At 42.4% G+C, this 68,638-nt stretch overlaps 1 protein-coding gene across 1 annotated transcript; it reads right to left on the bottom strand.

The window, feature by feature from the left end:
* Window positions 1-8,755: 8,755 nt before the first annotated feature.
* On the bottom strand, window positions 8,756-48,023 carry rragca (Ras-related GTP binding Ca). The gene is made up of 6 exons (XM_070899182.1): window positions 47,501-48,023; window positions 27,266-27,465; window positions 24,728-24,842; window positions 23,229-23,371; window positions 15,143-15,291; window positions 8,756-11,760 (listed from the first exon to the last, which is right to left on the bottom strand). The coding sequence occupies exons 1-6, from the start codon at window positions 47,888-47,890 to the stop codon at window positions 11,609-11,611; spliced, it is 1,149 nt and encodes a 382-aa protein (XP_070755283.1). The 5' UTR covers window positions 47,891-48,023; the 3' UTR covers window positions 8,756-11,608.
* Between the last annotated feature and the right edge of the window lie 20,615 nt (window positions 48,024-68,638).

Below are 68,638 nucleotides of genomic sequence, written 5' to 3'. Positions count from 1 at the left end.
GAGGGGGGAAGAGAGAGAGTCGCGGAGATCCGGGGTGGGGGGGGGGGGGGGGGCGGCGAAGAGAGTCGCGGAAGTCGGGTTGCCGGGGGAGCGGGGGGCGGGAGTCGGGTCGGGAGGAAGCAGGAGCTGGGCGTGGAAGGCAGCCGTATGCACGCAGCCCCAGTGAGGCCATTCGGCCAGGGCTAGGGGCTGCGTGCTTCGGGCCCCTCCCACACAGTTTTGGGCGCCTGGAGCTACTGAACATGCGCGCCCACTGTAGCATGCATGTGCAGAGGTCCCAGCACTGTTTTCAGCGCAGGGACCTGCCTCTGCCCCCAACAGCTCGTGCTGCGCTGCGCCCGGCTGTAGAAGACCTGCAGGGAGCAGGAGAATAGGGAAGTTTTTTTTTAGGCGCACTTTCTGGCGCGAAAAACGGGCGTCCAGGTCCGGGCTGCGCCGTTTTAGGCGCGTCCCGAAACTTGGGCCCAATAAATTGATTTTGCCCCAAATTACAAGAACTTTTGTTGGAGCATTAGAATAGGTGCCGAGGTCGAGAAAAAAAAGGGTTAAATTAAACAATTTAACAATCGTTTCCCAATACCTGCCTTCCACAGTCATTGGTCGAGTCAGTCAGCCCAGTTGTGGCAATCTGCTGATCAAGCCTGCCACCTGCTGGCCCATTCCATAAAATACAATCAACCCACGTTGGTAGTTCTTCGGGATTCATCTTCTTGAGGTTTAACTGTCAACTACAAACCGGCAGGAATTCAGCACTGAGTAATTCTTAGGGCCAATAACCAAGCTCTGCCCTCGTTATAGTTGTCTCTGGTTACACCCTATTGTTGTTCCTCTAATGCGTCTTGTGATGTAGTTATATAGCACCTTTAACATAGTAAAACAAGTTGTTGTTGTAATGCTCATTCACCCCCAGATCATAAATTTTTGGATCCAAGATCCATCAACTATGAAAAGTGGTTTCAATTAAACCAGAATATACTTTTTCAAAAAAGGAATAAAATTCAAACTTTCCACAGAGAGTGGAGAAATCCACAGATATCCTTAGGAATGCGTGCACTGACATGAAGCATGGAAAGGGTCGTGTAGCATTTGGAAGGATTGTGTACAATTAGAAATTTTCTGCTTGCGAGATGGGTAATAGGTATTTTAATAGAGTTCCCCCACCTATACAGCAAGTGAATAATTTACTTGTTCATGACCCAGATTTCAGCTAGTGAACAAGTGAATTTGGTATCCTGGATTAGAAGAACAGAACATAAGAACACAAGAATTAGGAGCAGGTGTAGGCCATTCGGCCCCTCAAGCCTGCTCCACCATTCAATAAGTTCATGGCTGATCTTCTACCTCAACTCCACTTTCTTGCACTATCCCCATATCCCTTGATTCCCTTAATATCACTTAGGACTAGGAGATATCAATCCTCAATCTGCAAGGTGCTTGATGATAGACCTAGCATATAAAGGTCATACATACTTACCTGAAAAACACTGGCAAAAGTTGACCAACAGCTTAAAACTAAAATTGATATAGCCCCCCCCACACCCCGCCGAAAGCAATCAGCTGGTTGACAGGCGGAGGCATGGAATTAGATTGGAGTGCAGCAGTACTTGAGCTTGTCATAACTTAAGCTGAGTTTGCCTTTCTGACTTTAAAAATTTTTTTGCAATACATAAATATGCAGTTTACAACATAGAAACATAGAAATTAGGTGCAGGAGCAGGCCATTCGGCCCTTTGAGCTGCACCGCCATTCAATAAGATCATGGCTGATCATTCAACCTCAGTACCCCTTTCCTGCTTTCTCTCCATACCCCTTAATCCCTTTGGCCATAAGGGCCATATCTAACCCCCTTTTGAATATATCTAACGAACTGGCCTCAACAACTTTATGCGGTAGAGAATTCCACAGGTTAACCACTCTCGGAGAAGAAGTTTCTCCTCATCTCGGTCCTAAATGGCTTACCCCTTATTCTTAGACTGTGACCCCTGGTTCTGGAACTCCCCAGCAATGGGAACATTCTTCCTGCCTCTAACCTGTCCAGTCCCATCAGAATCTTATATGTTTCTATGAGATCTCCTCTCATTCTTCTAAACTCCAGTGGATACAAGCCCAGTTGATCCAATCTCTCCTCATATATCAGTCCTGCCATCCCGGGAATCAGTCTGGTGAACCTTCGCTGCACTTCCTCATTAGCAAGAACGTCCTTCCTCAGATTAGGAGACCAAAATTGCACACAATATTCAAGGTGTTGCCTCACCAACGCTCTGTACAACTGCAGTAAGACCTCCCTGCTCCTATACCCAAATCCTCAAGCTGTGAAGGCCAACATGCCATTTGCCCTTATGGCTAAAGGGATCAAGGGTATGGAAAGAAAGCAGGAAAGGGGTACCGAGGTGAAAGATCAGCCATGATCTTATTGAATGGTGGTGCAGGCTCAAAGGGCCGAATGGTCTACTCCTGCACCTATTTTCTATGTTTCTATGCCTTCTTCACTTCCTGCTGTATCTGCATGCCAACCTTCAATGACTGATGTACCATGATACCCAGGTCTCTTTGCACCTCCCCTTTTCCTAATCTGTCACCATTCAGATAATATTCTGTCTTCCTGTTTTTGCCACCAAAGTGGATAACCTCACATTTATCCACATTATACTGCATCTGCCATGCATTTGCCCACTCATCTAACCTGTCCAAGTCATCCTGCAACCTCTCAGCATCCTCCTCACAGCTCACACCGCCACCCAGCTTAGTGCCATCTGCAAACTTGGAGATATTACATTCAATTCCTTCATCTAAATCATTGATGTATATTGTAAAGAGCTGAGGATCCAGCACTGAGCCCTGCAGCACTCCACTGGTCACTACCTGCCATTCTGAAAAGGACCCGTTTATTCCGACTCTCTGCTTCCTGTCTGCCAATCAGTTTTCTATCCACGTCAATACATTACCCCCAATACTGTGAGATTTAATTTTGCACACTGGATTGCAGTGGATTTACAAATTATTAAGAGGATGCAATGCTGAAGGCATGAAATACATTTTAGAAGGGCATTCCCCCAATCCTTTACACAAGGCAACAGCCTGGCATACCCCAGAAAGTTTATTTCAAGAACATAAAAATAAAGATTAAAAGGCCTCATGGTAGCAGCTGTTTTTGGTATATGCAATTTCATGGCAGGGATGGGGGGGGGGGGGGGGGCGGGGAGAGCAGGATGATTAATACCTGAAGTCACACATCTAACTGTGACTCAGAAACCAACATTTTAATTTTTTTCTGCCTCCAATTCATGCACAAATTCCAGATTCAAATTCATAAACTGCTATGGTGGGATTATGAACTCACATCCTCTGGATTACAAGTCCAGTAATATAACCATTACACTACCAGTCCTGCCATCCAAATGATCAAAATGGTGGATACTGACAACTTTCCCAAATGAAGAGACACTTTGTGAAAGGCTGACAAGTGAATACAAGTTAAAATGTTGTCAGTTTAAACCACTGATGCTTGATATCACCCAGTAACACTTCTTTTTCCAAACAGATAGGAAGATTTGTTTTTAAATATAAAAGAAAACTATATTGGGAGTGGGAGCAAAGAGTAATTTGCATTGTGTGCCAACCCCATGTCATAGGGTATAGATGAACATACGGGTTTCAGTATATAATTCCATAAATGCGAGTGTAGATGTATAAAGGTTTAAAAAGGTCAACAGCATTTTGGGTTTTATAAATAGTGGCATAGAATACAAGAGTAAAGAAATAATGATAAATATATACAAAAAAAACTTTGGTTAGATACAGAGCACTATGTAAAGTTTGGGGCACCCTATTATAGAAAGGACAGCATAAATTCACCAAGAAGTCAACAGGTATGGGAAACTAAAGCATGAGGAAAGATAAGAGACAGGAACCCTTTCCACTGTAGCAGAAGGCTAAGAGATTTGAGAGGGATTTAAAAAAATTTTAAATATAATGAAAAGTTTTGATAGAGTGAATAGGGATAGACTATTTCTTCAGGTTGAGAATCAGTGATAAGTGGCCAACAATTTAAAATCATCACTGACAATAAGGAAAACAATTAGGAGAAATGTATTTATCCAGAGTTGTTGGAGTGCCCAATACTTTGCCACAATCAGTGGTTGAGTCAGAGACCATTTAATCTTTTTAATTCAATAAATATTTGAAGCAGAGGACAGTATATGGTTATTAGGAGGCCAGTGCAATCAGTTTTTAGATTATTCTACAAAGTGCTGGCACAGACAGGATGGGTCAAATGGCCTCTTTATGCTGCAAAGTTGTGGTTCTAACAACTATAAAGAAAATATCTCCTAATCACTTTATTGAAACAATAGACAGACAAGTATAGCAAGCATCAGTAAGGAGAGGTAAATTTGACCAAAAGGACTTGTGAAGTCAAGTTGACTGTGCACCAGCTACTTATTTGAATCTTAATTATAGCAAAGTTACATTTCTAACCACTGGAAAGAAAATGGGCTCACGATTATGAAGTGGAGTTTTCTACTGTGGAAGTTACCGAAAGCTCAAACATCACTGAGTAAGCTGAAGATTTATAAAGCACAACATTATAAATGATGATCTTGCTTCAGAACCCTGATAAATTGGGAGGGAATCACAATGGGCATTGTTCCAAGCTGGTTTCATCTGTGTTTATTCAGCAAACAAAAATCAATTAGCTGATCACTGGTCCCATGCCATCAGTTTTGTTGAGAGAGTCTCTGGGTAAATCTGCAGTCAAAAACTGCTTGGTACGAAGTTAATTATCTTGGTATTAAGCCCCAGAAAGATGTTACAAAGTAACACTTTATCCAATATGGAATGAAATTATATCCAGAAATATCTCATTGTAATGACAGATAGCATGCGTAATAAATATTGAGAGAGCAGTCTCTGCCTGCAGTGCTTTTATATCAGAAATACCCGAGAGCTGAACACAACAATGGAGGTGGAGAAGAAGAAACGACCAGTCAGGATTTAGCTCGGTGGGTTTCTGAAAAATTGGCAGCAACTCCCGAGAAGCTGCCTTCAGCAGACGGAAGATGAGCCTTTCTGGTTGATGCCAGTCATATCATGAAATACAAAGACTCTGTAGTCTGAAAATGAATCCTGGAGTCAACTATTTATCGTGGTTAGAAGCTTCTGCTGCTCGCTGTTCCAAACAAAAAGCAACTCTTTTGTACTTGTGTATATTCTGCCCTCTGCTGGTGCCTATGCACATCCCAGGAACAGAGATTACATTTAGTATATTTTACTGCAAACTAAAACGATCTATAGACGTTATTGGCCCTGAATTTGCGGGCAGCATACCACCTTTGAAATTGACTGCAAGTTCGGAATTTCCGCATGTGCTAAATCCCAAACTTACGTTCTCAAGTTCCGACTAGGCATAGGCTTCATTGCGTCTTTCAACTCTTTTGGAGTAAAACAGAATTAACATTAAATCAAGTGCCCCCTAATTTGGGGAACACTCCAGCCACTTTTCAACTGCCCTTTTTTTTTGTGTTTTTAAAAAAAAAATGTGTTTTTTTTTGATTTTTTGGGGGCAATATCATATATTTTACAAGTGCCCCCTATAAAAGGGGAGGGGGACACAAACCCGGCAATTAAAACAAATTAAATTTTAAAACAAATAAAATCAAATTAAAATTTGTTTGCCGGGGATGACAATGCACTCCAGTCCCTCCGGCGCCCACCTCTCGCGGAAGGCCGCGAGCGTACCGGTGGACACCGCGTGCTCCATCTCCAAGGACACCCTGGCTCGGATGTAACCGCGGAAGAGAAGCAGGCAGTCAGGCTGAACGACCCCCTCGACCGCCCGCTGCCTGGACCGGCTGATGGCCCCCTTGGCCGTGCCCAGGAGCAGTCCTATGAGGAGGCCCTCGGACCTACCCGCTCCCCTCCGCACAGGGTGCCCGAAGATCAGGAGTGTGGGACTGAAGTGCAACCAGAAATTGAGCAGCAGCCCCTTTAAATAGTGGAACAGGGGCTGCAACCTCGTACATTCGATAAAAACATGGAACACGGACTCTTCCAGACCGCAGAAATTGCAAGCGGCCTGGGAGTCTGTGAACCAGCGTAAAAATTTATTGCACGGGACTGCTCCGTGCACCACCCTCCAGGCCAAGTCCCTGATAAATAGTGGGAGGACTCCCGCGTAGAGTGCACTCCATCGGGGACCCCCGCCTCCTCCGGACGGCAAGATGTTGCGCCATGGCGTGTTCGGATGGCAGACGAGGATGGCAAGGTTGAGAATGTGACATTGCGTCTTTCATCCACTCATACAAATCAATGGCTGGTGAAAAATTGGGCTAATTGCCCACTTACTGAGTAATTATACTGAAAATGTTTAAGTCTTGTGCAAACAGTCGCAGGAAGCCTGTGGCACAGCATAAGGGGACCGACCGGATGAGAAAATTGTAGCAACAAAATTAACTGTTTAAGATGAAATGTTCGCAATTAACATTTGAATAAATAATTAAATGATTGGTTTGCAACATTTAAAAAAAATTAGGTTAACAATCTGAGTGTAAAGTGATGAGACTTGTATTGCCAGTATGTGGTAGATGAGGATTGTAACAACTGATGTTTATGAAATTTGAACGAATATACTTTGCTCTAATGAGAGCTTTACAACAGGTTGTTACCATGAGAAGATTGCAGTTACAGAATTTATGACAGCCTGTTTTTTTTTTTAAATATTGCATTTGTGACAATGAATTTTTACATAATAAACTTATTACAGACCATTTGTTAGGACAAGTAGTCTGCACTGATGTTAAGTTTGTAATAGCAAAAATTTGCACAAAGTTTTGCTAGACTGTTTTTAAAAGTTTGTACTAAACGTCTGTGGTTGAGAGAACAATATAAATTGTTTTTGAAGTCACGTATATCTGTATAAAGGAGGCAAAGAAAGGTTCCCGATAATCCCATCGAGTTTAGCTAGAATTTCACTTCGGGAGTATCAGATTGGCAATTGGCCAAGAGTCAGAAAGTGAATGAACCACCGCAACACGTGATCCTAGGTTCGCATATGCACAACGGCGGAACTCTGCAGTGTTTGAAAGGAAGTTCTCGCAGCGAGGATTACGCAAGGTAGGTGAGGAATTCCTTGCGATTGGGGGGGGGGGGGGGAAGAAGGGGGGTTACTCCTTAGCTACGCTGCCAACTGTAAATTCAGGACCATCACAACACTTTTTAAAAATTACATTCCAGCTCATTTGTAACATTCACCAACACCAATACAAAAGTTCTGTTTTAAGGCATTTAATAACTGTGATAAATTAATAAAATACAAGTGGGAAATATGTTGCAAACTTGTGCGAATCAAACATTTTGCTTTTTTACCATCCCTGAGGATTGGAAGGGGGTGGTAGTGCCAATGGACAAGGGCTGAGCATAGGCTGGCAGTGGCTTGTAGTAATGCTTTGGAGCTGGGAGAGGTACATTTTTCCCTACCATTTATTTAGTAGTCTGCAGCAGTCCTTTCAAGACTTCTGCTTAGACTACTGTTGAACTAGAAAAACGAGTCAGAGCTTGCAGAGTGCATGCTCTTATGCAGTTTATCACACCTTTTGTAAAAGAGTCCTAAAACAGGCACAGGACCCTTCTTTATATCTTTGAATTAATCCATCGCTGATTTCAGGCAGCTGTGCGTGACACCTAAAAGCAGCGACCAATGTGGCAGAGGCTATGCCACCAGCACAGGACCACGCACCCAGAAATTGGCACACATTGCACCTGTTTTATGTTCAAAACACAGACTAGTTTCTACCCAAGTGTGTCCAAATAACACTTGCTGAATAAGGCCAATATCAAGTGCTAGGATGTCAAATCAGGCCTACCATGTAAATTGAGTTTGACACTCCTGTTGTAGAAGCACTTCAGGTAAACATCAATGACAAAAAGTCCAAATCTTCACCCGTCTTCTGTCATTTGCAATGCCAGCTATACCTTGACATTTGAACACTGGATAAAGACTTTTGGCTTAACTAGATTCTAATTCAAAACAGTACACATCTAAAGAGTTTGGAATAACACTCAGAACTTCAAAACAACAAAGATGCAGTGTCCCTACTGTCCAGAAAAATCAGCTTGCATCAGTTTCCTGCAATTTTGAACAGAGCAGAAGTTCTTTTCCCCTCTGAGCCCAGTATTTTGGATTTTGAAAGGCCTTCTTTCAAACTGCATACAATAATGTTCCACAATACCAAACTATATAAACATTAGGGAAAATAGAGACATTATTCCACACACCAATTCTTTTCTAATGTCGAGGTCTAATGGTGTATGTAGACATGCAGCGATATCAGGCCAATACATGTGTAATGCTACCTCCAGCATACATAAAACTCTAAATCCAATATCTACATATATAAAAACATTAAAAGATAACAGGACGTTAAAATAATCCAATTGTAAATTGTGATTCTTTTAATAGAACAGTATCCCTAGTGTAAGATAGCTGCCAGTGAATGAGACAATCTGGAATTCAATTGATGAAAATATATAACCAATACTGCTATATATAGCATGATCTGAAGACCTTAACAGGATTAAAGTCTTGTAATTTCAATTCACTGGTACCTACAAGTCTGCTATTCCTAAATCACCAACTAGCTGGTATTTCAACCACATGCAGCACGGTTTAAAAACAAAAATCTGGTTTTAGTTCAGGGACAACAAACTACCTAGGTGGGGAGGGGGGGAAATGGGGAAGAAAACATTGCAACACTGGAGATGAAAAATTACAGATTTATTCCAGTAGACATTCTGACATCAGAATGTGCATTTCCTTTTCGTAGACAATACAAGGATTCAGTAGGCGTGTGTATATATAGTCTCATTACACAATAATGAACCTTGAAAAAACATTACAATAGCCATAACAGCAGCTTTGCAATAAACAATCAGCTTGGTGAAGGGATTAAAACAGGGCATTTGAAAGAAGCCGATAGTAGGCAAGCAGGCTCCATTTGGTATAGGAAGCCAATGCATAAGCAGTTTTTAAAGTCTTCCCATCTCCAGGTCCCCATGTATTACCCACCACTGTACAACAGAGAAGGTATGTATCAAACGCCAAGGCCTCTGCCAACATCAATCTGGAATCAAATATTAGGTGTTACAGCAGCTCATGTTCACCACACCCTCCAAATCATTTCTCCCTCCTCTGCAGGAAAATACCTCCCACTCATCACATCTAACCATCAATGCATCACCAGGGTGCAATGCAAATCAAACTGATTTAGATTAGCTCAAAGACCTTTGTTCAGGACTAAGTCTTAAGTCAATATTTCTAGGTGCTTTAGATAACCACATTTAAGTCTGTACATTAACTACTAGCTGCTGGTCACAAGGGCATGGAGATTCAGCCCCACTTGCTTTAGAACTTGGTAATTTTATCAAAATGAAACTTTCTTTGAGCATGGGAGCAGTTTCTCACAGCCTTGAGTTTGATTACCAAAAGCTTGATGATCTACAGCCTTTAAAAAAATCAATGGCTATTTAGCAACTAAATCTGCTCATGTTCCTGTGTTCTGTGTGTTGGTAATTGTAGAATATTTTAAACAAAAGCTGCCAGATAAGCAGACAGCCCCCCCCCCCCCCCCCAAAAAAAAAGGATTGGACCTTGATTGTGCGCAAGCTTCAATCATACACCTCCTAAAGTTCTGGGGATTTCCTTTTCAAGATTTATATTAATAGTAAGGTAGTTAGCAGATTTGATCATGTGAATATAATTTAGTTTCAGATTTAGTAAATCCAAACGCACCGCCCAAGGTTTATGAAAGTTTGTATACCACTCTGAACAGTGCTGTCTTTCTGTTGATCACTGGGAAATTTGAAACAAGTTTAGAATGTGCTGGCCCCAGGTAAAATGAAAGAAACTTGGTTATATAGATCCTTCGATCTTATTCATTTAAAATTATAGAATAGTGCTCAGCAGACTCAAAATTCCACGAAGAGTACAAAACATCTGAAGCCAGTTACAGATTTATTGATAACCCAAGTTTAAAACAGTTCTGTGAAAGAAAGAAGCTATAAATATAAAGGCATCAAGTTATCAGATCAGGAATATGGAGGGTTTAAGTGAATACTGAAGCAAGTCAACATCACAGTACACTCAATCACCTGCAGAGTGTGCCGGTATCAGATCTAATCACACTGTGAATGCATACAAGTAAAATATACAGTGGCATTTTAAGATGTACCGATGAGAGTGTGAAGCAGAACTAGTAGTGGTAACAATGGGGTGTTCTTGTGTATTAGGATATGAAATACAAGGCTCTGCCATATAGTATAATCATTTAAACACATGCTGGTTATCACAACCCAAATGAAATATCTCCATCTTTCGCCTGTATTACTTGATTGGCCAATTGACCATTTTTCTTCATGTGATTGTGCAGTTGCCTTTTGTTAAAGCAGAAACTCAATTCACTTAGTATTATTAATCAATGATGGAAGCCAAGTGGTTATTCATGGTCATTATTGGTAGCATTTTGAATGAAACATTATTCAACAAAGATCAATGGAACCAAGACAGGCTTCACACTCAATTCACCTCATTACTGGCATGTATTTGAATGTTCTGCACCACTTGTACACAGAACCAGATCAAAGTTAAATAAGCTTGTGACAACAGTTTCCAACAGGAATTCAGGACACCTGAAATGCAACTACAGGATGTTGACAATCACCACACCAAACCACACAGCAGGCTCAGGGCCTCCCATTCCCTTCACTCTAGCCTCCATTCATTTCAATGAAATCCAAGCTTTTCATTATTACAGTTGTGCATTTTTTTGGCATTAAGCTTTTGCAGTGAAGGTATAATTCAAATGTTCTGGCTCCCGCTGAATTTGACAGGGAGACAAAATCTGCAATCTGCAATGTACTGTAGGAATGATATCAGTACCAGCACTAGCACGCACATTCTGGACCATTCTAAGCAGCAAGTAATGCTACACGAACTGTCAGGACAAAGTTATTTATGCAGACAGTATCCCCTTTTGTGGCCCTGCATAAATCCCTCACAAAGCTAGAATTGGTCTTTTCACAAAAGATCAGGTGACTGTAGTTATGTTAACATTGGCAGTAGCAGCATGTACTACCACAATTATCTCAACTTTCACCTAGGGTCCACAAACCGAAGCCTTTAGATAGGAACGATTCAAAATAAGTTTGGGGGGGGGGGGGGGGGGGGTGGCGGGGACACTTGGACAAATAAATCAACAATTGTAGAAATATTTAGGCCATGAAAAGGATGTTATCTTCTATTTGTACAACAGTACAAATCAGATCAGAAGACTGAACCAATGGAAATATTATTCTGGCATGATTGCGGGTTTGGTACTTTGCAAAGCCACCACTGTACTGACACAGCAAGACCTCTCAGTGTACAGATACAGCTTACAGAATCGCTTAGCGTTAATCCACAAACGTTCAGTACACAATGTTCTTCTCATCAAGAGAAAGGGCACCACTCTAGTCTTTAATGCAAGTCCTGCTGTGCTCCGCTTGAGTTTTTTGTGTCTACTGCTGTGTCAGCAGACTTGGGTCACAGGAAGGTTGGCACAGTCATCCTCTGGTTGGGCTACACAGCAGCTCTGGGTGTGCCATTGAGAGTCATTGTCTTCATGTTCTGCATATTCACTTGGTGGCTGCTTGGTCTGTGAGCGCTCACTCCAACCTCAAATACCTCATGGATGGCTTTACGAAAACAATGGAAATTGTAGTCTATCAAACCTGTAACAGAAATCAGGTACACTGAGAAACACTTCTTCAGCTTTCCACTTATCCATCCATCTTGCATCACAGCCACACAACTTCCTGGTGGATGTAGAAGACCTTTGCCAAGATACATGGGCGGCATAAAAAGGGGAAGTAATCTTAATTGAAAGCACTGTAAATTAAGCTCAGCTTCACACATGCAAGAGTTATAAATGTAGGGGCCGTGTCTCTCAAAATAATGAATACACTAGGAAACTATAAATCATAACTATGGTGAGTACTTGCAGTATTTTTTACTACTGAAATATTAGGCCTACATACTTAAAATTCTATAAAACGTACAGTGGGGTTATTTAAATGGCTTGTGTGATCTGCATCCAGGAGGTCCTTACACCCAGATCATGGCACGTATCTAACAGTTCCCGGCTGGTTTTTCACTGCAATCCTTTCCCCAAACAACTCTTGTGGCATGTCCAGCATGGACAAAGGACAGACTGGTCCTCCAGTGCCACCTCCTGCACTGTCAGCAATGTCAGAACACAACACAACAGTTTGTGATTTGGTGTGGGTTTAATTGTATGTATTTTTTTTCCAGGCAGTCAGTTCTAGCATGTGAAGTTTACTATTGCAACACAAATTCAAGGCAAAATCCTGGTGGATTGGTATCTTGTCAATTGTCTCAAGGTAGAACAGCAGTTTTTGGTGTGCTAATCCAATTTGCTGAATAGCTAGATTGTCTTCTACATTTCACCTCCTGAATTTAAAAAGGAGTGGTTGGTCATATTATAAAAATGTCCAAAAAAGTTAGTAAAATCACCATGACAATATTGTTTAAATAACATTAAACAACATAGAAACATAGAAATTTACAGCGCAGAAGGAGGCCATTTCGGCCCATCGTGTCTGCACCAGCCGACAAAGAGCTGCACAGCCCTCGGTCAGCAAACATGAGGAATATTTTTTTTAAAATAAACACAGCGAGTGATTAGGATCCGTAATCTGTCTGAAAGGGTGGTGGAGGCAGAAGCAATCGTGGCTTTCAAAAAGGAATTGGATAAGTACCTGAAGGAAAATAATTTGCAGGGCTACAGGGGAAAGGGCGGGGAAGTGGGACTGGCTGAAGTGATCTTGAAGAGAGCCAGTATGAGCTCGATGGGTCAAAAGGCCTCCTTCAGTGCTGTAACCATTTGATGATTCTATGAAAAATATGCTAGTGCTCCTCAAACCAGTAGGCCTCGTAGTATGCCCAGTGAAGGAGATACAACAATGATCTTACTACATCCAAAGTCGTACAATGCTCAAGGATGAATAATGTAGGCTGCAAGTTAAATCCTGTGGCCCAAGATTCAAACATTTTTCTTGACTAGCTCCAGAGAATGGTAATGAATGCATCATTCACACAATGGCTACTAAATAAATATTGAGCACTGTAGAATTAGCAGGCAGATTTTGAACTGAATAAGGAACTGGTTGCATTCTTGTAGCTCGATGGTAGTTTTGAAAATGGTAATGGTTGGGATTGGTTACTCGTGGAATCCCATACTGAATGGTGTTTGGACCGTTGTTGTTCATCTTTATCAATGATCGCGATTAAGGCATTGGGGGGAAACTATCCATAAGTTTGCATAGGATACAAGATATGCGTAAGTACAAGACACTTATGAGAAAAACAGATTACAGGCAGATCCAGATATTATAGGGAATGGATCCATAGCTAGCAGATGTCTTTAAATATTGATGTTCAGTAATATGTACGTGGGTATGGGAAATACCAAGCAGTATGTTTACACCATGCAGTGTTACATCCTCCAGGATACTGAGTGGGAGAAGTTAGTGTATGAGTCATTGGAAATCCACAACCACTGCAATGAGGCTATTGCAAAACCAAAATTGTTGGAATGTATCAACAGATCAATTAAATACTATACTGTTGCTGTACAAGGCCATGGTTAGGCTTTATCTAGAACTCTGTCTAGTTTTGGCCCCATCACATGCTGGGTGATAATAGACACAGAAAAAGGTTCGGAGAGGGCCATTAAATTGATAGCTAGTTTAAATGTCCTCAGTTACCACGAAAGGCTTCGAGAGTTGGGGTTTTTTACTCTAGGAAAGTATAGGTTTTTTTTAAAAAAGGAGATTTGATTCAGGTTTTTAAAATAAAAACGTAGATTCAGTCTATGTGGATAGGTTAGAGAGGACCAGGGAACATGAGTACAAGTTACCCAAGTATAGAATTAAGTTAGATGTTATCAGGTACTTCTTTCCAGAGTGTTGTTGACCTTTGGAACCAGTTGCCAGTACATGCAGTGAGTGCAGATTCACCACACCATTCAAAATGGAGTTGGGCGAGTTTGAGTGCGGACAACATCATTGTGTAGGTGGTTATTGGGGATTGCTTCTCCCAATCACCATGATCTCCTGGATTTTACCAAATACCTCTTTGGGGATTGGAGAGGAATTTCTCAGAATTTCTTATGAAATTGACCTATGTTTTTTTCGCCTCTCCCAGGCGTGTGCGTAGCTGGTTAATGGAGAGCAGGAGTCAGTGTGCAGATGTTATAGTGACAGTATAAAACAGACTCAATGGACCAGCTGATCTTACCCAGTCCTTTATTTTCATATGTTCAGGGATATAGCGTAGATATGAAAGTTAGTGGTGTAACCCTATATCTCAAACACCTGGAAACTAAATGAAGTTAGTCTAACAACAGTTAGAAAGCTACAAAATTACTGCTGGTTAGACATTACCAGTACAACAGATCCAGGCGTTAGAGGCCACTAGATCAGCACAAGGAGGCAGACAGTTTTCTCTATGGAGAGATAGGAAGGGTATGTGAGAAAAGGAAAGCTATTTTAAAGGGCAACTACAATCAACCAAATATAAATTAAGATAGATCAAGTGGTTTAAAGTCAGTCACAGTTGGTAAATGTAATCCATCACTGCGTCAGAGAAGCCATTAGAGACACCACTCATCTTTAGCTGGTATTTCTAAATGACTCAGACAACAGACATAAAATGGAAGTCATGTCACAGTAGGGGAACAGTGACTACAGAATGATTATGTTCAACATGATATGGCATTCAGAAATACCAAAGGCCAGGAGCTAGGTGTATACATTTAAAACGATTAACTTCAAAATAAATGAGGGAACAACTTATGCAAATTGGGAAGGATTATTCAGCAACACTTTGGTAGAACACAAGTGGAGCACCTTTAAAAAAATGATTATGCAAGATAAATATATATCTAGAACCAGCAGCTCAGACTAAACAAGCATAACCCCAAATGGAATGATAAACAGAGCAAAAATAAAGAGGAACATGATCTCTACAATCCTGCAGGGAGAAAGTTCAGCAGATTTATTCAGCAGCATCTCAGACCCTAGTTTACATTACCTTTTCTCTCAAAGCTTTCTTCTCTCAGTATGCATACAAGAGCAAGAAACCTAGTCACTTCCTTTAGGTACAGGACTGTTGTGTTGTTGAGTTTGATAATTGCCATAGACTCTTTATCATATGCACTTCCAGTGCCATCTTCTTTAAGTCTACAACAGAGATAATTTATATGTATTACTTTTTTAGATTATTGGGTAATTCAATTCTTCCTGCTACTCTAGAATGCAATTTGATACCCATGGCGGTTCTAAAAAGAGGAAGGCTAGATCCACAGTAAACAACTTCAAGTCAAATTATTGGCATTTTACTGCAGTGTATAATTTCAGTCACTAGACGGCAGAATACACACAGCTTGCAAGCAAAGTTCAGTGTATGAAACATTACATCAGTCTTCCCAATATGGGGTGTGGTATACTCCACACGGTGGATTAGAAAAATGTCACATTCTATCATAACTTGCAAAAATGTTCAACAATTGCTTTACCAGTTTTTAAAATTGCTATTTTTTTTTTAAAGCAGGGGTAAGAACAAGATGAAGGGATTAAGAGACAGGATTGAAGGAATGACAAGATGAGAAAGCTATTGAGAAAAATCACAGGATTCTTGGCTTTATAATCAGAGGGCTTTATAATCAGAGACATGGAGTACAAAAGCAAGGATGTTATGTTCAACCTAATGAGGCCCCAGCTGGAATATTGTCCAATTCTGGGCACCGCACTTTAGGAAGGATGTCAAGGCTTTAAGAGGGTGCAGAGGAGATTTACTAGAATGGCACTGAGGATGCAGGACCTCAGTTACGTGGAGAGCTAGAGAAACCTAGACACTGTTCCAGCAGAGAGTCACACCACTTATGTTAAATAATTAAAAATTTGTCCGTGGTCAGGGACAGGAGGGCGTGACGACGAGTGAGGAAGGTATGGGAACCCAGGATGTAGTGATGGAGGAGCATCAGCCCTTGCTCTTGTCCAACAGGTACGAGGTTCTTACTCCCTGTGAGGACGAGAGCAGGGACTGCAGGGAGGATGAGCAAACTGACCACAGCACCGTGGTACAGGGGGCCATTCAAGTGGGGGGAAGCAAAAAGAAATGTGGTAGTGGTAGGGGACAGTACCATTAGGGGGATAGATACTGTTCTCAGCAGCTGAAAGCACAGGTCCCGAGGCTATATTGCCTGCCCGGTGCCAGGGTTAAGGACATCTCCTCTGGGCTAGAGAGGAACTTGGGGCCCAAATTTGGCCCACCCAGTTTTTCAGTGCACTCTCGTGAGTTGCGTCAACTTCCTAGGATAAAAACGCCGCAAAAAAGTTGTCCCCGGATTCTGGCCGCTCTGTGGCCTCTCCCATGGCTTGGCACGGCATGGCAATTCAATTAGGGGGCGGAGCTAGGGCCTAGCACTTAAGAATGCCGGCAGCTCAACGCATGCGCACTGGAGGTTTCACGCATGCGCAGTAGCTTCTTTGCAGCGTGGGACCCGATGTCCCGCCCCTATCCTAGGCAGAGTGGCCTCACGACACACGCCGGGCTGCTGCACGTCATAGGCCACACCTGGAATACTGCATGCAGTTTTGGTTTCCATATTTACAAAAGGATATACTTGCTTTGGAGGCAGTTCAGAGAAGGTTCACTAGGTTGATTCCGGAGATGAGGGTGTTGACTTACAAAGGAAAGGTTGAGTAGGTTGGGCCTCTACTCATTGGAATTCAGAAGAATGAGAGGTGATCTTATCTAAATATATAAGATTATGAGGGGGCTTGACAAGTTGGATGCAGAGAGGATGTTTCCGCTGATGGGAGCTGATAACTGTGTAGCCAGTAATTTTAATGAGCATACTCAAATCTTTCATTAACCCTGTTGATGAAAATACTTTCCTACATAAGAATTACGAGCAGAAGGTAATTCTATTTTTTATTTGGATATTTTGAAAAAATTATGTAAAAATGTTTTGTCTCTTTATTTCTTTTATTTTTGTAGTTTAAGCTTCCATGAATGCTTCTGTTGTATAGTAAATTAACTTTGCGAAGTTTGTCATATGTCCTGTATAGCTGTTCGATCCTATTTACATTCTTTAGTCAAGGCATTAAGTACCTACCTGCGCTGATTTCTTAACTCTCCGCAAGGGTTTTCTGCGGCCACATACACTGGCCTAAGTTAGTTTGGATCAACTATTAGCTGTGCAAAGTGGCTTAAATGGCCAAAGGGGGCATAGGTGGCTGGTAATGCCCGCTTTTGAACAAAACTAAATTAAACTAAAAAAAATCCTAACTAACTCACTTACACTGGTGCAAATTGAATGTGCAAAATGGGGATTTTTAAGATACTCCAGAAAAATCAACTCTTGGCCAAATTTGGGGCCCTTGGAGTGGGAGGGGAAGATCCAATTGTCGTGGTCCATGTAGGTACCAATGACGTAGGTAGGACAAAGAAAGGAGGTTCTGCTGAGGGAGTATGAACAGCTCGGGGCTAAATTAAAAAGCTGAACCACAAAGGTAATAATCTCTGGATTATTACCTGAGCCACGAACAAATTTGCATAGGGTAAATAAGATCAGAGAGATGAATGCGTGGCTCAAAAAGTGGTGTGGGAGAAATGGGTTTTGATTCATGGGGCACTGGCACCAGTTCTAGGAAAGAGGGAGCTGTTCTGTCAAGGCGGGCTTCATTTGATCCAGGCTGGGACCAGTGTCCCGGCAAATCGAATAACTAGGATTGTAGATAGGGCTTTAAACGAGTTAGTGAGGGGGGAAAGAGGGATCCGTTGAGCGGAAATTTTAAAAGTCAAAAGAGAAAGGAGAAGGCAATAGTCTAGGATATCAATCAGGGTAATGATAACCAGAGTGTGACAGGAAGGGACAGAGTGTGTACACAGAGTGCATCAGAAAGTGGGGAAAAATGGTAAAAGGACAAAATTAAAAGCTCTTTATCTGAATGCACGCAGCATTCATAACTAGATAGATGAATTGACAGCACAAATAGAAATAAATGGGTATGATCTGATAGGCATTAGAGACATGGTTGCAAGGTGACCAAAGGCTGGGAACTGAATATTCAGGGGTATTTGCCATTTCGGAGAGATAGGAAGAAAGGAGATAGGGTAACTCGGTTAATAAAGGATAAGATCAGTGCAGTACTGAGAAATTATATTGGCTCAGAAAATCGAGATCTAGAATCAGTTTGGGTGGAGATAAGAAATAATAAGGGAAAGAAGTCACTGGTGGTAGTCTACAGGCCCCCAAACAGTAGCCACACTGTAGGACAGAGTATAAATCAAGAAATAATGGAGGCTTGTAAGAAAGGTATGGTAATAATCATGGGTGATTTTAATCTTCATACTGATTGGACAAATCAAATTGACAAATGTAGCCTTGAGGAACAATTCATAAGAGTGTATACGGGATGGTTTCTTAGAACAAAACGTTGCGGAACCAACCTGGGAGCAGGCTATTTTAGATCTGATAATGTGTAATGAGACAGGATTAATTAACAATCTCATATTAAAGGATTCTCTTGGGAAGAGTGATCATAGCATGGTAGAATTTCAAATTAATTTTGAGGGTGTGAAAACTACGTCACAAACTAGTGTCCTGAACTTAAATAAAGGCAATTACAAAGATACGAAGGCAGAGTTGCCTAAAGTGAACTGGAAAAATAAATTAAAGGGTATGACAGTAGATAACCAGTGGCAAACATTTAAAAAGAGATATTTTGTAACTCAGCAAAGATGTATTCCAGTGAGAAAGAAAGACTAAGAGAAGAATGAACCATCCCTGGTTAACTAAGGAAGTAAAGGATGGTATCAAATTGAAAAAGGCATACAATGTTGCGAAGAACAGTGGAAGGCCAGAGGATTGGGAAATTTTTAGAAACCCTAAAAGGACAACTAAAAAAATGATGAGAGAGAAGATCGTGTGAGAGTAAAATAGCAAGAATTATAAAAACAGATAGTAAGAGTTTCTACAGGCATATAAAAAGAGAGTAGCAAAAGTAAACTTTGGTCCTTTGGAGGATGAGACTGGAGAATTGATAATGGGAAATAGTGAAATGGCAGAGACTTTGAACAAATATTTTGTATTGGTCTTCACAGTAGAAGACACAAAGCATCCCAAAAATTGATAATCAAGGGGCTATTATGGGGGAGGGGACTTAAAACAATCACGATCACTAGGATAAAACTACGAGGCAAACTAATGGGACGGAAGGTGGACAAGTCCCCTGGACCTGATGGCCTGCATCCTAGGGTATTAAAAGAAGTGGTTAGAGATAGTGGATGCATTGGTTGTAATCTACCAACATTCCCTGGATTCTGGAGAGATCCCAGAGGATTGGAAAACCACAGATATAACACCTCTATTTAAGAAAGAAGGGAGACAGAAAGCAGGAATCTATAGACTAGTTAGCCTAACATCTTTCACTGGCAAAATGCTGGAATCAATTATTAAGGAAGAGTGTCAGCCATGGCTCAGTGGGTAGCACACTCGCCCGAGTCAAAAGTTTGTGGGTTCAAATCCCACACCAGGCACTTAAGCACATTAAAAAAAAAAAATCTAGGCCGACACGTCAGTGCAGTGCTGAGGGAGTGCTGCACTGTCAAAGGTGTCATCTCATCCACGAGACGTTAAACAGAGGCCCCATCTGCCTTCTCAGGTGGATGTAAAAGATGCCACAACACTATTTCGAAGAGGAGCAGGGAAGTTATCCCCGGTGTCCTAGCCAATATTTATCCCTCAATCAACATTTTAAAAAATTATCTGGTCATTATCACATTGCTATTTGCTGTGCGCAAGCTGGCTGCCGCGCTCCCATATTACAAGTGACTATACTCCAAAAAGTACTTCATTGGCTGTAAAGCGCTTTGAGATGTCCAGTGGTGGTGAAAGGCACTTTTTAAATCCAAGTCTTTTATAAAAAAAAAGGGAGTCTCAGAATAAGGGGCCTCCCATTTAAAACTGAGATGAGAAATTTCTTCTGAGGGTTGTAAATCTGTGGAATTCTCTGCCCCAGAGAACTGTGGAGGTTGGGTCATTGAATATATTTAAGGCGGAGGTAGATAGATTTTTGAGCGATAAGGGAGTAAAGGGTTATGGGAAGTGGGCAGGGAAGTGGAGCCGAGTCCATGATCAGATCAGCCATGATCTTATTGAATGGCGGAGCAGGCTCAAGGGGTCAAATGGCCTACTCCTGCTCCCATTTCTTATGTTCTTATGTTAATAGCAGGACATTTAGAAAATCATAATGCAGTCAAGCAGAGTCACCATGGTTTTATGAAAAGGAAATGTTTGACAAATTTGCTGGAGTTCTTTGAGGATGTAACAAGCAGGATGAATAAAGGGGAACCAGTAGATGCACTGTATTTGGATTTCCAGAAGGCATTCGATAAGGTAACTAGTGGGGTGCCACAGGGGTCAGTGCTGGAGCCTCAACTATTTACAATCTATATAAATAACTTGGGTGAAAGGATCGGGTGTAGTGTAGCCAAATTTGCTGATGATGCAAAGATAGGTGGGAAAGCAAGTTGTGAGGAGGACGCAAAGAATCTGCAAAGGGAGATAGATAGGCTAAGTGAATGGGCAAAAATGTGTCAGATGGAGCATAATGTGGCAAAATGTGAGGTTATCCACTTTGATAGGAAAAATAAAAAAGCACTATTATTTAAATAGGGAGAAATTACAAAATGCGGCGGTACAGAGGGATCTGGGGGTCCTTGTACAGAAACACAGTTAGCATGCAGGTACAGCAAGTGGGAAAGCAAATGGAATGTTGGCCTTTATTGCAAGGGGGATGGAGTATAAAAGTAAGGAAGTCCTGCTCCAACTGCACCTGGAGTACTGCATACAGTATTGGTTTCCTTATTTAAGTAGAGATATAGGAAGCAGAGTCAGGATAAACTGTCCTTTTCAGAATGGCAGGCAGTGACTAGTGGGGTGCCGCAGGGCTCAGTGCTGGGACCCCAGCTCTTCACAATATACATTAATGATTTAGATGAAGGAATTGAGTGCAATATCTCCAAGTTTGCAGACGACAGTAAGCTGGGTGGCGGTGTGAGCTGAGGACGATGCTAAGAGGCTGCAGGGTGACTTGGACAGGTTAGGTGAGTGGGCAAACACATGGCAGATGCAGTATAATGTGGATAAATGTGAGGTTATCCACTTTGGTGGCAAAAACACGAAGGCAGAATATTATCTGAATGGCAGATTAGGAAAAGGGGAGGTGCAACGAGACTTGGGTGTCATGGTACATCAGTCATTGAAAGTTGGCATGCAGGTACAGCAGGCAGTGAAGGCGGCAAATGGTATGTTGGCCTTCATAGCTCGGGGATTTGAGTATAGGAGCAGCGAGGTCTTACTGCAGTTGTACAGGGCCTTAATGAGGCCTCACCTGGAATAGTGTGTTCAGTTTTGGTCTCCTAATCTGAGGAAGGACATTCTTGCTATTGAGGGAGTGCAGTGAAGGTTCACCAGACTGATTCCCGGGATGGCAGGACTGACATGAGGAGAGAGTGGATCGACTGGGCCTCTATTCACTGGAGTTTAGAAGGATGAGAGGGGATCTCATAGAAACATTAAATTCTGACGGGACTGAACAGGTTAGATGCAGGAATAATGTTCCCAATGTTGGGGAAGTCCAGAACCAGGGGACATAGTCTAAGGATAAGGGGTAAGCCATTTACGACTGAGATGAGAAGAAACTTCTTCACTCAGTTGTTAACCTGTGGAATTCCCTACCGCAGAGAGTTGTTGATGCCAATTCAATGGATATATTCAAGAGGGAGTTAAATATGGCCCTTAAGGCTAAAGGGATCAAGGGGTATGGAGAGAAAGTAGGAAAGGGGTACTGAGGTGAATGATCAGCCAGGATCTTATTGAATGCTGATGCAGGCTCGAAGGGCCGAATGGCCTACTCATGCACCTATTTTCTATTTTTCTATATCTGCATTGGAGGCAGTTCAGAGAAGGTTCACAGGGTTGATTCCTGAGATGATTGGGTTGTCATATGAAGAAATGTTGAGCAGGTTGGATCTATACTCATTGGAGTTTAGAAGAATGAGAGGTGATCTTACTGAAACATATAATATTCTGAGGGGGCTTGACAGGTTGGATGCAGAGAAAATATGTTTCCTCTCGTGGGGAATCTAGAACTAGGGGGCATAGTCTCAGAATAAGAGGATCGTCCATTTAAAATGGAAATGAGGAAGAATTTCTTCTCTTGGAGGGTCGTGAATCTTTGGAATTCTCTACCCCAGAGAGCTGTGGAGGCTGAGTCATTGAATAATTTAAAAAGGTGGCGATAAATAGATTCCTGAAGGATAAGGGAGTCAAGGGTTATGGGGAGGGCAGGGAAGGGGAATTGAGGCCATGATAGGATCAGCCCTGAGCTTATTGAATAGCGGATCAGGCTCGAGGGGCCAGATGGCCTACTCCTGCTCCTATTTCTTTGCTCTAAAGAGAATAATTTACATAAGAACGGAGACGGTTAAGGAGACATTTAATAGTGATGTTCAGAAACTAGAAGGGTTTTGACACACTAAATAAAGGATAAATTGTTTCCAGTGGCAGAAGGGTAGGTAACCAGAGGACACATATTTAAGGTAATTGACAAAAGAACCAGGTGGTGAGATGAGCAGAATTTTTTTTTAATAAACACGACAAGTTACGATGATTTGGAATGCACTGCCCGAGAGGGTAGTGGAAGCAGGTTCAATAATAACTTTCAAAAGGGAATTGGATAAATATTTGAAGGGGAAAAATTTGCAGGGCTATGGGGAAAGGACAGGGGAATGGGACTAACTGGATAGCTCTGAGAGCCAGCACAAGCATGATGGGCTGGATGGCCTCCTTCTGTGCAGTATCATTCTATGATTGCAATCATAGGAAAACACTTCACAACATTACCAGGAGGACCAATTTACTTATGCACATGTGCAGTGGGTGAAAATGCTAGCAAAATGAAAAAAATTACAAGATCCCATCCTTTTTTCTCAATTCGCAAATATAATCTGCGACATTGGCCGCGATTAATTTGTCCGGTTTTATAGTACAGGCTACAGAAGTGTATTAAAAGCTGTAAATACTCTAATACTTATGGTTACTTACCCATAAATGCAGGAGACATCAATCACCACATCTATCATATCGCAGCACAGCTCATATGACTGCATGTCTACAGGCGAACTGTCTGTGGCAATATAGATTTTACTGACTACATCAAAAAGAAAAGCTTTTTCAATCCCAGAATTCTGCAGAAAAAAAATCATTCAATAATTTAAACGTGTTTATTTCGCTTTAATTAAAAAACTGTTACTGGTTTAGTGATTTTTACCATCACAAAACCTCAACTTTACACTATTGTTTTTTGAAACCGTTTGAACCGTTACAGCAGCCACTGCAATAAAAGCATACTAAAAAAACTGCTTTAATTATGATGCAACCAGAAGCAGGAAGCAGTCAGGATAGCACTGTCCTGTCTTTTGGGTGCTACTTTTCCCCTGCAATCATTACTTGGATGCTTTTGCCATATGATCTACTCCTCTTAATTTCAAGTCACTTAATTCAAATTATTTAATAATTCAATTATTTCAACACTAAATTCCCACTTTGCTGTGTTATTGCTGCTGCTCAATTCAAATTGTTGGAAAATTATTTATGGTGCAGAAGAGACACTTATCAGGAGTAGACAATAATTCTAATTTTAAGCATATTTTGAACAGCACCATGTGCCAACTAATGAAAGACAAACTCAGGGCTAGATACCTAAACCTTTTTTAAAAGTAGGAAAGGCCACAAATTTTCGAAATCTAATAATAAATTATGGCATCCACTAAATTAAATACAGATCTCCAACAGATGTTCTATTAAAAACTTAATGGTGTCATTTGTTGTGGTAGTAGAGGGGCAAGGAGAGAGAAAAGCAGAAAAAGAATTTTAAAAAATTTAATTACTGTTAAGTGATCAATGGTATTCACAAAGATGTAAGACGGACAATGGTTTGCATTTTTCAATCACCTTTGAAGAACTGATGAAAGGCTCCAGTTTCCCAGGTAAGCGGCTGACACAATCCTGGTGCCTCACTGATGTGGTGCCCAGGCTTTTTGACCTAGGCAACCCACCTCAATCACAAGGCCAGGTCCCATCTTAGAAGTCCTCAATCCCACAAACAACAAACAGGAAATGAGCTAGTAAATAAAATTTTAAAAAATAAACATCTAAACAATTGGAAGAGCTCAACCAATTACCTACTGGACCGCCATTTTTGATTTACAGTTCAATAGGAGGGGTCAAGTTCCAGGAGTATAACTTTCATAGTCATATTGCTGACGTTCCTGAATGAACAGTAGCCCAGAATTTGGAATGAACTGCACCAGATTACAATATGATCTTTGTGACTTCACTCCAGAGTTATACTGCACATTTTGCATTGTGAAGCAGGTTTGGCATTCCACCAACACAAAATGTATGTTACAGGTATAACTATCAGATAATAGATCAACTTCGATTAGGGGCTTGAAATGTCCAGGTAGAATTTTTTTTTTATTTAAAAAAAAAAGTGATCATCTTTCATTCTGGATTGAAATAGTTTAAACCTAGGTACTCACCGATATAAAGATGTTAAGCAGATTTTCCAGTGTTGGCAGCTGTGGGATAAGCTTCTGTACTACTTTACTAAATGCTTCAAATATTGAATGATCATAGATGCTGGTTAAGTAAAAGCTGATAAAAGGAAAGGCAATGTAATCAGTAACATTGAACAATTCTGCCAAGTCAAAAACTATTCAACCTGCCCAGAAGCACACCAACAAAATACAACCTGAAGAAACTGCGATATTTTATTCAAGTTCAGCCAATATACACTTTAGCTAATATTTTACTTCATTTTTTTTTCAAAGCTACATTTTGTGACAGAGGAATTCTAGAAACAGAAAGCACAATTATTTCATGATTAAGCTCTTAGTGGCCTGCACATGTGATCAAATCCCTCCAAAGCCACAATAACCAAACAGATTTTAGTGCAAACAGATCATGGCAGAATCATCACTCATGTTATTCCCACCGGCTCCTGATCTTACAATCCTTTTTTTTTTCATGTGGCTGGAAAGGTGGATTAAAGCATACACGTGTCTGTCCAAGAAATAATTTCACCAATTGTTGCTCTGGTATCAGTGCCTGGCCTATCCAGGAAAAAGCACCTCTTCCTTTTTAATAGGCCTCTCAGAAACTTTGCAATTCTAAATCAGAATGCTGAATTTCTGAAACTAATGGTTAGGGATATGAATGCACTGCAAGGCTGCAATCTAAAAGTGAATATGCTGCGAGTGCAGTGCATTGAAGCTCATGGTTAGCGGGTTTTGACCCAGAACTCCTCACATGATGAGTTACTGATCTCAAGTCATGCAGCCATGGAGAGACATTGAGAAAATTACATGTACTTTCCAACAGGGGAGCTCTAAGAGAATAAAGGTGGCCAGTCACCCTAGGCATATTCTCTTGCATTAATAGTAAATGTCGAGGAGCAGATCTCCATTCAATTATTTTACCCAGAGAAAGACAGAAAATAATTATCCTTATACTGGTTAAGGCACTACTGGTCCCCAGGAGCTGCCAAGTATACCCATTTAGCATAGCCTCTTCTCCCTCTTAGACATGTAAATAGAGAAATTAGATAGAAAAAAGTGAACTAAAGCTTTATACAAAAACAGGGCAGAAAATAGGAAGAAAAGGATGAGTGCTCCAAGAACAAGTGTTCAAAGTTGAATTAAAATTGTATAATGTTTATTTTTGTAGTTTAGGGCTATTATGTCAAGCTGAATATTTTAGTAGTTGTATTAAAGTATTCACTTAATCGTCACAAAAATTATTAGAACTAGCTGCTCAGGAGAGCCGGGCCTTTTGCTGGATGTGCTAGCTGCATAAAACGTTGCAAATGTGGAGTGGAGAAAAAAATCTACTCAAAAAGGTCTGGGCTACAATCATCTTAAAGCAGTCATTGAAAAGCTATACTTGTCTAAACAAGGTATACAAAGCTTAGTGTTTGTAATTTATTTCATGGTTGGTTGAAGCTCTTTTAAACAAAATGATAAAGGATGATAAAATAGGCTGAATTGCAAATAAAAAGTTTTATTATTCTAGACTTGAGCAATAACTCAGACCAAAGTATCAAATAAAAAGCAAAAAACTGCAAATGCTGAGAATCTGTAAACAAACATTGGAAAACGGTGGAAATACAAATCAGGTCAGCCAGCATCCGACCTTTTTCTGCATCCTTCGGTTCAATTTTTTTGTGCCATAACTAGCTGGAAGTGAGGGCTACTAACAGCGTGGAGAGCGCAACAGGGCATCTGGGACCTCAGTGAATGAGGAGACCAACAGTGTACCTCTTAAACCAATTAGATTTAAGGATTGAGAAAGAAAAATGACAGGAGGGAGGGTGAATTAAGAGTCAAATCATGTACAGAAAGAGGAAGGGAAAGAAAGATTGGATTGAGAGAGAAATAAAAAGGGAGGGGAAAAAAAGGGAAAATTTTAAATGCCATTTTTAAAATCTTGAAGAACAATTTACCACCTTTAGGAATGAGATTCCACAGTTTAAATTGTTCAATTTCTGGGCCAGAGATCTTGATTGGCAGTACATTAACAATTAGCAACTCGTTAAAAAGGTAGTTACGTTCTTAACTACAAGACCTTCTGGGGCAAGTTTAATGGGCAATTAATGCGCAAATTCAGAAAGTTCTCCAAAATAATGGGGAGGCTTTGGCTGAAATGCCGTTTACGCAAATTAAACGGCGGAGCGATGTACATCAACCAGCAAGTTCTGCAGAGTCGCAACTCACAGCGTACCTCAATCCCCTGACCTTGCTGGACAATTTACACATGAATAGTGGAATGTGTCATTAACACTATTTTTACAAGTTCATTATAAAATGTATTAGGACTTAGACAACCAAAAAGCTGGAGGCTGAGATTCTGAAGTAAATATTAAGACTGTGACAATTACGCCAGTGATTCACATTTCATATTGATGATTAATTAGAACATTAACACATCAGATTTCTGAAGGGGAAAAAACTATGGAGCATCTTTGACAGCAACAAGACTGACAGCAATACAGCAGTACTTCTGTCATCCACATTGCTTACCTCAGGTGGAGTTTCTCTAAACCAGCATCAGCAAGGTCATCATTGGCTCGCTGATGAATGTCTCTTTGGGTTTCTATCTTGTGATCATCTGACAAACCATCTACTTTGTGGATGAATACTTCAAAATTGATTTCAGGATTGACTTTGTATGCTCGGGATACTGTCAAGTGAAGTCTTGCTAGAGCTTCCATATAATCATCCTGCCAAGGACACAACACTCATCAGTACGCTGACATTTGAAAAGAAGGCAACACAGAAACCATCATCAGCATCAAAAAAATTATTCAGTGTGTGCATTCGGACCAATAAAAAGCGATCCCAAACCAGTCGTCAGCTTTTGCAAAACAGCGATCACTCTACTCTCATTTTTCAACGTTTTATTTTTCTGCCAATCAACCACGCAGCAGGTCCAATTACCGCTGTGCGTAATTATGGCACACATTTTTGTTTCATTTCTTGTTTGGAGGGTAGGGGAAGAGGAAGAAAGGCAATTAAAAAAAAAAAGAGACAAAAGCAGCTCAACTGGTTTGGATGCCTGTTGATTTTGTTTCTTAGTAACTATTTTATGCAATGGACCGACACTGTAAATGGTTCTGTCGAGCCAGAGATCAACCGTCAGTTCTGGCAGTAACGTAATTGAGATTTATTGTTGCAGCAGGAGGCAGCAGTTTGGGTCCTGGCATTGTGATAAAACAGATATATCTGGGCTCAAAATTAATTTGCAAGGTGAAATGAACTGCTGTCCCTTCTGCTTTCGTCAATCTGTTTATAGTTGTTTTCCCATGGTTGAAAAGTGAACTCTCTGTACACCCTCCAACTAACCTTAGATATTTTTAGTTGCTGCAGGTTTTACCTTTAACCAAGTTTGAGAATCATAGAATGTTACAGGACAGAAACAGACCAATTGCCCCGTCAAATCTGCAGATAAGCTAGTTTTATTATGCAACACACAGAATTATGAAGCATAAAAACAAATGCGAGGGTTGGTATTCTTTTCATATTTCTTCTCTTACCTGCTCTGTCCTGAAGGCATTTACTCAGTTTCATTTCCAGTTAGCAACAGTTCTCACCAAAAGACCATTTCTTCACTGGAGTACCAGCAGGCTATTCAACTGTAGAAGCCATCATGCGAACAATGATGGACAGGTAAAGGCCATCTGCTCCATCGAGTCTGTCCCACAAAATTATGATACCTTGTGTATCACAACATATACACTGCACCCCACCCCAAACCATGCGATCTCCAGGGAGAGAAAACAAAAAAGCAAAAAAATCCAGGACAATTTGGGAAGGAAAAAAAAAATCAGAAATTCCTCTCCGATCCATCTAGGCGATCGAAATTCATCCAGATCACTCTGGTTCTGAATGCCCTGCAGTACCCACCTTCTGTAAAAGGCGATCTCCGCCCCAGCCAGAAACAAATACAGCTCTCTCTCGAAGGAATTCAGCAAATCACCATCCACCGCACGTGACGGCAGCTTGTTCCAGAGGTCCACTATTCTCTTGGAAAAGAACTACCTCCTGATATCTAACCTAGATCTAGTCTTATATAGTCTTAGTCTAAATAGCGGATGCATTGACAGTCATTATCCAACATTCCATAGACTCTGGATCAGTTCCTATGGAGTGGAGGGTAGCCAATGTAACCTCACTTTTTAAAAAAAAGGAGGGAGAGAGAAAACAGGAAATTATAGACCGGTCAGCTGGACATCGGTAGTGAGTAAAATGATGGAATCAATTATTAAGGATGTCATACCAGCGCATTTGGAAAGAGGTGACATGATAGGTCCAAGTCAGCATGGATTTGTGAAAGGGAAATCAAGCTTGACAAATCTTCTGGAAATTTTTTGAGGATGTTTCCAGTAGAGTGGACAAGGGGACACCAGTTGATGTGGTGTATTTGGACTTCCAGAAGGCTTTCGACAAGGTCCCACACAAGAGATTAGTGTGCAAAGTTAAAGCACATGGGATTGGGGGTAGTGTGCAGACGTGGATTGAGAACTGGTTGGCAGACAGGAAGCAAAGAGTAGGAGTAAATGGGTACTTTTCAGAATGGCAGACAGTGACTAGTGGAGTACCGCAAGGTTCTGTGCTGGGGCCCCAGCTGTTTACATTGTACATTAATGATTTAGACGAGGGGATTAAATGTAGTATCTCCAAATTTGCGGATGACACTAAATTGGGGGGCAGTGTGAGCTGCGAGGAGGATGCTATGAGGCTGCAGAGTGATTTGGATAGGTTAGGTGAGTGGGCAAATGCATGGCAGATGAAGTATAATGTGGATAAATGTGAGGTTATCCACTTTGGTGGTAAAAACAGAGAGACAGACTATTATCTGAATTGTGACAGATTAGGAAAAGGGGAGGTGCAACGAGACCTGGGTGTCATGGTACATCAGTCATTGAAGGTTGGCATGCAGGTACAGCAGGCGGTTAAGAAGGCAAATGGCATGTTGGCCTTCATAGCGAGGGGATTTGAGTACTTAAGGTTTTGTACAAGTATGCCTCGTCTTGTACTCAGTTGTCCTATGGATATACCCCAGCACCTTATTTGCTCCATCTAATCGCTTCATGGCATTGCTCATATACCTTTAAGGATAGATGCACTAGACTACCCAAATCTTGGTCTATCTCCACCATCTTAATGCCTTTCCCTGTAGGGTGCATGAGAATGTTGAGCATTTGCTCTGTCCATATGCATAACACTGCACCTATTTAAGTTATACATCATTTTCCAGTCATAAGCCCAACACATTAAGATCTGCCTGAAGCAGACGAGCATCACCTACAGTTCTAACACTTGCATAGATCCTGGCATCATCTACAAATCTGCAGATTGTGCCTCTAACACCAACATCCAGATCATTAATAAAAATAGTAAAGAGGAACGGTCCCAACACTGAGCCAAACCTATCCTTATTTAATGTTCACACACATGTATACACCCAACAGGCATCACTGAATACCAAGAATACTTGAATAGCAAGAGCCCTAACCAATCATCCTTCCTAGCCTGGCCCAGGGGGAGGGGGAAAGAGGGGAACCACCATACCAGCTAACATACTCTTGCAAGTGCTCATGAATCCAGTTTGAATTTGACAAGTGTGCAGATCTGGCTCATTAACAACTGTCTATTGTACACGGGGTTATTAAAAAACTGTTCAACAATGTTAGAGAGAAACAGGAGAACACAGTATTTTAGTTAACTTGTCAACGAAAAGGATTGCTGCTTTTATCTTGAAGTGCTGTCAGCTGTGGCTCAGTGGGTAGCACACTCGCCTCAGAGTTAGAAGGTTGTGGGTTCAGGTCCCGGTCCAGGGGCTGGAGCACAAAAAAAATCTGGGCTGACACTCCATGCATCGCTGAGGGAGAGTTGCACTGTTGGAGGTGCCGTCTTTCGGAAGAAACGTTAAACCAAGGTCCCATGGAAAAGATCCCATGGCACTATTTCGAAGAAAAGCAGGAGAGTTATCCCTGGTGTCCTGGCCAGTATTTATCCCGCAATCAACATTAAAGAAAAACAGATTATCTGGTCATTATCACATTGCTATTTGTGGGAGTTTGCTTGCGCGCAAATTGGCTGCCACATTTCCTACATTACAACAGTGACTACACTCCAAAAGTACTTCATTGGCTGTAAAGCGCTTTGAGACGTCCGGTGGTTATGAAAGGCACTATATAAATCCAAGTCTTTATTAATCCAAAAATGGATTAGTCACTCTCCTGAGATGAGGGCTTTACAAAGGTAGATTCACCCCTTTAAACAAATATTCTGACCAATTCTGTATCTTTTCTAAGATGCCTCATCTCCATTTATCTCCTTTAAGTTTTTTTGTGAACATATTCCTTCCCAGACAGAGACCTCTGTGTAACTAGCTGTCGACAAATTGCGTGGGAGCAGCCTGGATTTCTTGAGCTCCGTGTTATAACAGTTTGGTGCATCAATGTCTTATCCCACTGCATCACTGAGTAGACTTCCCTAGACAGTTTCCTAATCAGACAGAACACGTGTACAGAAATGGCATCTCCGGTTTTGCCACTAACCGTACGCACATCAGGCGAGAAGGGAGAATAAACATAGCTGCAACATTCCACCAGCACTTCACATTCTAACATATGCTTTGCCATCAGTTTAAACTTCAAAAAATTCAGCAGGTTTGGAGAAGTGTGATGTTGATACAAAAGGTACATTATCTAGGGAAAGATGAAAAATGGTGGATTCATTATGAAAAATAGCCATATAAAAATGTACACATTTCTCCAACTGAACACAGATTATTTGGCAAAAAAATTGTGCCCTTAGAACTGATGAAATCCATTTTACTTCCCAGGAAAGGGGTGGGAGGGACAGCCAGGTTGTAACAATGTAACACTAGCTTTCAAACGCACTAGTCTCAAATCTCACGTGGATGGCACTTACTACAAACTAAATTGCGTACGATTGTTCAGCTTTGAGAAACTGCATTATTTGGACCAAGAATTTAAACATAGGCCCAGAATTTGCTGGGAAAATAATGGCAAGTTTAATGCACACATTATTAGTCTGCAAATTACTCAGCAATTTATGGAGAAGAGATACGCCATGAGTAGCGAATCGCAGGATGATTTGTGCCGTTCTGCCATAAGCCTTGCGAAAACAGGAGCTCACGAGTTAAGAATTTGCTGCATTTGTGGTTAAAACAAATTAAACTCACATCAGAAAGTTAGAACTGGTAACACAAGGACCCTTTTAATGACCCTCTCCGCCTCAAAGGGAACAATTGAAACTGTGGAGTCTCATCCCTGCAGATAAATTGTTTTGAGATATTTTAAATTTACATTTTTCTTGCTTTTCCTTTCCTGTCTCTTAATCTAATCTTTCTTTTCCTCTCAATTTCACTACGTATATCTGATTTGACTCCAATACACCCTATTTTCTTCTCTGTCATTCCTGTTTCTGTCTCTATCCTTAAATCTCATTGATTAAGACAGACTGTTGGACCAGTTGTTCACAAAGGTCTCAGATGCCCCGTGGACCTCCATTACCAGCTCACACCCAACAATTTGCAATGCTAAAAATTTGAGTTGGCGATGAGGGAAAAAAGTCCAACAAATGGGGACGATGCCTCACTCCAACAAATTCTCAGCCAGTGTTCAAAGCTATGAGCAAACACTAAGGCATCTTTGTAACTAATCTAGAGTTCAATTGTCAATAACGTCTAACCGATTGAATACATTTAATAAACTTAGAATCAAATCTCAGATCCTAAACACTAATTTCAGCCTTTCAATAATTCAGAAAATAAGCTGATAGTCAGGTGAAGCAGGGTGGGGAAACATAGAAAATAGGTGCAGGAGTAGGCCATTTGGCCCTTCTAGCCTGCACCGCCATTCAATGAGTTCATGGCTGAACATTCAACTTCAGTACCCCATTCCTGCTTTCTCACCATACCCCTTGATCCCCCTAGTAGTAAGGACCTCATCTAACTCCTTTTTGAATATATTTAGTGAATTGGCCTCAACAACTTTCTGTGGTAGAGAATTCCACAGGTTCACCACTCTCTGGGTGAAGAAGTTCCTCCGCATCTCGGTCCTAAATGGCTTACCCTTTATCCTTAGACTGTGACCTCTGGTTCTGGACTTCCCCAACATTGGGAACATTCTTCCTGCATCTAACCTGTCTAACCCCGTCAGAATTTTAAATGTTTCTATGAGGTCCCCTCTCATTCTTCTGAACTCCAGTGAATACAAGCCCAGTTGATCCAGTCTTTCTTGATAGGTCAGTCCCGCCATCCCGGGAATCAGTCTGGTGAACCTTCACTGCACTCCCTCAATAGCAAGAATGTCCTTCCTCAGGTTAGGAGACCAAAACTGTACACAATACTCCAAGTGTGGCATCACCAATGCCCTGTACAACTGTAGCAACACCTCCCTGCCCATGTATTCAAATCCCCTCGCTATGAAGGCCAACATGCCATTTGCTTTCTTAACCGCCTGCTGCACCTGCATGCCAACCTTCAATGACTGATGTACCACGACACCCAGGTCTCTTTGCACCTCCCCTTTTCCTAATCTGTCACAATTCAGATAATAGTCTGTCTCTGTTTTTACCACCAAAGTGGATAACCTCACATTTATCCACATTATACTTCATCTGCCATGCATTTGCCCACTCACCTAACCTATCCAAGTCGCTCTGCAGCCTCACAGCATCCTCCTCGCAGCTCACACTGCCACCCAACTTAGTGTCATCCGCAAATTTGGAGATACTACATTTAATCCCCTCATCTAAATCATTAATGTACAGTGTAAACAGCTGGGGCCCCAGCACAGAACCTTGCGGTACCCCACTAGTCACTGCCTGCCATTCTGAAAAGTACCCATTTACTCCTACTCTTTGCTTCCTGTCTGACAACCAGTTCTCAATCCATGTCAGCACACTACCCCCAATCCCATGTGCTCTAACTTTGCACATCAATCTCTTGTGTGGGACCTTGTCGAACGCCTTCTGAAAGTCCAAATATACCACATCAACTGGTTCTCCCTTGTCCACTCTACTGGAAACATCCTCAAAAAATTCCAGAAGATTTGTCAAGCATGATTTCCCTTTCACAAATCCATGCTGACTTGGACCTATCATGTCACCTCTTTCCAAATGCACTGCTATGACATCCTTAATAATTGATTCCATCATTTTACCCACTACCGGATAATTAGACTAGACTGCGCAGATGTAATTCAGACCTTATTTTAAAAGTCAACAATTCTGCTCTTATATTTATATTTAAAATTATAAATTCTCACGTATACATTTATAATGGAAACTGCTTCATGCTACGATTACACCCTTCCACTAGTGATGGCACTGCACTGTCTTCACTCAGGGTAGGGTGGAATTACAGCATGATAAATTTATATAAGCAGTTTCCATGACAAATGTGGACACGGGAAATTAATGGAAAGATGTGAACAGAAGCTTGCGCAGATGGAAGATTTTTAATATAGATTCTGCTTTACATACACCCCCCGCCCCACCCCGAAAATGATCTTATCTGCACAATATTCCCACTTGTCCTTAATTTAAATGCAATAATAGGCAGCTGTCAGTGACAGGACCTTATGAGAATATGGTTTTCTGAGAATCCCCACTATGTGATTTAGCCAGAAATAGATCATGGGATGGGGCTCCCTTTTATCCACAAGTTCCAATTCAAGGGGTTATTTCAGAGGCTCAATATCAGCAGAATAAACAAATGGACCAAAATTATATAATCATGCTATCACATAGCCTTATCTTGTCTTGTCCAGTCCATCAAGACATGTTTCTACAAATTAAAGTCTAATTTAGTACCCACTCTACTCTAACCATTTGATCTCCCAATGGAAGATTCTGTATACTCCCCGATCCCAAAAAGTATTGACCAAGACTGTAAAATATCCACCCTCAGCATTCAACCCCATATAACCACTCAGCAACATGACAGGAACCAATATAGTGAAATAAATATATTCTAGGAAGCAGATGCAACGTATGCTAGCGGCTAACCAGTGACGTTATTCATTGTGAATTAAGAGTTTACATGGCTACAAATTTGGCGGGGGTGGGGTAGTGGGAGGCTGCATGGTTGTACAATACGAACATACAAAATGAAATAATTTGCAAATAAATTTGTAAAAAATGTCTCCAGGCTGCCATGCGTTTTGATTGTTTTTTTGAATATAGCATTTGCCTTATTTACTGCATCTGCATAAATAAGTGTGCTTATGCTTTGGAACAGTAAATAAAGGAATGGTTGGTTCAATAAATGTTGCATAAACAACCCTGGCACAACAGTAGTCATCAAAAAAGGAAAAAGGCTAATCTTATACATTTACCTCAGAATTTTTCTTCAATGACCAAAACCCACAGCCAAAATCCAACTCGCAGTGTGTATAATGAAGATTGTCCATCTGATGTATAAATTAGCCAGGCCTCGAGGATTAGGAAAAAGCTACTTCCTGGTTGGTGAAAAAAAGGCTGCTCATTCATTGGTCTAAACACTCTGATCAATGAGCAGCCTTCATCAGTCCTACGGGTTTGGAACCTTTAGATATTGAAGCTTCTGAGCTCTGAACTTTGCATAGGCCGTCCCAGGAACAAGAGTGGCAGGTGCAAGTGCAGCAGCAACAGCAGAGATGGTAAGGTACTGGTGGACTAGACTAGGCAGGTTAGTGAATGGCAGGGCAGCAGGCCAAACTGGAAGAACAAAAAGGTAATTTCGGTGCAGAGGCTTTGTTTATGGAGATTAGGGGAGGGTGGATATTTACTGTAGCAGGGGCTAGGTCTGTGTGCCGGAGTGTAAAACAGGAATAGGGCACAAAGTGCGGCCAACACTTCTACATGCTGTGATTTTTGGACATATTTTGTTTAAAAATTAGTGGGAAAATTAAAACTTTGTTTCTAATCACAGGACACGGTGAATCGCAAGTCATGCTAATCCTAAACCATGTAATTACTGTTACACCGTGTAAAGTTTGAATAGCAGGATTATTCACTTAAATCTCAGCACTGAAAAGAGGAATGTTGCTGTGTTACAAGATCTTATTTCTGTTTAAAAAAAATCTCGTCAGGTTTAAATGGCTGGCAAGAGTCCCAAAAGCAAAGCAGATTTTAAGAATTGCATTTTTCAAGACAGGTGGGTACAATTTTGTGCAACACAGCAGGCACAATGTCTTTGTTCATGTCACAAAATGTGTGCAGTGTTAAAAGCATACATCATCATCATAGGCAGTCCCTTGGAATCGAGGAAGACTTGCTTCCACTCCTAAAGTGAGTTCTTTGGTGGCTGAACAGTCCAACACGAGAGCCACAGACCCGGTCACAGGTGGGACAGATATTCGTTGGGGGAAGGGGTGGCACTGATTTACACGCTCCTTCCGCTGCCTGCGCCTGACCTCTTCACGCTCGCAGTGGTGCGATTCGAAGAGCTCAACGTCCTCCCGGATGCACTTTCTCCACTTTGGGCGGTCTTCGGCCGGGGTCTCCCAGGCATCAGCGGTGATGTCGCATTTCACCAGAGGGGCTTTGAGGGTGTCCTTGCAACGTTTCCGCTGCCCACTTTTGGCTTGTTTGCCATGAAGGAGTCCCGCATAGAGTAGTTGCTTAGGGAGTCTCATGTCTGGCATGCGAACTAAGTGGTCTGCCCAGCGAAGCTGATCGAGTGTGGTTAGTGCTTCAATGCTGGGGATGTTAGCCTGGGCGAGGACACTGATGTTGGTGAGTCTGTCCTCCCAGGGGATTTGTAGGATCTTGCGGAGACATCATTGGTGATATATCTCCAGCGACTTGATGTGCCTTCTGTAAGTCGTCCATTCCTCTGATCCATACAGCGTCCACTCCTCTGATCCATACAGGAGAGCGGGTATTACTACAGCCCTGCAGACCATGAGCTTGGTGGTAGGTTTGAGGGCCTGGTCTTCGAACACTCTTTTCCTCAGGCGGCCGAAGGCTATACTGGCGGCGATGTTGAATCTCCGCATCAATGTCTGCCTTTATTGACAAGAGGCTCCAGATGTATGGGAAGTGGTCCACGTTGTCAAGGGCCATGCCATGAATCTTGATGACTGGGGGGGCAGTGCTGTGCGGCGAGGACAGGCTGGTGGAGGACCTTTGTCTTACGGATGTTAAGCGCAAGACCCATGCTTTCACATGCCTCGGTGAATACATCGACTATATCCTAGAGTTCAGCCTCAGAATGTGCGCAGACGCAGGCGTCGTCCGCGTACTGCAGTTCAACGAGAGGGGTTTGGGTGGTTTTGGACCTGGTCTGGAGATGGCGTAGGTTAAACAGCTTCCCACTGGTTCTGTAGTTTAGTTCCACTCCAGCGGGGAGCTTGTTGACAGTGAGTAGAGCATGGCAGCGAGGAAGATTGAGAAGATTAAATGCATACAACATGCAAAGGCACAAAGATCAAACACAAAACAAGATTTGGTACATTTAAGGGACTTTTCTTCCATGAAGTGGTCAATGAATTGAAAAGTTAATTCACTACAGCATCAGGTTTTCCAGCTTGCCAAGAGTAATGGGGGGGGGGCAGAAACACAACACAAGTTGTAACCGGTCTTCGTTTAGTAAGCATGATTGTAAAGCCCTCATCAGATGAGTGTTTTTGAGAAGCAGGACATGACAGAAACTGTCCAGAGGAGATGCGTCTTTTTACAAACAGTTTGTTATGCAACACATCCAAGAGTACACCATCGTTTTACAGTCATCACTGAGCAACTGTTTCAAAACGGTCCAGAGTTTTGCTCTGCTTAAAACAGTAACAATGTGGACACTGTCGAGTTGGTCACTCCTTCAAACCAGTGGGTTCTTTGATTGTATGATAGGAAATGCAGGGAACCACAAAGAGGTTCCACATAAACCTAAATAGGTTTCTAATTTCAACAATGAAAAGTTATCCATTGCACTTCTAATAACATGAATGGTTCTGTTAACAGGATGTGATCTTTTCTTGCATCTCAAAGACATTTACACACCTGAAGCTGTCATAGGCCACTGACAACCCGACTGCTGGTGGTGCTACAGCTACACTTAGGGACAGAGTTAAGGCAGTTGTCAAGCTGGTGCTCACCAATGAAGATATAAGCTGCCTTTTGTTATTTACTATGCTGCTGTTACCATGAAAGTGCAGAGATTAAATAGTCCCATTTGTATTGCAAGTTTACAGAGTCAACTCAAGCCACCACTACTGCAGAGCACATAAAGCAGCTCTGGCAAGCAGAATCATCAATCCACTGCCAGACATGGACATGATTCTTCATTCAAGCAAGAGGCGGGACCATTGGCAGTTGTAAAATCTAATGACATTAATAAGCAATACAAGAGCCTGCCGGTCTACAATGATGTATGCTGGCTCAACCATGCCACATTCTACACACTTCTGTGCCATTAAATACATACAACTCTTTATGGAGTAAGAGAATTTAAAAAATCTTTTGTGAAGCATAGCTGGTAGACCTTGCATGTCAGAGTACTATTCTCTACAAGAGGCTCACCAGGTTTGACACGGGTGTTTAGTCGTGTGTGATCAAGTCAGTCAGAGATCAAGCTGCCAGTTGTTTGAAGGCAACTTCCCCTCAGGTGCTGCCATTCATAAGGCCAAAACTGCAGCCATTATTCTTCAACAATGAGGAGGCATGCAATTAGGTCAGCCATCTCCAAGACTTCTAAGGTTGCCACAGCTGGGGGTGTTTGGAAGCCTTTTTACTTTCAACATTTACATCGAGTGAAATGGATGAGTTCCAATGCAATGACCAGCTGAAGACCAGTTCAAGTTAATGTGCCAACATCTGATGTAGCTGTTAAGAGGAATTTAGAGGTATGTGATATAATGCTGCCATTATATAGTCAGATGCAACTGTGCAAATATTGTAACAAATGAACTTGCCAGACTCCTGCTAACATCTGCAGGACAAGGATGCCTTTGGTTTTCCATGCTGAAGCGGGCATCACTAATGAAATGCCAGGAAAAATAGAAGTGAGCTCATAATTGAGAAACTGCAATAGATAATTGTCCAATAAACAAATGCATGTTTTGTTGTAAATAGAAAGCCATGATCTTGCATGCAAAACTGACATTCTAAAAGATGTGTGTGGATGTTCGTTCAATAAACATGCAAATGTTTTATTAAGAGTTTTTAGTGATGATTCCTTGTGTGCAACCCACTAGATGATTATGCCTTTGTAGATCCGATCCTCTACTCCAAAAAGGTTGCCCCTCCCCTTGCACCATGTATAAAATGTTCAAATAAAAAACAGAAAAAAATCGGCTGCTTGCGGCTTTTGTTATTTTTACATATTACCGATTGATATTACACTCTGGACATACCTAGCAGAAACCACCACCATTTTGGAATTCTCAGTATAAAGAAATGGAACCATCCTTTGTCTCTGAAGTTTAAAAATAAGCCATAACACCTTTAATGTGAAATTTTACTTCAAAAAAATCTCATTTGTTTACCCGCTTGTTTTCAAGTCATTTGGAAAAACAAATTGAGCAGGTGTTGCCACTGAAAAGTTTTTTCTATAAACAATTACGAGAATTCAAAAAAATTTTTTTTTTTTTTTTAATAAAAGTGTTCCAATCAACTTATTTGAGCACTTAATAGTTTGTATAAAACTTCCCCTGAAAATCTTCTAAATTAATTCTCTCATTTTCAATTAAAAACAAAAGCTCAAAAATCCTATTCCAATGAGAAAAGGCATGGAGAAAGATGAACAGTGCACAAGCTCAGGCTGTAGCATCCTGGGAATTGCAGGAACTGACTTTGTAGTTATATAGAATAAATATGGTTTGAAAGAAAATAGAAACTTTTTTCCCCTTACTGAACTACAAGTTAAAAGTTTAGGGATAAAGTCCAAATCATAGCACCCAGTCGTTAGAAAATAGTTATTTGCATATATATATATATATATATATACACACACTATACTTCCAGATTGAAAAATAAATCCCAGTACCTAATCTTCTGGTTTACAAAACCATTATATTGAAACGTGTAAGATTGAGGGGGCAGATGCAGAGAGAATATTTCCCCTCGTGGGGGAATCTCGAACTAGGGGGCATAGTTTCAGAATAAGGGATCGCCCATTTAAAACGGAGGAGGAGGAGGAATTTCTACCCTCAGAGGGTCATGGATCTTTGGAATTCTCTACCCCAGAGAGCAGTGGAGGCTGGGTCATTGAATATATTTAAAAGGTGAAGAGAGACACATTTTTGAAAGATGAGGCAGTCAAGAGTTACGGGGAACGGGCAGAGAAGTGGAGTTGAGACCAAGATCAGATCAGCCATGATCTTATTGAATGGTGGAGCAAGCTCGAGGGGCCAAATGGCCTACTCCTGCTCCTATTTCTTATGTTCTTATGTATATCAGGGTGTAAACACTTCAGAGTTTTTTTTTATATATCAATCATTAATGGACAATAAATGGTACAGACTGCACAACCATTAGGTACACTAAACCACAACAAAAAAACTCCCCAAAAAGTCAGAACTTAAATCATTGTATATACTTGGCATTTCTTCTGAGATAACAATTTAAAAAAAATGTTTGCTACTCATCGGTTCTCATTCGCACTTGTGTTTCATCACCAACTCTTCCAGTTTTCCCATTATCTGTGAAAACTGGCACCTCATCTATTACATGGTGTAAGAGTAATGCAACTCACCATATGGACCAGTACTTTTTAAAATCCTTCAGCACTCAGTCTATTGGGGCTGGGGGGGGGGGGCGGGGGCGAGGAAGGGGTGCTGCAGAAATCTGACAAATTTCTTGCATGCAGCACCTCCTCGCTGAACAAATTGGATCCACTTTTTCCTTCCAAGAGTTGGAGTGTTAAACGTAAACTGAATTGACATTCTGAAGGCGAGTGTATGTGGATCTTTGTTTCAGAAACGGAACTGAGAGCACTGACCTACATTAAAAAAAAATTACCTACAACACCATACAATATCTTAATTCTGGGGTCGGATTGTCGATAACTGATAGACGTCCCAGCTGATGCATATCCTTCCAACTTTTTTAAGCAGCAAGTAGCAAGCCCAACACGGGAGGGGGCGGTTCTGGATTTATCAGGAATGAATCTGGGCAGGTGGAAGGGGTACCAGTAGGAGAAAATTTATGTTAGTGATCATAATTCAGCTAGATTTAAGGTAGTTATGGAAAAGGACAAGGATAGACCAGGAATACAAGTTCTAAATTGGGGAAAAGCCAACTTTGCTAAGCTGAAAGGTGATTTAGTCATAGTGGACTGGAAACAGTTACTTGAAGGTAAATCAGTGTCAGAGCAGTGGGAGGCATTCAAGGAGATCCTCAGGGTTCAGGCCAAATATGTGCCCTTAAAGAAAAAGGGTGGGACTAACAAATCTAGAGCCCCCTGGATGTCTAGCGACATACAGGGTAGGATAAAGAAAAAAAAAGGAAGTTTATGACAGGTACCGAGGCTAAATACTGCAGAATCTCTAAGAGTATAGATAGTCCAGGGGTGAAATTAAAAGGGATATTAGGGAAGCAAAGAGAGAGCATGAACACTTCTTGGCAAGTAAAAGAAAACCCAAAGATGTTCTATAAATATATTAAGAGCAAGAGGATAACTAAAGAAAGGGTAGGTCCTATTAGAGACCATGAGGGTGATGTGTGTGTGGAGGCGGAAGATGTGGGTATGGTTCTTAATGAATACTTTGCGTCTGTTTTCACAAAAGAGGGATGATGCAGAGGAGGAGTGTGAAATATTAGATGAAATAAACAATGAGGGGAGGTATCAAGGGGTTTAGCAGTTTCAAAAGTGGAGAAGTCCCTAGGCCCGAATGAAATGTATCCCAGGCTGTTAAGCGAAGCAAGAGGAAATAGCAGATGCTTTGACCATCATTTTCCAATCCTCTCTGGCTTCAGGTGTGGTGCCAGAGGACTGCTAATGTGGTACCTTTGTTTAAGGAGGAAGAAAGGGATAGACCAAGTAATTACAGGCCAATCAGCATAACCTCAGTAGTGGGAAAATTATTGGGAAAAAATCCTGAAGGACAGGATAAATCTACATTTAGAAAGACACGGATTAATCAGGGACAGTCAGCACAGATTTATTAAGGGAAGATCGTGTCTGACTAACTTGATTGAATTTTGAGAGGAGGTAACCAGGAGGGTCGATGAGGACAGTGCATATGATGTAGTGCATATGGATTTTAACAAAGCTTTTGATAAGGTCCCACATGGCAGACTGGTCACGAAAGTAAAAGCCCATGAGATCCAGGACAAAGTGGCAAGTTGGATCCAAAATTGGCTCAGAGGCAGGAAGCAAAGGGTAACAGTTGATGGTGTTTTTGTGACTGGAAAAATTTTTCCAATGGGGTTCCGCAGGGTCAGTACTAGGTCCCTTGTTTTTTGTGGTATGCATCAATGATCTAGACTTGAATTATAGGGGGCATGATTAAGAAGTTTTCAGAGGATACTAAAATCGGCTGTGTGATTGATAATGAAGAAAACTTGTAGACTGCAGGAAAATATCAACTGGTCAGGTGGGCAGAACAGTGGCAAATAGAATTTAATCCGGAGAAGTGTGAAGTAATGCATTTGGGGAGGGCTAACAAGAAAAGGGACTACACATTAAATGGTAGGATACTGAGAAGTGTAGAGGAACAAAGGGACCTGGGAAAGCATGTCCACAGATCCCTAAAGGTAGCAGGCCAGGTAGATAAGGTGATTAAGGAAGCAAATGGAATACTTGCCTTTATTAGCCAAGGCATAGAATATAAAGCTGGGGGGGAATATGCTTGAACTGTATAAAACACTGGTTAGGCAACAACTGGAGTACTGCGTGCAGTTCTGATCACTGCATTACAGGATGGATGTGATTGTACTGGCGAGGGTACAGAGGAGATTTACAAGGATGTTGCCAGATGAGAATCTTAGCTATGAGGACAGATTGGATAGGCTGGGTTTGTTTACCTTGGAACAGAGGAGGCTGAGGGGAGACCTCCCAAGATGTATAAAATTGAGGGGCCTAGATATAGTGGATAGAAAGGGACTATTTCCCTTAGAGGGGTCAACAACCAGGGGGCATAAATTTAAAGTAAAGTAATTAGTCGAAGGTTTAGAGAGGATTTGAGGGGAAATTCCTTCACGCAGGAGGGTTGTGGGGGTTTGGAACTCACTGAAAAGGTGGTAGAGGCAGAAACCCTTGCTCCAAGAATCTCACTTATAGCCAGTTACCAAGTACTATTAACAAAGCATTTTGTTAGTAAATAAGACAGTGCTTTGGAAATGTTAGACTCTGGTGTTGTGAAATTGGTACGTTTACAAATACTAGAAAAGCTCGGCGGTTTTGCACACAGGATGAAGAACTGACGCCGAGGAGCTGGCTGAAGCCCACAAGGGTGCATTTGTACAATTAAGGTTTTGCAGTTTCGCTTCACACCAATCGTACAGTTGTGTACAATGATGCTAAATCCGCTGTCAGGACACCAGAACGAGACAGACTCCCTGGAGTTTGGGCCTTCACACTCAATTCACACGCCACAAGTTCATCAGTCCAAAAGTGAAACTGGTTCAGCATTGAAGCTGTAGTGCAAATGCACCATGTAGGCAACAAGCAAACCTGAGGCAGAATAGGGAATGAAGAGCAGCCAATGGCTGGGGGCACATGAAAGGAGGAGATCTGGGGACAACCAGGTGGAAGCAAAGTAAGCAAGGGAAAATGTTACAGTTAAGCTATTGCTGCTTGTGATGCTGTCAGAAGCCTGTTGCTAGAGGTTATGACACTTTTTTGTAGGTTTGCAGAGCTGGCTGCTGCTGCTAATACAGAACGCTCAACACCATCTGTCAATAACCCATCCAGGCAAGTATTGCTTAAAATATCACTCCTAGTTTAAATAATATTCAAAGTGGATGGAAGAGAGGTTTTGATAATCATAATTACTTCCAACATTTTTTAAAACATGCCCTGCTCTTCAGATTCAAAGCAGAGCTGTACCATTAGAGTACAATACATGTACGATTTACCCTCCTTTAGGTTGCCTCTGGTCTTGCTTTTGTCAGATAATGTATTTCAGCACATTAGGTGTGTGTGACGGCTTATTCCAAGTAGCATCTTTTTGTATGGTAGTAGCAAAGCAAATCAAATGTCAGTCTCTAAGTTGAATATCCAGGCCAAAGCTTCCGGTGCAACAGCATGGGTATCTTGTAGGCTGCCTGCAAATTTTCTGAGGGCAGTGCCCAATGATGTGCTCCAGGGTCTGATTAGGAACTCCACAGTCACATGATGGGAATGCTTTAATCTTCCAACTATGGAAAAGGTGGCAGCACCTACCATGACCAATTCTGAGGCAGTTGATGGTTATCTACTGTGAGGAAGGTTTGATCCTTCAGGTTATACTGTGGGGTCCTCCATAAGGAATCCATTCCGTATGTCGCAGTTCTGCTAAGCATTTTGCCATCGGTCATCTAGGTTGAGGGGAGATCCACTGCAACTTTAGTTGCAGTATGATTTTTTTTTTAAGAAACACGGGAAGAATTCAGTGACTCTCATTCAATAAATTACTACCCTCCCTGAAGAGGAGAGTCTTGTACCCACAAGCACAGATTCATAGTACTGGAGTAATACTGATTGCACCTATTGGGTCAAAGAACCATTAAGGAATAAAAATGAAAGAGCAGGGGAAAATGTCATTTACGATTGCTGGAATCAAAGCCTCAGATTTCACATGAAATATACAAGAGACATGTTAATTAGTGTAATGCAAAATGTGGATAAAGAAAGAAAAAGATGCTCTACCAAGAAATGGTTACCAAATCTGGGGAAGCAGGAAGGGAAGAAAGAAAATAAAAATGAACACCTGGCTATAGCTACTCACACGCAATGTAGTTACCATCAGAGGTGGCAACACACCAATAACCTCCAGAGAGATGTATTGTCTTGACACTCCATTCCAATGCCCCTTACTTGATTTGCACTGCCAGTTCAGTCACATTGCTGGCACCATTTGCAAAGCAGTGCAAGAGAGAGGCAACCATTTGCAATAGCTGTTCACACTATCGCTGACCTCCAAGTACAAACTTAAACAGAATCACAGAGCACAGTTTTATTGCTAGTGTATTTTCTTCTGACTGCCAGCATGTCTCAATCATGAGAATGGAATAAAAGCCAGACACTACATCACCACCTCTGGAAAGATGCTTCGATTATCAAGGTTAAACTGGCACCATTATAGTCTACACCTGATTCAAGTATCCTAATTCAAACTGATGATTATTTTTAAATGCTGGATTCCCAATTTCCTGTGTTATTTATTTCACTTAATTCCATTATTGGATAATTCAAATTTTTTTAAAAAAGGCAAAAACGGTTAGGATTGTAAAACTACTCGCACTTTTGTGCTCAACACGTGAACTGCAGTGTAATGTTGGGCCCAAACGTGATTGTATCACACTTTAATTTACCAGAAAGCTGCTGAAACATCCAGTTGCAATGAAATCTGATATCCCTCTTTACTCACAGATTGTCCAACGCATTCCAAATCCAACTGACCTACAGATCTATACACTGAATATGTTTAATTATTAAAACAACTGCATGTTTCAGCTATATCTGTTCAACAATAACTTGTAACAGTTTCTGCTCCTGCTACCTTATTTTCAAGCACCAGAGGATCTGAAAGTGGTGAAAGAATTCCCCTACCTGCACAGCTGCACGATGGGCACCACCACTGATCGGGAAGTATAAATACAAAGAGATCACAGTTGAAGTGTCGAGACACATCAAGACCAAAGTTGGGAATATGTGACATATTAAAAAATGTAACTTAACAGGATTGGCAAATGGAGTCAGGCTATTGAAGGTGAGGTGCGAGTCCCTAACTTAATTACAAGAGACCCAGCATATATAACGCTGCGCAAAATTTCTTGCCGACAAAAGCAATGATTTGCATACATACAGAATGAAAGGCCAGAGACGCTACCAGAGCGACATGACATTAGTGCTGAAAAGAAACCAGGATAGAAGGTAAAGATCAAAGTGCCCAAGAATCCTATCTTTGTGAAAGGTTAAAGTGTTCCATTCTTTCTTTAAAAGGAACAAAATGAGAAGTTTACATCCTAGAATGACAAAATCAAAGGGAAACTATATGAAATGTTGCATTGCTATAAAGGTCAGAATAAATAGTGCATGTGAGCCAAGTGGAAAGACTGAACTTAATGAGTAATCCAAAGATATATGCAAAACCAACAAGATACTGCACAAATCTTCATAATCTGTCACTTACCATCTGTTGCACTAACACACTTATTTTGGGGAATATGCAGTTGTGCTAACATGTAGAGATGAATAGAATTATAGTATCTCTGTCCAATTATCTCTTTCCACTGCAGGGAGATGTATGACTCAAAACTAGAGAATAAATTGGTTAATATTTTAGGTGGGAACCTTTCCCACAAGAAGTGACCTATCTTTTTAGATAGCTATTTGTAATAAAAAGGAAAATACATGCATGTCAAGACAAGACAAAGACATATTCTGGTCATTTGATGCTAGAAATTATGAGTTAATACTGGAGTGACTTTGCATCCTACATGACATCACACAAAAGCAAATATATAATTTACTTTCTGAAACCTACAGCAATACAACATACTACTAATGAAAACAAGTGAAAAGCACCTGACATTTCATAATTGCATTATACATTGATTAATAATATTTTTTGGAGCAAGAGGGTTGCTTTCCCCCACCCAAGATGGTAACTTGCATTTCACAAATCTTGGACAAGGGCTGAACTATCCCCCATCTTAATTTATGATAAGTAATTGGGAAAAGAATGGGTGGCGCTCTACAATCTTAGCTTAGAACATGACTACAGGCACTAATTTGAGATTGGTATTTGTTCAGACAGCATGTAACCAGATTCTGCAGCATCTTTGAGCGGCAGTTCCGTGATTGGGCAGAAAGTTATTGTGCCAAATGCCAGTTACATTTTAATATTAAAGAGCTGACAGGGGCAGGATGTCTCTGCAATTTAACATTTCACAGGCAATCTATTAAACTTGCTTTGTTCCAATTATAATGCAAATAGTACCTCCTTGAATTGTCTCACACCACTCACCTAAACTCATATTTGGCAATTTCACACTTGCATTACAACACAAGTTGCAACACAAAGCTAAATTTGGCTCAGACACAAAAGATGCAGTGTATCTTGTCTATTACTTTACCCACGTAGCAGTCAGGCCAGCTCAAAATAAATTTACCGTGAAACCCTCCAAAAAGTTGACATAAGTCAACAGGATAAATGTCTGCATCATCTTTGTAACTGGGAGAACAGAATGGGTGAAAGCATTACTATTCCAAATGTAGCATCTCTACCTGTCTGCTGTCATACCGGACGAGAAATTTATTTAGGGCTTGCTTGGGGCAAAGCTTCTTCAAATTCATTCAGGTAATCCCAGGACACTTCAAGATATGGTTAGATGTTGGGCTAAACAAAACATGTGCCCTTATGTTTTGGGCACTTGGGTTAAGAGGTAGGTGTATTTTTTTTAACAAATAATGACAATGCAACCTATATGATTTCATATGTTCAGAGTTGTACAGTGAGATGAACACTGAGGCAGAGACAGAAAGCCGAAGTTATCCGCTTCTTCCCCTCCATCTTAAACAGAAGATTACATCATTGGTTTTAAAGCGCTCTCTGCATTGGAAAGCCCTGGCTCGGTGCGGCTGCATTTTACCTGCGCGTCAATCACGAAAATGAGCGCCCCAGTGCCCCTGAAGATCATCTCGTAGTCGAAGGTGGGGTCGAAGAAGTCCACCTGACCGGGGAAATCCCAGATCTGGAAGTTGACGAAGGAGCTGTTGGAGATGTCGTCCTTGTAGATCTTGTTGGTGCTCTCCAGGAAGAGCGTCTCGTTGGGGGACATCTTGTGGAAGACCACCTTCTGGATGGACGACTTGCCGCTGCGCCTGAGGCCCATCAGCAGGATGCGGGGCTTGCTGTCCGACTGCGACTCGCTCCCTTCCATGTCGGCCTCCTCCACCCCGTAGCCAAAGTCTTTGGGGAAAGAGTCCACCACCCCGTAGCTGCTGGGCAGCGGCTCATCGCCCGGGTACTGTATGGACATGTCGCGGCTGGCCCGAGGGGTAAGGGAGGGGGAGGGAAGAAGGGGAGAGGCGATGGAGCCGCGGCCGCTCGAGCTCAGCCTTCAGCCCCGCTTCCCTCACCGCGCAACCCAACCTTCCGTCCCGGCCCGCCCTCGACGCTCATTGGCCGGCCGGCTCCGCGGCGTCACGCCGCTCGCTCACCGCCCCGCGCCACCATTGGTTGACGTCGCCGTCCATCAAAGCTCAACGCCAGCACGTTCGGTTGAGCCCCCCCTCCCCGTCATGTGTCCAAATCACCTGACTGGCGATGGCGACCTTTCACCCTCTCCTCGCGTGTCACAGGAAGCAGCCAGCACTTGGCAGTGGGGTAAAGAGGGAGGATCAGGTGGAGGAGGCCTGATAGGCGCCTCAGGGCAGGGCAGGTGGTTGTGGGGAAAGGAGCAGCACGGGAAGAGAAGAGATCTTTACTTTCAATACGGTTGAAATCTCTGACAGTGGGTTTGCTGCAGTCCCAACAGGTGGATTCCAAACACTGACCAGAGTACAAGCTCCCATCATGTGACTGGCAGAAAGGGATTTGATTACCATGAGATATCAGATTATCATGTACAGCAACCCCTGGATTATTCAGCTAAATCCAGGCAGTAACTGGTGAATGACGAACTTCTAAATGGTGAGAAGCTAAAAACAGTGGAGGTCCAGGTACATAAATCATTAAAATCATAGGTGTTCTCTCGAAACGAGGATGACTTGCTTCCATGCCAAAAAAAAGGATGAGTTCACAGGTGTTTCGAAAGAAGATCCCAAACTACATCCTGAAGGGTGGAAGATGCCTGTGCTTGGATTTTTTTAACATGGGGTGGCCGTTGCACACCAGCCACCACACGGGCTTGACAGTTAGGTCTTGGTCCAGTGGCAAGGATTAACCAAGTCGACTGGACACCTGCTCTGCTGCACGGACCTAGTGCGCACACATATCGCAGTGTGGGCTGGCCTGTGCTGCCTCTGGCCCTGAACTCACGCCTCCCCTGGGCCCCGATCACATCTCTCACAGCTCCTTCGTCCCGACCTCGCCGCTCCTGCTGTATCTGCCCATGCTCCAATCACCAGCCTGGACCTTGCTGACGTCACTCTTCGCTGCCGTTGCCCTCCTGCACCAGCTCGTGCTGCTCCCTGGAGTGGTATGCCTCCACCCTGCTCGACCGCTGCTTGCCTAATATACAGTACACAAGCTAGGTGGGAATCTAAGTTCTGAGGAGGATGCAAAGAGGTTTCAATGGGGATATAGATGGGCAAGAACATGGCAAATGGAATATAATGTGGAGAAATATGAAGTTATCCATTTAGTTAGGAAAATAGAAAAGCAGAGTAAAATGGTGAGAGATTGGGAAATATTGGTGTTCAGAGGGACCTGGATGTCCTTGTACACAAATCACTGAAAGTTAACATGCAGGTGCAGCAAGCAATTAATGAAGCAAATGGTATGTTGGCCTTTATTACAAGAGGATTTGAGTATAAGAGTATAAAGACATTGCAATTATATAGGGCCCTGGTGAGACTGCACCTGGATTATTGTGTACAGTTTTGGTCTTACCTAAGGAAGGATATACTTGCCATAGAGGGAGTGCAACAAAGGTTCACCAGACTGATTCCTGGGATGGGGGATTGTCTGATGAGAGATTGAGCAGACTAGGCCTATATTCTCTAGAGTTTAGAAGAATGAGAGGTGATCTCATTGAAACATACAAAATTCTTACAGGGCTAGACAGGGTAGATGCAAGGAGGGTGTTTCCCCAGAGGGCTGTGGAGGCTCAGCCTTTTAGTATATTCAAGACCGAGATCGATAGATTTTTGAATATTAAGAGAATCGAAGGATATGGGGATAGTGCAGGAAAGTGGAGTTGAGGTAGAAGATCAGCCATGATCTTATTGAATGGCGGAGCAGGCTCGAGGGGCCGAATGGCCTACTTCTGCTCCGAATTCTTATGTTCTTAAAATGTCATGAGCAGGGATAGAAAATAATCAAAAAGACTATCAGAATGCTGGTGTTTATATCTGGAGGATGAGAATACAAGGGGGTAGAAGTTACACTACAGCTATTCAAAACCCTGGTTAGACCACACCTGGAGTACTGTGAGCAGTTCTGGGCACCACACCTTCAGAAGGATATACTGGCCTTGTAGGTTTGCCAGAATGATACCTGGCGGCTGAAATTGCCCCTTTCTATAAGGGCCGTAACCGCCGGTCAGTGCAGTCTGGCCGCCGAGTCTCCGGGAAGGGGCTGCCATTTTAGAAATTGCCATTCCTCAGTTTTGGAGCAGTGTAAGGGAGCGCTCCACCTATTTTCCCGCGACGGCGTGCACGCGCCGAACCCTTACCAACCAGCGTTTGCTGATAAGTACCCTTTCTGTGGCTTGGCAGCACAGCCGCCCTTAAAGGGGAGGTGGTGCTGCCGGTGACTCCATCTTATTTTTTTTTGTTGGTCAACTGCCAAGTTGAGCCGACAATTATGCCCGTGGGTTCGGCCGGGCCGCCAACAGGCAGCCTGGCACGGCCGAAACCCTCCCTAGTGGCCCAGTGTTTGCCACTGAAGTGGCTGCAGAGTTCGCAACGGCCCTCCCCTTTAATTTAAGGGGCAGGAACGTTGTGACGTGCAACGCTGATGACTTCGAGCGTCGGCTACTCCGACCTGCCCCCACTTCCACCCTGCTAGTGACGGCTACTCCGATGCAGCCTCACTTCCGCTCCGCTCTACAAAAAAGCACGAAGTGCTGAATTTCTCCAGATTGTCCATCCCATGCATTGGGGCGGCCGAACACTTCAAGAGCAGTAGGTGCGACTCGTTTTGGGCAGTGGGAAATTTCGGCCCCCTGGACTCCATGGGTTGGATTACGAGGAGGGATTACACAAATTAGGGTATTCCTGGAATTTACAAGGTTGAGGGGTGATTTGGTCGAAATGTTCAAGATATTAAGGGGAACAGATAAGGTAGATAGAGAGAAACTATTCCTGCAGGTTGGGAAGTCTAGGACTAGGGGACATAGTCTAAAAATTAGAGCCAGACCTTTCAGGAGTAAAATTAGGAAACACTTCTACACACAAAGGATGCTAGATCAATTGCTAATTTTAAATCTGAGATTGATAGATTTTTGATTAACACAGATATTAAGGGATATGGGGCAAAGGCAGGTATATGGAATTAGGTTGCAGATCAGCCATGATCTCATTGAATGGCTGAACAGACTCTGGGCTAAATGGCCTACTCCTGTTCCTATGTAACTGCTTGTCTAGTTATGTGATTTGATTGTGAGAGGCTGCTGTCTGCCTTGGCTTCTCTGTAGATGTATATATTAAATACTATGTAATGCGTTCCAGGACCCTAACACAGATTAGAGTCAGAATGCTGCAAAACTTCTCAGATTTTGATCTCGTCATCAAGAATGATGCTGTAATTTTCGGGGGGGGGGGAGGGCGGGATTGGTGGCAGGTCGGGTGGGAAATTTGATTCTTTTGACAGGAGCTCGGGACCCCGCTCTCTATCCACCGCAATGCGCCTTTCCCACAGGCGCGTGTGTGATCTCCGACCCGACCTGCAGAGGTGAGCGACCCAATTAAACCAGTTATTGGGTTGTTGACAGGCCCTTAATAATGCTTTTAACATTGCTTTTTAACTTTGACTGCTCGCCCACGGGATCCACGCAGGCCTGGGACCACGTCTGTGAACCTGAGATGGGAGTTGAATGGCCATTGCTCCAGCTCATTACTGGACAGCTTCAAATGTGCAGTAAAAGCTCCCAACGGACATAATCACTTTACTCAACCACAAGCTGTTTCTGAGTCAATTTGCAACACAGATTTTGCAGGCTTTCCACTCTCCATCCACTCTCACCTCATTGGAAGAACTCTCTTACCATTGACAGAATGCTTCTGCCATCTCTATGTCCCCCGCCATCTATTCCATCAACATGGGGGCCCTTTGTACTGTCTCACCTTGGTCCTCAGAATCATTATCATAGGCAGTCCCTCGGGATCGAGGAAGACTTACTTCCACTCCTGAAGTGAGTTCTTTGGTGGCTGAACAGTCCCAATACGAGAGCCACAGACTCTGTCACAGGTGGGACAGATAGTCGTTGAGGGAAGGGGTGGGTGGGACTGGTTTGCCGCACGCTCTTTCCGCTGCCTGCGCTTGATTTCTGCATGCTCTCAGCATTGAGACTCGAGGTGCTCAGTGCCATCTCGGATGCACTTCCTCCACTTAGGGCGGTCTTGGGCCAGGGACTCCCAGGTGTCGCTGGGGATGTCGCACTTTATCAGGGAAGCTTTGAGGTGTCCTTGTAGCTGCCCACCTTTGGCTCGTTTGCCGTGAAGGAGCTCCGAGTAGAGCACTTGCTTTGGGAGTCTTGTGTCTGGCATGCGGACTATGTGGCCTGCCCAGCGGAGCTGACCGAGTGTGGGGATGTTAGCCTGAATGAGGATGCTGATGTTGGTGCACGTGTCCTCCCAGGGGATTTGTAGGGTTTTGCGGAGACATCGTTGGTGATATTTCTCCAGCAACTTGAGGTGTCTACTGTACATGGTCCATGCCTCTGAGCCATACAGGAGGGCAGGTATTACTACAGCCCTATAGACCATGAGCTTGGTGGCAGTTTTGAGGGCCTGATCTTCAAACACTCTTTTCCTCAGGCGACCGAAGGCTGCACTGGCGCACTGGAGGCAATGTTGGATCTCGTCGTCGATGCCTGCTCTTGTTGATAGGACCATGATCAACCCCAACACCAGCAGCAGCACGCACACCAACACCAACACTCTCCACAATCACCTGATGCTGCACAGGACACAGGGCATCAGTACTCAACCACATTGCTGCCCGGGAAGCCAGGGATGGCCTCACCATGACCAGATTTACTTCACTTGGTGCTGTACACCTGGCTGCCACATGATGCACCAGGTTGGCATCACCAACACCATAAAGCATCCCTACAATATCCAAGCTATTCCTTTCACACTCACCACCGTTGCGGAGGGTACCATTATGTCTTACCATTCACTGCAACTCACTAAGCCACCTCCAAAGGTGCACACAAATATGTCCAAGAACGCAAAGTGTTGAAAATAAAGATTTCAATGTTTGACCGCACATTAACAGCAACTTTACATGAACATTGGATAAACATTGTTAGTTGGTATGATTGGACTAGGATGAGGGTGATTGTGAGGGGTAGCTTGTGAGGTGGGGATGTGATAAGGTAGATAGAGGGATCCGTGGAGGTGTAAGGTAAGTTGGTGTGAGTAAGGATGTGCAGTAGAGTAGGGAAGGCAGAGTAATGGGGATGTGATGAGAGGCACAACAAGATAAGTTTGAGTGTGGTTTTGTACTAATGTTTTGTGATCCAATGATATGATTGAAACATTTGTGCTACTGCACCCAGCTCCTTCTGGCCACATCTCTACTTGTGCCCTGCTGTGCAATGTGCAACCAGGCTGTTTTGTTCTCCTGGGGATATCTCTTCCTCCCAGGAGAAGGGAAGAGACTTATGGAAGGAGTCATGGAAGAGCCTGGGTTCAGCCCTGCACCTTTGTGCAGTGATTGTCAGTGTTTGCAGCACCTCAATTCTGTAAAACACTGAACACAAATGTCACAAGAAAGTTGGCCATGGTCCCTTTAAGGAAACCGATTGATGATGCAACATGAATCATGTTACCAGACCCACTTCCTCTAATTAGCCTGGGAAATGCGCTGGGTGGGCTTAACATGAATTCATTTTCCGGAGCAGGATGGAGCCAGCAGCGGGGCCAGGCCCCGCCACCGACATCGGCCGCCCTAGACCTGCCAAGGTAGGGGAAATTTCGGCCAATGTCTTGAATTTTTGTCGCACCTGTAACATAGAAAAATGTCCCAAGGCGCTTCAGAGAGACATAATCAGACAAAAATGGAGAAGCCAAGCCAAAGAACGAGTTATTAGGAGGGGTGATGGTCAAGGGGAGGGTTTCAAGGAAGGTCTTAAAGGATAAAAGAAAAAACTTGCATTTATATAGCGCCTTTCACGACTACCGGATGTCTCAAAGCGCTTTATATCCAATTAAATACTTTTTGAAGTGTAGTCACTGTTGTAATGTGAGAAATGCAGCAACCAATTTATGCAAAGCAAGCTCCCACAAACAACAATGTGATAATGACCAGATAATCTGTTTTTGTTATGTTGATTGAGGGATAAGTATTAGCCAAGACATAAGGGATAACTCCCCTGCTCTTCTTCAAAACAGTGCTATGGGATCTTTTACGCTCAGCTGAGAGGGCAGATGTCTCATCCGAAAGACGGCATCTCCGACAGTGCAGCAATCCCTCAGTACCGGCCCTCCGACAGTGCAGCAATCCCTCAGTACTGCCCCTCCGACAGTGTGGCACTCCCTCAGTACTGCCCCTCCGACAGTGCAGCAATCCCTCAGCACTGCACTGGAGTGTCAGCCTGGAGTGGGACTTAAACCCACAACCTCCTGACTCAGAGGCGAGAGTGCTCCCCATTGAGCCATGGCTGACACAGCTGTGTTAAAGGAGGGACGAGGGGTGGAGTGCCAGAGTAGTTTAGGGAGGGAATTCCAGAGGGGACCTAGACCACTGAAACCACAGCCGCTACGGTTTATGATTCCATCTCAATCATTGAATTCCAAAATTGGGGTTAAACCAAATATAGTTGGAAATATAAACTAGAGTGTGCTGTTGTTCTTTTGTGACACATTCAGCCATTTCCCCTTTTTGGAACAGGATGCACTTCATCTCTACCAACAGAGCTATAAATGATAGCTAAATGAGGTTTCATGGGGAAAGGGGAACGTCAATACCTTCTGCAGTACTCTGAGAGAAGACAGTATCCATTATATATTTAAAATGATTTATTATTCTTTCAAGAATTATTGGCTGATCAAATGTGATTTAATCCACTGTTTTCTGATTATGAGCATTCAGTTTTACTTTTAATCTAAAGTATGTATTTGCTCACAGTTGATTTAACATGCATTTTTTTCGAAATGAAAATGAAAATCAGAAAGAATGATAATATGTACATGTAAAACAAAATTAAATGCGCTCATCACTCCAGTTCAAATGATGTAGTGCAGTCTTGCTGCAGTTCATGGCGGCTGTCCACTATGTCACTGTTGACAAAACACAAGAAAAATGAGTTACAGCAGCCTGGAAAAAATGAATAAAACCACCATCTCACCCACCACCAAAATCCACCTATGTGCACTTGTAGTAATGACACAAAATTGCATTTATATAGCACTTTCTCATCTAAGAGTTGACTGCTTTTATTTAGGCAAATGTTTTGTGAAGATGATTACACAAATTAGATGAATGACTAGTTAATCTGCCTTTAGTTTTTCTTAATTTATTCGTTCACAGGATGTAGGCATCACTGGCAAGGCCAACATTTATTGCCCATCCCAAATTGCCCTTGAGTGGCTTACTAGGAGGGCATTGCTGTGGGTCTGGAGCCACATATCAGCCAGACCAGGTAAGGGCAACAGATTTCCTTCCCTGAAGGACATTAGTGAACCAGATGGGTCTTTACAACAATCCGGTAGTTTCATGGCCACCATTACCAATGCTAGCTTTTTATTTCAGATTTATTTAATTGAATTTAAGTTCCCCAGCTGCTATGGTGGGATTTGAACTCACGTCTCCAGATTACTAGTCCAGTAACATTACCACTGGACTAAATGGTGTTAGTTGAGCAAAAATTAGCCAAGACATCAGTAGAACTCCCTGACCATTGAACAGTGCCATGTGATCTTTAATACATATTTAAACAGGTAGACAGTGCCTTAGTTTGACATCTCATTCAAAGGATAACACCTCCAACAATACCATAAAGTGTAGACTTAAATCATGTGTTTGAATCCTGGAATGGTACTGGCTCAGGGATGGCAGTGTTACAATCTGAAGGATCTGTAAATAATTAGAGGGAGGAATTTTAACTCCCTACACCGTGTAAATCAGGCCGTACAGGAATTAAAATCAAAGCAGTGATTTACCCCTGGTTTCCTGCCCCACCATCATCATCTCGTCGCTGGCTTAATAGGCAGCTGAGACAGGTGCCTCATGAATACATTTCAGTCGGGGTCCTAATCCGAGACCCCAAAGCCATTCTTATGATCTATTGGACAAAGAATCCAATCTGAACATTCCACTCGGTAGAACCTATCGGCCAAGAAATGAATGGCCCCAAAGGAAGATGAAAATAAAATTTTTGTGGAGCCCTGAGGATCAGGAAAGCCTCCCACAGGACTTGCTGCCAGCTGGGACGGGCCTCCGTGCCGGCCAATATTGCAACAGCCTGAATTCGGCAAGCTTCATTGGGCGTCCGTTTGTACAAATGTTAAAATACTTAAAGGATGTTCATGTAACCCATCTAACAGAAAATAACTAAATATGTCAGCACTCTCGCTTCTGAGTCAGAAGGTTGTGGATGTAAGACACAATCCAGAGACTTGAGCACAAAATCTAGACCGGCATTTCAGTGCAGTGCAGAGAGAGTGCTTCACTGCCGGAGGTGATATCTTGACTAAACCGAGGTGGACATAAGAGATACCATGGCACTATTCGAAGAAGAGCAGGGGAGTTCTCCCCAGTGTCTTGGCCAATATTTATCCCTCAACCAGCATCACTAAAACAGATTATCTGGGTCCCTTATCTCATTGCAGTTTGTGGGACCTTGCTGTGTGCAAATTGGCTGCTTCATTTCCCACATTACAACAGTGATTACACTTCAAAAGTGCTTCATTGACTATAAAGCGCTTTGGGGCAGTCTGAAGTTGTGAAAGGCGCTATATAAATGCAAGTCTTTCTTTATGTTGCAATAATATTGGAACCCAGTAAATAAATGTCATCAACAAAGGCTGTTAAAATTCTAATCAATTGATTTCAAACTTGTGCAAAAGGCACACAGCATTGCCCAGTTTTCAAAATTAATTTGGTGAACCCTGTTCAAAACCAATGGTGTAAGGAAAATACAGTGATGTCAAGCTTAATACCTCATCAATGTGGCAGTTATGTCTGGTATATTTTCTACATAAGTGACCCAACCTGTTTTGTACTAAGACTTTATTTAAAGAACAAAATTACAAGGTTAAAATGTGTTTTCAAGCACAGATGATGCCATCTGCTGGTTGAATGTGATGGGATTTAACTTCCCTGTACCAATGTGTTCTTCATTTACAATGTTCTATTGAAAATAGGGCACAGTTGGTGTATGCCAGAGGTGCAGCACTAAAGTATAACAGGGTTGAGTTTGAGCCAAGGAAAAACAAGTTCACAATTGCATTGCACAGAAATTAAAATATTCAAACAAGGAAAATAACTTGAAGAGAATACAGAATGATTTCTGTATCATTTGCCTTCTTTTGAGCTATTTGCATCATTTGTTTATATAGTTGTCCCTTTATAGATTATATATCTTATGTATTTTGTAACCAAAACGTCATTTAAAAATATATTCTAAGGTCTCATCTATGGAGATTGTATAGTCTCCATTTGTTTAGTCATAAAATGGAGCCTGGACATATCAACTTCTGATAACAATATGTCATTAAATGGCACATCATTTCAAAATTAATTTCTTAGCTGACAAACAAATCGTTAATGCAGGAAATTGAAACCATTCCACACACATTTGCTTTACTTGTTCCTACCTTTAATATTGTGGACTGCATTGTTGGAGGTGCTGTTCTTTGGATGAGATGTTAAACTCAGACTCGGTCTACATGTTTGGTATACATTACATATCCCATGGCACTGTTTAAAGGTCATAGAGTACTCCTGATGTCTTGGCTGTGGATTCTTCCATCAGTCGACACCACCAAAATCGGATAAAGTCATTCATCTCATTGCTATTCGTGGGATCTTACTGTGCATAAAATGTGTCATCATCATCACAGGTAGTCCCTCGTATCGAGGATGACTTGCTTTCACGCCAAAAAGGGATGAGTTCACAGGTCTTTCAATGGACCTAATATTCCGGATCCCAAACTACATGTTGAAGTGTGGAAGATGCCTGTGCGTGGATTTTTTTAATGTGTGCTGACCGTTGCACACCAGCCAGGTCTTGGTCCAGTAGCAAGGATTAACCAGGACGACTGGAGACCAGCTCTGCTGCATTAACCTAGTGTGCACAGATATCACAGTGTGGGCTGACCTGTGCTGCCCCTGGGCCTTCGCCTCTTCTGGGCCCCGAACTCACGCCTCTCCTGGGCCCCGATCACATCGCTCTGCAATCTCTCGCCGCTCCTGCGCCCCGACCTCGCCGCTCCTGCTGTACCTGCCCACGCTCCAATCACTGACCTGAGTTATGATGATCCAGTCCAATCCAGTCGCCGTCTTCACAGCCGTCGCTCTCCTGCACCAGCTTGCACTGCACCTTGAATTGGTATGCCTCTGCATGCCCCGACCTACTGATAGTCCTTGCAGGTCGGGCCACCGCGCTGAATGCCGGGTCGGACCTCCGCCCGGGTGATCCCATATAACAAGTCCTCGTATTTCATTATGTGTGAAGTGTTTTGAGATAATAAGGTGTTATCGCTCAGTTTTCTTTCCTTAATGATTTGTTGTTCAGCTTTGTGTCTGATTTGTCCCCTCAGGTCATGGCTGCACAACAAATAAATTCACACACGGCAGAGAGTACACAGGAAGGCCAGAGAGCGATTCCTAATTTTTTGTTGAACCTTGCAGTCCAGATTCAGTTGCAGTTTGCCGAGGTGTCCTCTTGGTATATTAAATAGTGTACCTGAGCACCTGTTATTCAATGCTTTCAAGTAAAGTGTCAAGTATTATTACACCTGCCAAGTATGCGGTTCCATAAATATTCCAACACATACTTTCTGGAAATGTTTCTTTACTTAAAAGAATATAAACTCACCAATATATTTAAGGTGGAGATAGACAGATTTTTGAACGATAAGGGAGTGAAGGGTTATGGGGAGTGGGCAGGGAAGTGGAGTTGAGGCCAAGATCAGACCAGCCATGATCTTATTGAATGGCGGAGCAGGCTTGAGGGGCCAAATGGCCTATTCCTGCTCCTATTTCTTATGTTATTTTACTGTGATACCTCATGGCCCCTCATGGGGCTTTTCCTAAACAAGAAAAACACTGCCTTAAATCCTACTTCTGCACAGATTTCCTCTGTGTTTGGTTTTCTATGATGCAGACTAACTGTATTGTTGTGTCTAATAATCTGATGTGCAAAGACCTTGTCAGTCACGTGTTTTCTAAATGTTTATGTCTTCAGGAAACTTCCATGTGGTTTACAGTATAGTTTCCCATTGAAAACTGTTATTCCCGTTTCTACATTAATACATCACAATACAAGAGTTTGGGAATGTGATTCAGTAAATTTTCTTCGTTTAAAAAAAAGTCCTTCTGTTCATTGGCTGCAATGCATAAAGCTTTATCCATTACTACCGATCGGATATGTATAATCTCTGTGCAGCTTTGAATACTGAAGATATCATTTTCGAACAGCAGAGGCCACTATAGCAAGATCCAGTAACATTGAGTCAAATGTTTCCAAAATGTATAACTGTACTGATGTAATGATTATTGTCTTTTACAAAGTAACTTGGTAACATCTTTTCCTTAGGTTAGACCAGATTTCTCCTTTTTAAAATCTAATTTTTTAAAAAGATGATCAGGTAATGAAGCTACTTTCTATAATCGTTCAATCATTAGTGGCCGTGCCTTCTGTTGTCTAGGCCCTACACTCTGATACTCCCTGTCTAAACCTCTCCGCCCCTCTACCTCTCGGCGGTGAAGAAGGCAAATGGTATGTTGGCCTTCATAGCTAGGGGATTTGAGTATAGGAGCAGGGAGGTCTTAATGCAGTTGTACAGGGCCTTAGTGAGGTCTCACCTGGAATATTGTGTTCAGTTTTGGTCTCCTAATCTGAGGAAGGACGTTCTTGCTATTGAGGAAGTGCAGCGAAGATTCACCAGACTGATTCCTGGGATGGCTGGACTGTCATATGAGGAGAGACTGGATCAACTGGGCCTTTATTCACTGGAGTTTAGAAGGATGAGAAAAGATCTCATAGAAACGTATAAGATTCTGACGGGACTGGACAGGTTCGATGCGGGAAGAATGTTCCGGATGTTGGGGAAGTCCAGAACGAGGGGACATAATCTTAGGATAAGGGGTAGGCCATTTAGGACTCAGATGAGGAGAAACTTCTTCACTCAGAGAGTTGTTAACCTGTGGAATTCCCTGCCGCAGAGAGTTGTTGATGCCAGTTCATTGGATATATTCAAGAGGGAGTTAGATATGGCCCTTACGGCTAAGGGGATCAAGGGGTATGGAGAGAAAACAGGAAAGGGGTACTGAGGGAATGATCAGCCATGATCTTATTGAATGGCGGTGCAGGCTCGAAGGGCCAAATGGCCTACTCCTGCACCTATTTTCTATGTTTCTATATTTCCTCATTCAAGATGTTCCTTAATACCTACCTCTTTGACCAAGCTTTTGGTCACCTGCACTAATTTCACTTATGCAACTCGGTGTCAAATTATTTATCTCATAATACTCCTATAAAGTGCCTTGGGACGTTTAACTACATTAAAGATGCTATATAAATACAAGTTGTTGTTATTATTGGTTATGTGAACTAATTATGTATTACTGATACCCAAGGAATCATCCCCACCCTGGTTAATGTGATTCTATGTGCTAATGTTTTATAAATATTGGTAGAACCTTAAAATCCCATTAAGCTTCACAATCCAAACACTTATCAGATTAACTAACTTCACATACCTTTACGTAGCAGTAACATGTTTAAAGGGTGGTGCTGTGCATTGATATACCATTTTGCTTTGCAATATGGTAGGGAGTAAGTTCATACCAGTGACTCTCCCATTCTGAGTTTCCGATCTCAGCCATGCCATCAAGGAGATTCATTACACAAGGAGAATTAGCAGAAAAGGCCATCCAGGCATCTACGATCCAGGCAAGAGGCATAGACCCAGTGTAAAGAAAAAAATGACTTGCATTTCTATAGCGCCTTTCACAACCTCAGGACGTCCCAAAGTGCTTTACTGCCAATGAAGTACTTTTGAAGTGTAGTCACTGTTGTAATGTAGGAAACGTGGCAGCCAAATTGCACACAGCAAGCTCCCACAAACAGGCTTGTGATAATGACTAGATAATCTGTTTTTAGTGATGTTGATTAAGGGATAAATATTGGCCTGGACACTGGCGATAACTCCCTTGCTCTTCGAAATAGTGGGATCTTTTACGTCCACTTGAGAGAGCTTTGGTTTAAAATCTCATCTGAAAGAAGGCACCTCCAGCAGTGCAGCACTCCCTCAGTACTGCACTGGCTCGCAAAGCACGCTACCTTGTCACCCTCTCCATCAGGGAATGGTACATAGCAAGGGAAGGTAAAGAGAGGGAGCAAAATATATTTTAAAATGGCAGCGGTGAGGAAGAAGTGGAGAAAACGATTTTTGAAGATTTATTCTCCAATCCACAAATTACCATTTTGCAAATAATTTACAATATTAATTGACAGCATTGAGTGAATCTTGGCATTTGCTTCAATAAAACTAAATGTGAAAAGTCCTCTTTTTAAGTTATTTCCTTTCTCTTGCCTAGCTTTCTGTTTTTCTCTGCTCTGTCTCTTTCCTCCTTTTATGTTGGTAATTGAGATTATCCAAAACTTAATTGCAATTTGCCAGAATAATCTCTTGAACTTGATTTTAGAACTGGTCCTGGCTTCAAATGTACCAGTCTTCAGGGCGGCTTTCATCCTAGGCCAAGGTCAGAAGAAACTGAGCAAGCTGAACACCTCCTTGTATCACACTTCACTACCACTGAATTCCTGCATTATCACTAAATTCCTAGCACTGTGAATTCAATCCCTAAATTTAAAAACACTTGTTTCAAAGCTGATACAGAATGATCCCATTTTGTAGTGATTTAGCTTTGGTAGCGATTGATTCCGATGTCGGAATCACTACCCACGACACTGCAGATTGGTACATCCAGATTTCACATGAATGTTCGTATTAAAAACAAAATACCGCACACATTAAAATAGATTATCTTATCTTTTATTTCACATCATTTAGCTCTCTGTAAAACTGCTACAAAATGCTTGACTGAATTTACATAAGAAGGAACACTTGGCATTGTGGAGAATAGAACTGTGACAAGTATTAGAAATTACAAATGTTCTTTCTTTCACCACGGTAAAGGATGACCATGATAAATGCTTTCTGTATCCGGTGTTGGCATCAGTTCACCACACTCCCTCCCCCTGCACTCCCCAGATCCAGTATAGTACAAAATGTGCAGTGTTAATTTCTTCTCAGAAGAGCATCCTCACAGCACTAGTGTAGCACTAAACCATCCTTCTTGTGGTCCTTCGGAATATGATTGCTGAGTTCACAACAGGCCTGTGCTGTGGACTGTAATCTTCTCAAACTTATGTCCCTTAAGGAACTCACAGACTTCATTCTCTGTCACTGGTGGATTCAAATCCAAATCCAAATCCCGAGGTTTTAACCCATCGTGTGCTACCAAGTGCCCAGTAGAGGCTCTAAATAATTCTGAGAGTTTTATGTTAATTGAATACTCATTCTTTTTACTTCATGTGTTTCTGGCCATTCTGATGTTTTCCATAATTTTTGTCCACATTCTTTGTTCATATTGTTTGGCTAATTAATCAGAGGTAACATTATCAAATAGTGGCAGTCTGGAGTTCTCTCCCCAAAAAGTTTGGATGCTGGGACAATTGGAGCTTTCAAGACTGAGATCGATAGATTTTTGTAAGGTAAGGGTGTCAAGGGAGATGGAATTATTGTGGATAAATGAAATTTAAGTACGGGTCAGCCAGGATTTAATTGGATGGCAGAGCAGGCTTGAGGGGCTGAATGGCCTCCTCCTGTTCCCATGTTCCAAATGTTGCAGACTATCATTTGGAAGCAAACTTCCTGAAACATGAATCAGTATCTGTGCTCATTTAAATTTTAAGCATATTTTTGGATTATTCATTTTCAGCTACCTTTCTGTGTGCTTGAATGAGTCCACCTACAGTGCATTTCCCACAAGGTTTGCTCAAAAAAAATCACTCCAACTCTGAACGTACAGTATTAATTTCGATAATGCATGGTTGTCATCTCCTTTTGTCTGAGGTCTAAATGTTAAAATGGGGCCTTTTATTCTATTTTAAAGTGACCAGTGAAGAAAATTCCAAAATAATTTCTATTAAAATTGCCGAGACTCCCAACAACTGTAACTGAAGTGAATTTTGGAGACAATGCCTAGATACGTTCACTTTCACACAGATGGTATTTGATCAATTACAGTAACTACCTATGGAGGTGCCTGACTAACGTCCAACACAATCTTTCATAGTTTGTCTAACACTTGCAGCATCATTAATAAAGCTGTCATCATGAAGCTTCTCTAACTGCAATTAGGGTGCAATGAGCCGCTATTTAAGCAAACAATTCCATCTGGTTGTTTAATTGGTAATCATAAAGCCTGCAATAAAAGATCACACTGATTGTCTGTAAATTAGCCTGGAGTCACTATCATATAGGTACATAGGGGACAGATTTCACAGCAGAGTACATCCATGAGCTCAATTCCTCCTCACAAGATCATGGGTGGTTACGTATGTCAGAACTGATGAGCGAGTACGCGGAGGGGTCACGGCGAGAATGGGGCGGCTGAAAGCTCAGTTTAAAAATATTGTAAGAAGTTTTGTTGAATTTTTTTAGTATGGGCAGATTTTGCTGGTTCTTAACAATTTAATATAGCAAGTTATGCAAACTCTAGCTTTTATCTCCCAAACTAAGCTTTTTCATAGTTGATCTACAGAAAGGAAGCAATAGAGTTCACCAGGAAGGCAAGACAATGTTTGGGAGAGCAATTTTCCAAACTGCTGGTAATGCTTCACAGTTCAAGCAGGTCACATCATTTTTGTGCTCCCCAGTTAGCCTCTGAATGCATGCTCCAGTCGTCCTGTAACGAAATAGACTCAAGTATGCAAGTCAGTAGCTAATGCATTTTGGGGGGGATTTAAACAGACCCCTGCCAGGAGGGGCAGGAGAGGTTTAAAAATGTAAAATTCTCCTGCCAGGAGAGGTTTAAAAATGTAAAATTCTGAAACCCAACCGTCGCACGCACTTCCGGTTTTAATGGAGGCAGGTTGGGGGCGGGCAACTAACCTGCTCTCAGGAGGCGGGTCCGTCATTTCAATATTTTAATAGGGCTGCATATCTCAAGTTTAACCACAATTTTATTCTCAACGCCTGTAAGCCAGGTTTCCCAGGGCTCAGGAAACCCGGCAGCTGAAGGGAGATGAGGACGGCAGGATCCAGCAGGTAAGTGCTTTTCCAGCAACGCTTGTGGGCCCAGAGGTGCAGGAGTGCTTCTCCCCAGCCCCGCCCCAAGCTCACCTGCTTCCTTCCCCGCGATCCGCTGACCAGCCCCCCTGCGATCGGAGCCCCTCTCCCCAGCGAGCGGAACCCCCACCCTTCCCGTGATCCAATGCCCCCACCCCCCGATCTTCTCCCCAGCCCATGATCCACTCCCAGCACTCCTCGCCCTCCAGATGTCCCCCCACATCCTGACCCCTGATCTCCCTCCTCTCCGCTCCCCAGCTGTCCACCAGCCAACCAGCCTCTCGAGCTGGCTGGCTGACAACCAGGAACAGAAAACAAAAAAGTTAAATGAGGTGCTGCCGGTAAATTTAACAGTCCCTGTGGGTTACCCATATTTCCAGGTTTCCCAACCGCTACAACCCCCCACCCCCGCTCCTCTGCTTCCCCTTAAATATCGGGGCCTTTGACTCACTAGCTCCAATAGAGAAATCTTGTTCAAACTTAAATACAGTTGTACGTTCAGAGAAGGATTCAAGCACAGTAGTCAATACTTTGAGTACTGCCATGCAGTGTCCAGTGGCTCTAGTTTTCCAAGAAGATTGCTGGCACCGAGATTGGGGATAGTAATTTAGTTACTTTATTCTTCACTGCTGGTTGGGCTATGTAATCTTTACATTTTGGTAGCTCCTACAGTAAGATGTGTAGCTCAAGTCATATGTAAGATCAATGCTATCCCTCTCCAAGTTACCACATGGAACTGCATGATGTGTGTTTTACCATATGGAAATTGGAATGAACATTTCTGATAAAAGATAAGAATAAAGATAAGTCTGATTATGAATTTAGTGTTGCTGAGTGGACTTGCAGCAATTGAAGTTTAGTAGCCCATCTAACATTTTAGCTTGGAGTTATTGGGTAAAGTTATTTCACCTCTGTTCAATTATGGTTATAGCAGCTATGCAATATGATATTATAATGATCTATTACCTACATTTCCATTATTGAAGTATTCTCTAGGTCAGTGAAGGTTCAGTTATTGTAGTATCTCAGTACAACCTAAGCTACTGTGGTGATGCCAATAAGACTGCACTAAAGGTAAAGATAACAGCAGAAATATGTCCGACACCATCACAGATTTTATTCAAAGTGGAGATTTAGTATAAAATGATGCTTTTAAATAGCGCCACCCTGCCATAGCAAAGAGTGCAGCAGACTTGCCAGGCAGAGCCTTTCTGCATGCAGTAATACCAGAAGACACCCGAGACTAGTTTTAGGATGAGTTAGAGAGAGACAGAGAGGGCCCTGTGCTTTAAGGAAGTGTGAGAAGAGATGGCCTAGAGAGAATATGTTGAGCGTCCTTTGAAGGAGACAACTGCTAAAGGATGTGTTTGTTTTAAAACAACAAAAACTTGCATTAATATAGTGCCTTTAACATAGTAAAATGTCTCATGGCGCTTCACGGGAGCATTATAAAACAACATTTGACACCGAGCCACATAAGGAGACATTAGGACAAAGAGGTAGGTTTAAGCAGCATCTTAAAGGAGGGGAGAGAAGCGGAGAGGTTTAAAAAGGGAATTCCGGAATTTGGGGCCTAGGCAACTGAAGGCACAGCCGCCAAAGGTTGAGCGATTAAAATCAGGGATGTGCAAAAGGCCAGAATTGGAGGAGCGCAGAGATCTTGAAGGGTTATAGGGCTGGAGGAGATTACAGAAATAGAGAGGGGCAAGGTCATGGAGAAATTTGAAGACAATGATGAGAATTTTTAAATTGAGGCATTGCCATACTGGGAGCCAATGTAGGTCAGTGAGCACAAGGGTGATGGGTGAATGAGACTTGGTGAGACTTCGGATGCGTGCAGCAGAGTTGTGGATGAGCTCAAGTTTATGTAAGATGGAAGATGGGAGGCCAATCAGGAGAGCATTGAAATAGTCACAGGTAGAGGTAACAAAAGCATGGATGAGGGTTTCAGCAGCAGATGAGCTGAGGCAGGGGCAGAGTCAGGTGATGTTACCGAGGTGGAACTCGACGGTCTTGGTGATGGAGCAGATATGGGGTCAGAAGCTCATCTCGGGGTCAAATTCGGCACCAAGGTTGTGAACGGTCTGGTTCAGCCTCAGATAGTTGCCAGGTAGAGGGATGAAGTCTGTGGCTAGGGAATTGAGTTTGTGGTGGTGATCGAAGACCATGGCTTAGGTCTCCTCAATATTTTGTTGAAGGAAATTTCTGCTCATCCAGTATTGGATATAGAATAAGCTTTGTGACGAGATAGTGGAGGGGTCAAGTGAGGTGGTGGTGAGGTAGAGCTGGGTGTCATCAGCGTACATGTGGAACCTGTGTTTTCATATGATATCGCCGAGGAGCAGTATGCAGATGAGAAATAGGAGGGGGCCATGGATAGATCCTGAGGGGACTCCAGAGGTAATGGTGTGGGAGTGGGAAGAGAAGCCATTGCAAGTGATTCTCTGGCTAGAAGTAGACAGAGAATCATCTGCAATTTATGAATGGAAAGAGGCGAGTGCAGTCCCACCTGCTGGATGACGGAAGGAGAGATACTGAAGGAGGATGATATGGTCAAAGGCTGCAGACAGGTTGAGAAGGATAAGGAGGGATAGTTTATCACAGTTACAGTCACATAGGGTGTCATTTGAGACTTTGATAAGGGCAGTTTAGGTACTATGGCAGAGGCAGAAATCTGAGTGGAGGGATGCAGGAAAGATGCACACGGATTTGGGAGGCGACATCATGTTCAAGAATTTTGGAGAGGAAAAGGAGTTTGGAGATGGGGCAAGGACAGAGGGGGTCAAGGGTGTTTTTTTGAGGAGAGAGGTGATGGCAGATTTGAAGGGGAAGGGGTAGTACCTGAGGAGAGTAAACCATTAACAATATCAGCTAACATAAGAACTAAAAAGTTAAGAGTAGGAGTAGGCCATACTCAAGCCTGCTCCGCCATTCAATAAGATCATGGCTGATCTTTGTCCTCAACTCCACTTTCCCTCCCGATCTCCATATCCCTTGTTTCCCCTAGAATCCAAAAATCTATCAGCTTTGAGTATACTCAACGACTTAGCATCCACAACCCATTGGGGCAGAGAATTTCAAAGATTCACAATCCTCTGAGTGAAGCATTTCCTCCTCATCTCAGTCTTAAATAACCAACCCATTATCCTGAGATTATGCCCCCTAGTTCTAGTCTCTCCAGCCAGGAGAAACAGCCTCTCAACATCTACCCTGGGGGCCAGGAAGGGAAGTTTGGTGGTCAGCAGTTGGGTGGGAATGGGGTGGAGGGAGCAGGAGGTGGGTTTCATGGACAAGGTGAGCTCAGAGATGGTCTAAGGGGAGATCGGAGAGACACTAAAGAACGTTGTTAATTCAGGGATAGAGCAGGGGCATCCTAAATTTTTATTTTAACTTTGTTTTAACTTTACACTGCAGTGGTTTGATGGAAGGGGTGGTGATTTACAGAATGTGTGATTATCACATCCTCTCTTGTGAATTTCTTATGTTAAGACATTAAGAAATATACATAGCCAAAATGTTACATCATTATCATAAAATGTTTTCTCTACATATGTAAAATTCTCTCTGGCTTTTCAACCCTGTTTTTTTTACCTTCTCCAAGCCATGTATCAATCAGTTAACTTGTTCCTAGGTCTCTGCTTGTGCCTCTCTGTAAGTGACTTTTCAGTGGTGTACACAAACAGCCTTGCTGGCTCATACATTTTAGGACATGATTGCTGCCAACAAACCTGGAATTATTTGCACATGCGCAGTTCCAGTGTTATTTTTTATTTGTTGCTGCTGGACTTCGTAAAATGAGAAATAAAGACGTGGATTTAGAGAAGTGTCGACCTTCTAGAAGAATGAATGACGGATATTTTCCCACTCTGTTTTATAAATTGCCCGATTGCCATTATGCGCTCTGATAAAGCGTGTTCCCAGTTGCAAGGAGCCGTCACGCATCTTTCTTCGAACATAAGAAATACGAGCAGGAGTAGGCCATCTGGCCCCTCGAGCCTGCTCTGTCATTTAATAAGATCATGGCCTCAACTCCACTTCCCTGCCCGCTCCCCATAATGCTTTATTCCCTTATCTTTCAAAATTCTGTCCATCTCCAACTTAAATATATTCACTGACCCAGGCTCCACAGCTCTCTGGGGTCGAGAAGTCCAAAGATTCAGGACCCTCTGAGAGAAGAAATTCCTCCTCATTTCCATTTTAAATGGGCGACCGCTTATTCTGAGACTGCCTCATGAGAGGAAACATCCTCTCTGCATCTACCCTGTCAAGCCTCCTCAGAATCTTATACGTTTCAATAAGATCACATCTAAGGCTTCTAAATTCCAATGAGTATAGGCCCAACCTGCTCAACCTTTCTTCATATGACAGCC

This window comes from Pristiophorus japonicus, chromosome 14 (genome assembly GCF_044704955.1).
Source record: "Pristiophorus japonicus isolate sPriJap1 chromosome 14, sPriJap1.hap1, whole genome shotgun sequence".
Lineage (NCBI taxonomy): Eukaryota > Metazoa > Chordata > Chondrichthyes > Pristiophoridae > Pristiophorus > Pristiophorus japonicus.
This window is presented reverse-complemented; position numbering and strand designations above follow the sequence as displayed.

Coding starts and splice junctions, on each gene's coding strand:
- rragca (XM_070899182.1), bottom strand. CDS start 47,890: ATGTCCATACAGTACCCGGGCGATGAGCCGCTGCCCAGCAGCTACGGG. Junction 27,466..47,500: donor TTTTCGTGATTGACGCGCAG/GTAAAATGCAGC, acceptor TGTCCTTGGCAG/GATGATTATATGGAAGCTCT. Junction 11,761..15,142: donor AGAAAGCTTTGAGAGAAAAG/GTAATGTAAACT, acceptor TTTCTGTTACAG/GTTTGATAGACTACAATTTC.